The sequence below is a fragment of the Vitis riparia genome, chromosome 18, assembly GCF_004353265.1.
Source record: "Vitis riparia cultivar Riparia Gloire de Montpellier isolate 1030 chromosome 18, EGFV_Vit.rip_1.0, whole genome shotgun sequence".
NCBI classification, from domain to species: domain Eukaryota; kingdom Viridiplantae; phylum Streptophyta; class Magnoliopsida; order Vitales; family Vitaceae; genus Vitis; species Vitis riparia.
The window spans coordinates 33826784-33898872 of NC_048448.1; the positions used below are offsets into that span (position 1 = coordinate 33826784).

At 32.2% G+C, this 72089-nt stretch overlaps 2 long non-coding RNA genes and 4 pseudogenes across 3 annotated transcripts; 4 read left to right on the forward strand and 2 right to left on the reverse strand.

Moving 5' to 3' along the window:
• Nucleotides 1-1161: 1161 nt before the first annotated feature.
• LOC117907663 lies at nucleotides 1162-40498 on the reverse strand (annotated as a pseudogene).
• On the forward strand, nucleotides 7695-10373 carry LOC117907665. 2 transcript variants are annotated; one of them, XR_004650028.1, is made up of 5 exons: nucleotides 7695-7919; nucleotides 9154-9213; nucleotides 9304-9459; nucleotides 9540-9633; nucleotides 10048-10373. It is a non-coding gene; the product is annotated as an uncharacterized LOC117907665 (long non-coding RNA). The 2 variants fall into 2 exon arrangements; XR_004650029.1 differs by lacking the exon at nucleotides 9304-9459.
• Nucleotides 36520-37737, forward strand: LOC117907664. Its single transcript, XR_004650027.1, has 4 exons — nucleotides 36520-36622; nucleotides 37110-37213; nucleotides 37345-37517; nucleotides 37599-37737. It is a non-coding gene; the product is annotated as an uncharacterized LOC117907664 (long non-coding RNA).
• A 7674-nt stretch (nucleotides 40499-48172) lies between the features above and the next one.
• LOC117905753 lies at nucleotides 48173-50098 on the forward strand (annotated as a pseudogene).
• A 2365-nt stretch (nucleotides 50099-52463) lies between these two features.
• Nucleotides 52464-54247, reverse strand: LOC117907402 (annotated as a pseudogene).
• Nucleotides 54248-55613: 1366 nt separating this feature from the next.
• On the forward strand, nucleotides 55614-56077 carry LOC117905754 (annotated as a pseudogene).
• Nucleotides 56078-72089: the final 16012 nt, after the last annotated feature.

The window sequence follows — 72089 nt, forward strand, 5'->3', positions numbered from 1 at the left end:
AGTTTTACCATTTTTCATTTTTTAAAGCAACTTGCTTTTTAACAAAGATTTATCAATAAATATCCTAAAAGTAAAAGAAAAATTGAAGGATTTTTTTTTTTTTATTTTTAAAAAAGTAATAATTATGGTAAGAAGAATGGACTTTTTCTAAAATAATATATAATTCTCTTGAGGAAAATATTCTTATAAAGTTATAAAACCAAGGGAAGATGAATGAGTTTTCTATATCAAGTTTCCTCTGCTAGGGAAAAAGCTATATTTTTCTAATCTAATCAATAATCAAGTTAACAAATTTGAATATATATTAGATGATGTAAGAAAGGACTTTGACGTCCATATATCTCTCTTCATATGTTCATAATATTTTTAAAATTGAGTTGATATATAGTGATAAGATTTTTTAGGCATGGTAGAAGCCAAAGAACATTTGATCTTTATTACCTATCAATTATCAACCCCACAAATTTGAATATGAGTTGTTGTATGAGCGGTGCCTTCGACTGTTGATGAAGCTATATCCATAAATCAGAAGGTCAATTTGCAAATGAGTTGTTGCATGAGAGGCGCTTGTTGACAAAACTATATCCACCAATCAAAAGGTGTCTAGGCAAATGCAATGAGAGATGAGCAGATTTTGGGATGATAATGAATAAACTTTTTTCTATATATCTATTGATAATCCACCTTGAAAAGATTGTATATAGAATTAAATTTTAGTTGAATTTATTTTTTTCCCTATTTTAGCACATGTAAAATAATATAAAAAATTGACTTCTCAAACAAATAAGTTATAAAAATTTATAATATTTATTTATTTAAAAAATATATTTATTTTTAATCTATTTAAAAATTTTGAAAAATGATATCTTGGGTTGACCACAGATACCTAGATGTTAAGGCTTCCCAATCCTAGTTGTTAAGCCACCAATTGATCACCTAAAAGTTTTGGCTCCTGGAATGATCAAAACTTGATACAATGCAATGCTAGGCTAAACGGTAGTCAAGCATTGTCATAAGAGTTAGGTTAAACATGAAACTAAATATCAACATAAGCATAATTATGGGAATTAATCCCTTTATTATCATGCAGGATGGTCCTTGAATCAATGAATTCTATATTCTTTGTGGCACTCGAAACTATCTGAAAGGGACAAAAGAAAATAACAACTATGGAAACTATTTATATCACTGAAAAATAATTCAAGTTCTAATCCTACACCTTTGAGGATCTACTCGGTATCTTCAAGAAATGGATAATCGGTATAACCAACAATAGGATCGGGTGTATAGAATGTTTCTCTGTTGTACTTGTTGAGAGGAGCATTGAGCGCAAATCTCTTTGGAAGATCTGGGTTGGCCAAGAACCAACGCCCATACACAACAAGATCTGCGCGATTCTCTGCCACAGCGTTGTTCCCATCTTCTCTGTCATACCCCCAGATGTACCATTGAAAGCTTTTCTCATGGGCAAAAGACTATGGGCACATTCACTTTTTTCTCCGAGTGTTTTCATCCTTGGCTCAACCATGTGGCAGTAGAGAAGCCCATATTTATTCAAGGATTCACCCATGTAAAGGCCTAGAGCTCTTGGATTCGAGTCCCCTGCTTCTGCATAAGTAGCAAATGGAGAAAGCCTTATTCCAACTTTGTCTGCCCCTATCTCATCAACAACAGCTTCAACTACTTCCAAAGCAAACCGGCATCTGTTCTCTAGGGATCCACCATATTTATCAGTTCGATCATTGACCTGGTCTTTCATGAACTGGTCAAGTAGGTAGCCATGAGCCCCATGGATCTCAACTCCATCAAAACCTACATATTGAACAAGTAATGTTATTGCATCAAAGAAATTGAGGGGCAAATCAAGTGCAGTAGTATTAGGGAATACAATCATTTTGCAGAACAAGAAGTTCAAATATTTGTTAATCATAGGCTCTAAATAATTCTCAGGGCAAACAGTTCCAACGGAAGTAAGAAACTGAAGTGACTTCATTCACAAAATCATAAGACTAAAATCCAATAATTCAATGGTGGGAATGGCTGCCATTTTCTTAGCTGAGCATTCATGACAATGGGTTTGCACCTTCCAATGCTATGACTTGGCTGATCAAATGTTGTTCACCATCACCAAAATTTATTTTAATTGAAAATATCACATACCAGCTTCAATAGCGTTCCTTGCAGCAAGTCTAAAATCCTTTACAACTTGAGGGATTTCAGCTGTTGTTAGCCGCCGGGGAGGTGAGAACTGGTCAACATCAATGCCATTGCCTCCGATTTGGGGTGTCAATGGCTTGTCTGTACAAGAGATTGGAGCTTGCCCGTTTGGCTGGAAATCCGTGTTTGAAAATGTTAATAGGATGGATAAATCAGAGGAGCTATAACCAAACAGAAAATAAACCTTATTTCTCAATAAAATCCGTTCATTCCATCACATAAGCTTGAAAACAAAAAGGAACTAAAAGATTCCATGTCGGCTGCATCCCAACAATTCACGAACTCTTCAATATTCATTTGCATATGCTGTAAGCTAAGGAATGCCTTTCAAATCTACACCAAATGGTAAGTAAAAAACATACCCGTGTTTGAAACCCTCCCCACATGCCAAATCTGACAAAAAAAGATACCGCCTTTAGCATGTACAGCATCTACAATAGGTTTCCATGCTTCAACTTGTTCTTTTGTCCATATGCCCGGTGTATGGGGATACCTAAAAATATGGAAAATTCCAAAAAAAGAAAACAAAATAACGAAATTGAAAGGGCCAACATCGGTATCAAAACACTAGAAAGTATGTGCTTGAGCACATTTTGTTTATATTCATTTAGAAAATGAATGGAACTTCAGAAAATGACTTCTTCTACAAGTACCCTTGAGCAGTGTCGGAAACTCCCGTTGCTTCAGCTATGAGAAGACCCCCTTTGCTGGTTCTTTGAGAGTAATATAAGATAGCAGGTGGTTGAGGAACATTGTTCCAAGATCTCTGCCTGGTTAATGGTGCTAGAACAACCCTGAAAAATATGGAGCAAAAGGAAATTTATCTATTTGAGCACTTTCGGCCAAAGAAAACAGTGAATGAACTACTAAAGCTTAACCAGCAGGAAGCTTAAGACTGAACAGATTGATTAATTAGATCACTTTAATTTCGCTGGCTGGATTTCTCAGAAACTGAAAACCCAAATAAAGCATTATTGAATCTCCAAATTTAGAAGCCATGGATTCAATAGTTCAAACCAAATCCCAGAATCACAATTTCTTTTTCTCCTTAAAACCAGGCACAGAACATCAATCATACACAGCCTATCTCCACTTCTCAAAAAACAAAATTAAAATCAGAAATCCAACACATGCATTTAATCATTTTTTTTAAAAAACTATGAAAAAAAATTAAGTGAAAATAATTTAAAGATATTATATGAAAACATCCTTCTAGACTCCCATTTGGGTGTCATTTATCCTGCAGCTCATTTAGGCCGGATGTCACTTTTCTAGGAGGCCACGTGTCTTTTTAGGATTGGTCACTATGGAATCACTATAGTGGAGCCGATGAACCAATCAGAAATTGACAACTGTAAAGTGGGAATCTTGAGGCTGTTAGAGGGGAGCGTTGTTTTGGCTGGAGAAGGGGTGCTTTTTGCAGGGGGTAAGGAGGCTGGCAGAGAGGTGGGTGGGGGGGGGGAGGTTTTTTTTTTTTCCTGGCGGTTAGAGGATATTTGTAGGAGGGAGGCAGCTGCCGTGAGGATTTTTTTTTTGGGAGAGAGCTTCCATTGCCAGGGGGTTAGAGATTGAGAGGGGAGGTTCAGCTGAGAAGAATAGAGAGAGTTAGAGGACTTGAGCTGCCGTGAGGTGGGTGACTCCATTGCCAGAAGAGGGAGACTCAGGTATGATTTCCATAGCTATATTTATTTTTCCATGTTCATGCCCTTTTCATGGGGATATCTGAATATCAAATGAGATTCTATCTTGATGTTTGAATGTGTTTACCGGGTATTTTCGTCGGTTTTTGGGATCTTGAGCTTGCTTATACTCACCCTTTTGCTTGATTTCTATCCCGTTTCAATGTCCCCTGTTTTGAGATCTCTCGTGAGATTCCCACCTTTGTTTTCGTTTTAAAACTCGTTTTGAATTTTTTCTTGAACTGATTCTACATCCGAGCTCATTGAGGGGCATGGGAAATGAGGCTTGTATGTGTACTCTGTTCTGGCTATATTCCTTTGTTCTTGGGACCCATCTGTATCATGCATCAGATCTTCCACTTTCGCCTGAAGAGGAAGGGTATTATGAGATATAAGTTCTCAGTTTCTGGGCATGAAAAGTTGCAGTTGGTTATCTCGTTGGGCCCAGCCATTTTGACTGAAATAATCTTTTGAGAATGTAAATGAAGAGGATGTTTCTTCGTCATTCTTTCTTTGGTTGTCTTGATGGTGCTTGATCATGTTGGTTTGGTCTCTGTGCCTTCCTATACCGAGATGGGTCAGTTTTCAAGAGGAGAAGGGTATAAAAATGGGATTAATCATGAATGAGGGTGGTGTGGTATGTGCTGGTGCTCGTGGTTTTGGACCTAATGATAATAGACGTGGCTAGGGAGGTGGCAGGTGCTTCCCACTACAATATGCAGTTTCAAATCTCCAGTTTGGGATTCATCTCAATGTTTGAAGGACCAAGAGTGTTGATCCCAAGGAAATCTCCACAGCCTCAATGAAAGACACCTCAAGTTTTCATGCAGCCTTTATCAGGTTCAGATTTTGAGCGGACATAATTTCCTGCAATGGATCAGCATGGCAGTCCATTCTGGTTATCTCCACGTATGGCATGGCTAGGCTATTTTCCCCAATTCCTCTATTCCAGTCCCAGTTTCAAGAAAAGAAATATGTTCCATCATCAAGGAAGCTTTCATGACCAGAGGAACTCGAGCGCAATGACAAGTACCACCATATCCAGCATTTGTATCGTGTACACTCATCAAACCCATCCCATATTATCATCTTTTCTCTCTCCTCATATCACTAACCCATTACCTGCATCCTTTTCCATCATTCAAACCCATTTCCTTTTCTATCATATCCGCCACCAGTAACCCATTTCCCCACCATATCTACTCATCCCTTTTTCCTTCTTAACCTGCTAAACCCATCAGCCTCGCCACCCTTCACGCTCCCTATATTCACCGTCGACGGCCCATTCCATTCTCATACCCATAATTTCTCCCTCATCAATTTTCCGTTCATCTCATAAGAGGATATTGCTTCCCTATCTCTCATGGCTCTCTCTTTTCCTCATGCACCCCCATCCTTCGCGTGGCTCATCTAAAACTCAACGTCCTAGAGAGATTTGTTTTCGATATCCATCACCCATGCTACCATATCCATTTTTTCAAGCTTCTCGTACTAGTTTCTCCACCATGCCTTCACATACATCCATTGCCATAAAAATTTTGTCACCCTTGAAGCACCATTTTCCTCTCTTGCCACCATAGCCAGAGAGATCAAAGAGGAGGCTTGTGCATGATCACGAGTCCGATATAGAGTGAAGACGGGAAATGAATCATTCTGAGTTTCAAAGGGACAACTGCGATTCATTTTCTGCAAGTAGCTATGAGAGATTCAGGCTCAGAATATTCTGGTGCAAAAAGCTTGGATAAAAATGTCAAGGAAGACGCGGGAATGAGTTGCAGGTTTTTCAAGTTGCTTTAACGTATCAGGTGCTTCAAGGGTTTTAAACCATGGGAGGATCGGGAAAAGATTTTAGGAAAATTCTAGGGTGCCTCCGGAGGTATCATGCCTCCATTTTTTTTCAGCCGTTAGATGAAACTGATTAAATCTCAGCCATCCAAATGAAAAGGAAAAAAAATAAATTTGAAACCGGGTACCTCCCCCTCCAGTTCTCTCCCCTCTCTCTCCCCTTTTTCCCCTTCCCCCGCCCTAATTTGCTCTCTTCCCCTCCATAGCCGGCTGTTTAGCTTTTCCCCTCCTATTCTCTCACCCTTATCCCATGCTCTCATCTTCACTCATCCTCCATAGCCGGCCGTGTAGCTGTTCAAGACCCTATTCAAGCCTTTTCAATTCCATATACACAAAAGTAGCTCTAAAAGTTTTAGTTGGCTCATTGTTGATTAATTGCACCTTAAAATCCAACTCCTTCATCATTTTCAAGCAAGCAACAACTCAATGTTCAGTAATTTAACATCTGCTAGAAGCCATTTCAACCACTTATTTTTGTGAATGAAGAAGTTAACATCAATGATGTTTACTACCTTTGAGGCTTGGCTCAAGTGGCAAGAGTTTGGATTGGGGACTGTGGAGGTCTTGGGTTCAATTCCTTGTCATAAAATAAATATATATGAAAAAAAAAAAAAAAAACAATGTTATTACCATCAATCAGTCTATGACAAAGACCAAAAGTTTTCCACCTCGGGCCCATTCCATATTCCCTTTCTTCATTGACCTGCCACCTTTGCTTACCAGTTAAGCCATCAACATTGGACGTAAAAATCTAGGTCATTGTTGCAAGCTTGCCAAACCAAAAGAAAAAGTTTTGACAAAAGCAAACACTATGGGCATTTTTTTTGTTTTCCCTAACCAAGCAGGGCTGAACCTAAATTTTGGTACTCATTTTTTCTTTCAATTTTTTAGTGTTGGACCTAGATCTTCAAAGACTTATTTTCTAAAAACTTTTTATTTTTTTGAGTTACTTCAACAATTAAAATAAGTTCCTGACATGGCTTTACTGTAATCTAGCTTATTAAATATTGAAGCGTGATGCTCTTAAAAACTGCTGTAGGATAAGATAGGAATTTTGAATTTGAGATGAGCTCAACCTGTCATCCACTTGTACAGTTGAGGATTCTATATTACGTTCTTGTTTGGATAAATTAACCATGTTGCTTTTGGAAGTTTATTCAACTCTCTCTCTCTCTCTCTCTCTCTCTCTCTCTCTGACAATAGATGCATTATGCCCAATTTTGAACAATTGCCATAGAAGACATTTGTATGTGGGGTGGATTGTATTTATATTCTTTTGATAGGCAATACAAGACGTATGTATATAGCAACAAAAAAATATATTAGAGGACACAGGACGGACACAATGGGCACAAAAAGGCAAAGACAATCAAGAGAGAACACAAAAAGCAACTCTCTCTGTCTCATTAAGATCCTAATTAATCAATATACTCAAACGAAGGCATTGAGCCTTCCTTTAGGTACATCCCTCCCCAAGCTAAGTAACAACCATAACATAGATGCCTGCAGAAGCCTAAACGAATTCAGTTGGTCATTACATTTTCATTCTGTTGCCCCTGCGAGCTTTTTTCCCTTCGATTGTTCCCTCATCATTGACCTATAGATACTTGACCGTGCTTACTACTACCTAATTGAGATGGAAACATTTTTCAGGACTTGAAACTGTGAATATTCTACCTATCATTAATCATACATTTAGAAGTATGGAATCCTTCTTTCTGTTTAACTTTATTGTAAATAATGCTTGTGGCGAAACTGAGAATGATACATTTTTAAACTGGTACCTTAAAGTCAGTGATCTATTGATTCACTATTATAATTTTATTTCATTTGCTCGATCTCACATTGCTTGGGCTTCACACAAATGTAGTTTGGTCCCAGCTTCCTTATCCCAGTAGCACTTAGGTGAGTTTGTGTGTATGAAAGATGTCAAAGCATTGCTGTTTTATATTAATAGTAATGAGGTACCTTTGTCACCATGCAGTTGATATGATGAAGCCGGGCGCCACCGTGATTCTGCACAAAGCAAAGATTGACATGTTTAAGGGATCAATGAGGCTAGCAGTTGACAAATGAGGACGTGTTGAAGTGACCGAGGATGCTAACTTTGTAGTTAAAGTGCAGAACAATCTTTCGCTAGTTGAGTACGAATTGGTTAATGTGCTGGAAGAGTGATAGGTAAATATATTACCTTAAGAAGTGAATATATTATGAGGTTACAAAAGGTTTGATTATTGTTGGGTGGTCCTTAATCAGATGCAGCTTTTACGTTTGCTACACAAGTCTTGCCAGATATGTTTTTGGTTTTGAAGCAGTGAACTGTTTCAGCTTTTAGCTACTTGGAAAGGTCGATTATTGTTGTGCTTTATGTTCTTATATGGCAGAACCCTGCACAGTAAATAGATAATATATTGGCAAGATGTCTCTTTAATTTTCTTTTGCTTTTATTTTTGTTAATCATGGCTTGCATTTAGGGAGGACGGTAGAGTGGGTTTAGGATGGATCACCCTAATCCCAACTTCTTTCCATTTATTTCTTTTGTTTCTATCTATTCCTATCCCATCTAAAAAAATAAATGGGGTGGAGTGGATACGGGGAATTTTTCTTGTCCTATTCTTTTTTATTTTTTATTTTATCAATTTTTTATTTTTAGAAATTTATATTTAAGTAAAAATAAATATTATTTAAAAATAAAAATTCATATAAATATTTACAATTTAATTTTATGAAAATTAATGTTTTATTTATGTTAAAAAGGTTGAAAAAAATCAGTGAAAACAATTTTTTAGGGGTTGAGGGGGAGGAGACAAAGTCATATATTTCTAGGCTTTTAGAAACTTTCTAAGCATGTTTCGAAACCTGATTATATTTATCCCCATAACCATATAGATGTATTTTAAAATCGTGATGGTTTGTTGGGCTCAAAGCCCTTAATATCTATATGGAAGAGAGTGGGCTATTACAAATAGTATCAGAATTAATCCATGACCTTAGTGTGGGACTATGTCTATCTGTCCATATAAGAGATGTTTGCCTATCTGATCTTTCAATCTCATGGGACACAATAAGAACATTGTGACTGTGGGGTCACATATTGGATGAGGGAAGAAGTTCTTGACACTATATATGAATGAACTCTTTTTAACCATGTGGACACGTTTTAAAACAATGATGACCCATTAGCCTTACGGCAAACAATATCTATATGGGAGTGAGTGGGTCTTTACATAAACCTACTAATTTTTAATGAAAAATCTGACACTATCCCAAGAAAAATATAGTAATAAAGCATGAATTTGAACTCAATTTCAGTATATGATCCCATGTGTAGTAGAATTGGAAACATTGACTAGGTAGGAAACTTCCTGGTAATAAAACACTCAACTTATATCTTTGTTGCTTTTCATCTCAGGTTGTTGAGAGCATTATAAGTTGTCTCAATATTTCTTCTGATCCCGCAACTTTTATTCAGGTTTGTAAGGGAGCATGCCATTTTTTTTTCCCGTTCTTCATTTCTTAAAGAGATCGAACACTCTGATAAATGATTTGGTTCATTTATCAGGGTGCATTTCCAGAGATCCTGGAGAAAACAAAAGAGGATTTCTTCTCAAACACTGTTAGCATACTTAGAGAATGTGCAGACATAATTCATGAGAGAATCAAGGATATCCCCTGCATTACTTGCCCACAAAAGCCGGAAGGATCCATGTTTGTAATGGTAAAGGGAGAAAGAAAACATGATATATTTTGCACTTCAGAATATTGAGATGATTATTGTTAATTACGGTTTCTTTGCAGGTCAAGCTGAACCTGTCTATATTGGAAGACATTGATGATGATGTAGAGTTCTGTATGAAGCTGTCTAAAGAGGAATCAGTGGTTTACCTTACAGGTAAGTAGCAAGCAACCTTGGTTAGCTTAGGATGCTCCGACCCAACTTGATGTTTGGACAGACTTGAGTCAATTTTTTTCAACCTAACTCATTTTGGGTTAGACATGGGTTAGTGATCCAATAACCAAAGCCTAACTCTAGACCGATTTGATATTTTTATAATATTTATAATGCATGTTATTCTGTATAACTCAAAACTCATTTTGAGCTTAGAAAAATAAGGTTGAGAACCTTATATTAAAGGGCGAGTTGGATTGGACTTAGATTAATTGTTTTTTTAATTCAGGTTAGGTTTGCGTTCGCTATCAACCGGACTGAACCCATCGGAGTTGCAACCCTACTTTAGTTTTAGTTGCTTGTATATTGGATTGCAAAAACGAAGTGGGTCTAATCATTTTGGGGTATTTGTTGCAGGTGTAGCTGTGGGAATGAAGAACTGGCTTTGAGTAACTTTTGCCATTGATCCACCTTCTCTCAAAGATGGACTTGGAAGGATCAAAGCCTTCTACCAGAGGCATGCTAAGAAGGAATAAAGACTTCATCTGAGATCAATTCAATGCTTGTTGAATCTCATGATCTGTAAGGTGCCAATAAACATTAAGCTGTCTGTTATTGTATCCTCAAAAGTTGAGGGAACAATTCTATTAAATGTGTCGACTTCTAGGAACTTAAGATCTGTGCTACTAGCTTGGTGGCAAATATGGATCAGCAGTGTAATAACTACTGGGAAGAATCTCAAAGAACAGGAAAAATGGAAAATTATGTTGGATGGAAGAAAGAAAAATGGATGACTAAAAAACTTTGGACACAAGGATCAATCAATTGACAATATCTTTCAAGATAAAATTTGTCAGCCTTTCAATAATCTTCCAAGTAGAAGTAAGGTATGAGAAAAAACAGTTTTTGATTGTATGATTTGTAGAAGCAGAGTAGAATGCCAAATGATAAGAAAGGCTTTTATGATATATATATATATATATATATATATATATATATATATATATATATATTTGAACTTTTGGTTATGTTTGGTTCAGGAAAATTTGAGGGAAAATGGGAATGAAAGAAGATAGAAAGGAAAAGTAAAATGGAAAGAAAAAATAAAGGAAAATAAAAAATAAATTTAAATTTAATAAATTATTTTTATACATTTAAGCTCATTGTACCTTTTATTTTTATTATAGTAAGATTAAATAATTTAAAAATATATAAAAATTTAATTAATTTTAATTCTATTTGATTTTCTTTTACATTTTTTATAGTGAAATCAAATATGAGGAAATTATTTTTTTAATATTTTTTTTCCTAGTATTTTTTAAGAATCAAATATACCCTTTAAGACTGTGTTTGGTTTTTGAAAAATTTGAGAAAAATGTGAGAAAAAGAAAGTAAAAAAGAAAAGTCAAAGGAAAGTGAAATAGGATAAAAAAAATTAATTTAAAATTAATAAATTATTTCTATATATTATTTTAAATTAATTTTATAAAAATCACTCTCTATTCACTTTTTTTTTTAAAAACTGTTTCTAAAAAATTAATCTCAAAACGGTTATAAATTTTGGGAACAATTTTTATAGGAACAATTTTATATCACACAATCAAATAGACTCTTCTATAAGAATGAATTTTTCATTTTTAATTATAATCCAAATTTAATAATAAATAAGAAATGAAATTGATTTATCATTCTCATTCCCACATACCCTAAATTAATTGGATGTATACAAGATGGAAGTGATCTTATCAAATGTGTATGTCTAATGCAGGAGTAGAGACAAATCTCTTTTCCCCTTACACCATCTAGAAAAGATTATTTATTTTAGCTTATTTACCCTAAATTTTAACATTAAATTATTTTACCCAAAATATTTAGTGTGGTTAAACACTTAAATTAAGTCATCAAGCTATTAAGTGAGTTTATTAAGATGACATTTTATAAAATTTAATACTTATTATTTAATGGTTTAAATTAACTTTTAGTTCCATCATTTTTTTATTATTGACTTAAAATTTATTACTTTATTTTTACTTTAAATATTTTGGTGATTTGATCAAATTAATTTCATTTTTATTTTCTAAATTATCAAATTGTTAATATTTACCTTCAAAAAATATTTCTTAATTATCCTTATTAAAAGTATTGTCAATTCATAAAATAATTAAAAAAATATTTACTATAAAAAAGGAGTAGTAAATACAAAATAATGTTTGTAAAAGTATAAACTATATATCTCTAAGAACTTTTAGAGTATTGGAAATTTGAATGAAATAAAAACCAATTAGAAATAGAAAATTCCTAGTAAACAAGAATGAATTATGAGTATGACTCAATCTTACTTATTACTATTTAGTATTTATGCATAAATGCATCATCGCCATATGACATAGCTAAATGAAAACAAAAGGAAAGTCCCATTCCGGTCGACCATCAAATGAACCAGTTCCATTGCAATATGGAGAATCGCAATTGTATCATCTAATTGCATCATGACCGGATCACAAAGCTAAATGACAGCAAAAGGAAAATCCTATTCCAGTCAACCAACAAAGGAACCGGCTACATTTTTTTTTGCTACCGGTAGCTACTGCCCACATTTTGTGCTTTAGGGAAAAAAAATGGCAGTGACTACCGGTTGAGAATATGGCCAACCGGTAGCATTAAACCGGTCGACCAGTAGTGGTTGAGAAATTTTGTCTATCGGTTGAAGAAATTCCTCTACCGGTTGAGGAAATTCCTCTACCGGTTGAGAAAATTCCTCTACCGGTTGAGAAAATTCCTCTACTGGCAAACACTGGTGGTTTTGCACTTACATAGATAGGAAATTAAGGGAATGAAGGGAAAGCATGAGTCCAAATTAAAATTTTCCTATTAAGAACTATAGTTCAAAATTCACATAAATGAATAAATTTTATGGCATCTTCCATTAATTATATCCACATGTGCAACTATAGTTTGAAATTAATATAAATCAATCAATTAATCATTTTATATTAATTAAATAGAAAATAGGGGATATTGAATAACATTTAGATTCCCGATTAAATAGTTATAACTAATTATTTATATTCAAATATGAGACTATAGTTTGAAATTCATATAAATCAATAAATTTACCACTTTTAAATAATTAAATTCAAACTAGGGGATATTGAATTACATTTCAATTTCCCATTTACCATCTATAAGTTTTTAATTATACTCAAATGTGTCACTATGGTTCCGAATTCAAACCAATAAATCAATTTACCACTTTTAACTCATTAAATTCAAACTAAAGGATATTGAATTACATTTCAATTTCTCATTTATCATTTATAGATTTTTAATTATATTCAAATGTGTTACTATCGTTCCAAATTCATACTAATCAATCAATTTACCACTTTTAATCCATTAAATAAAACTAAGGGATATTGAATTACATTTGAATTTCTCATTTACCACCTATAGATTTTGATGCTTCATCATAAGAAATAGCAGTGTATACCGGCTGAGAAAATAGGCCAACCGGTAGCATTTAACCGGTCGACCGCTTCATAGATAATGAAATAAGATGTTAAAGTGTTGGATTCATGCATAGATTGTTCTCCACTTATTAGAAAGTAGTTTTTTTGGGAATGTGATTAGGTAAAACCTCTTCTGGCTTGGATATTGTTTCAATGAGTCCATTACACTCAAGGGGTATTCAAATGATGCCCGCAAAAATCATACTTCAAAAATACTAAAAAATTAAATTCCTCACATTCTTCGTACCCTCTCATTTAACCACTTCTTCGATACTTTTAATAAATTTTGGGACTTCATATAACTTGGATATTGTTTAAATAGGTTTATTAGACGTAGGAGGTGTTCAAATGATGCTTGAAAATATTCAAAATCCGAAAATACTAAAAAATTAGGAAGGGTACTCACATTCTTCGTACCCTCTCATTTCTTCACTTCTTTGATACTTTTAAAATTTTTTGGGACTTCATATGACTTTGATATTGTTTAAATACATTCATTACACTCAAGGGGTGTTCAAATGATGCTCGAAAAAATCATACTTCAAAAATACTAAAAAATTAGGAAGGGTACGAAGAATGTGAGGAATCCTCACATTCTTTGTACCCTCTCATTTCCCTACTTCTTTGATACTTTTAAAAAATTTTGGGACTTCATATAACTTGGATATAGTTTAAATAGGTTCATTACACTCAGAAGGTGGTGAAATAATTTCCGAAAAAATATAAATCCAAAAATACTAAAAAATTCACAAGGGTACGAAGTATGTGAGGAATCCTCACATTCTTCATACCCTCCCAATTCTCCACTTCTTTGAAGTTTTAAAATTTTTTTGGGACTTCATATGGCTTGCATATTGTTTAATTAGGTTCATTTCATTTAGGAGGTGGTGAAATGATTTCCGGAAAAATCCAAATCCAAAAATACTAAAAATTTCACAAGGGTACGAAGTATGTGAGGAATCCTCACATTCTTCGTATTCTACCAATTCTCCACTTCTTTGGAGTTTTTAAAATTTTTTGGGACATCATATGGCTTGGATGTTGTTTAAATAGGTTCGTTACACTTAGAAGGTGGTCAAATGATATCCAAAAAAATCCAAATCCAAAAATACTAAAAAATTCACAATGGTACGAAGAATGTGAGGAATCCTCACATTCTTCGTACCCTCTCAATTCTTCACTTGTTTCAAGTTTTTAAAATTTTTTTAGACTTCATATTACTTGGATGTAAATTAAATAGGTCCATTATACTTAGGAGGTGGTCAAATGATTTCCGAAAAAATCTAAGTCCAAAAATACTAAAAAAATCACAAGGGTACGAAGTATGTGAGGAATCCTCACATTCTTCGTACCCTCCCAATTCTCCTCTTGTTTGAAGTTTTTAAATTTTTTTGGGACTTCATATGGCTTGGATATTGTTTAAATAGGTTCATTACACTTAAGAGGTGGTGAAATGATTTCCGGAAAAATCCAAATCCAAAAATACTAAAAAATTCACAAGGGTACGAAGAATGTGAGGAATCCTCACATTCTTCGTATCCTCTCAATTCTTCGTTTGTTTGAAGTTTTTAAAATTTTTTTTTAGACTTCATATTACTTGGATATAAATTAAATAGGTCCATTATACTTAGGAGGTGGTCAAATGATTTCTGAAAAAATCTAAATCCAAAAATACTAAAAAATTCACAAGAGTACGAAGTATGTGAAGAATCCTTACATTCTTCGTACCCTCCCAATTCTCCACTTGTTTGAAGTTTTGAAAATTTTTTGGGACTTTATATGACTTGCATATTGTTTAAATAGGTTCATTACACTTAGGAAGTGGTGAAATGATTTCCGGAAAAATCCAAATCCAAAAATATTAAAAATTTCACAAGGGTACGAAGAATGTGAGAAATTCTCACATTCTTCGTACCCTCCCAATTCTCCACTTCTTTGGAGTTTTGAAAATTTTTTGGGACATCATATGGCTTGGATGTTGTTTAAATAGGTTCGTTACACTTAGATGGTGGTCAAATGATATCCAAAAAAATCCAAATCCAAAAATACTAAAAAATTCACAAGGGTACGAAGAATGTGAGGAATCCTCACATTCTTCGTACCCTCCCAATTCTCCACTTCTTTGGAGTTTTTAAAATTTTTTGGGACATCATATGGCTTGGATGTTGTTTAAATAGGTTCGTTACACTTAGAAGGTGGTCAAATGATATCCAAAAAAATCTAAATCCAAAAATACTAAAAAATTCAAAAGGGTACGAAGAATGCGAGGAATCCTCACATTCTTCGTACCCTCCAAATTCTCCACTTCTTTGGAGTTTTTAAAATTTTTTGGGACATCATATGGCTTGGATGTTGTTTAAATAGGTTTGTTACACTTAGGAGGTGGTCAAATGATATCCGAAAAAATCAAAATCCAAAAATCCTAAAAAATTCATAAGGGTACAAAGAATGTGAGGAATCCTCACATTCTTCGTACCCTCCCAATTCTCCCCTTGTTGGAAGTTTGTAAATTTTTTTGGGACTTCATATGGCTTGGATATTGTTTAAATAGGTTCATTACAGTTAGGAGGTGGTGAAATGATTTCCGGAAAAATCCAAATCCAAAAATACTAAAAAATTCACAAGGATACGAAGAATGTGAGGAATCCTCACATTCTTCGTACCCCTCTCAATTCTTCACTTGTTTCAAGTTTTTAAAATTTTTTTAAGACTTCATATTACTTGGATATAAATTAAATAGGTCCATTATACTTAGGAGGTGGTAAAATGATTTCCGAAAAAATCTAAGTCCAAAAATACTAAAAAATTCACAAGGGTACGAAGTATGTGAGGAATCCTCACATTCTTTGTACCCTCCCAATTCTCCACTTGTTTGAAGTTTTGAAAATTTTTTGGGACTTTATATGACTTGCATATTGTTTAAATAGGTTCATTACACCTAGGAAGTGGTGAAATGATTTCCGGAAAAATCCAAATCCAAAAATACTAAAAATTTCACAAGGGTACGAAGTATGTGAGGAACCCTCACATTCTTCGTATTCTACCAATTCTCCACTTCTTTGGAGTTTTTAAAATTTTTTGGGACATCATATGGCTTGGATGTTGTTTAAATAGGTTCGTTACACTTAGAAAGTGGTCAAATGATATCCGAAAAAATCCAAATCCAAAAATACTAAAAAATTCACAATGGTACGAAGAATGTGAGGAATCCTCACATTCTTCGTACCCTCCTAATTCTCTACTTCTTTGAAGTTTTAAAAATTTTTTGGGACTTCATATGGCTTGCATATTGTTTAATTAGGTTCATTACATTTAGGAGGTGGTGAAATGATTTCTGGAAAAATCCAAATCCAAAAATACTAAAAATTTCACAAGGGTACGAAGAATGTGAGGAATCCTCACATTCTTCGTACCCTCCCAATTCTCCCCTTGTTTGAAGTTTTTAAATTTTTTTGGGACTTCATATGGCTTGGATATTGTTTAAATAGGTTCATTACACTTAGGAGGTGGTGAAATGATTTCCGGAGAAATCCAAATCCAAAAATACTAAAAAATTCACAAGGGTACGAAGAATGTGAGGAATCCTCACATTCTTCGTACCCTCTCAATTCTTCACTTGTTTGAAGTTTTGAAAGTTTTTTTTAGACTTCATATTACTTGGATATAAATTAAATAGGTCCATTATACTTAGGAGATGGTCAAATAATTTCCGAAAAAATCTAAATCCAAAAATACTAAAAAATTCACATGGGTACGAAGTATGTGAAGAATCCTTACATTCTTCGTACCCTCTCAATTCTCCACTTGTTTGAAGTTTTGAAATTTTTTTGGGACTTTATATGACTTGCATATTGTTTAAATCGGTTCATTACACTTAGGAAGTGGTGAAATGATTTCCGAAAAAATTCAAATCCAAAAATACTAAAAATTTCACAAGGGTATGAAGTATGTGAGGAATCCTCACATTCTTCGTACTCTACCAATTCTCCACTTCTTTAGAGTTTTAAAAATTTTTTGGGACATCATATGGCTTGGATGTTGTTTAAATAGGTTCGTTACACTTAGAAGGTGGTCAAATGATATAAAAAAAAATCCAAATCCAAAAATACTAAAAAATTCAAAAGGGTACGAAGAATGTGAGGAATGCTCACATTCTTCGTACCCTCCAAATTCTCCACTTCTTTGGAGTTTTAAAAATTTTTTGGGACATCATATGGCTTGGATGTTGTTTAAATAGGTTTCTTACACTTAGAAGGTGGTCAAATGATATCCGAAAAAATCCAAATCCAAAAATACTAAAAAATTCACAAGGGTACGAAGAATGTGAGGAATCCTCACATTCTTCGTACCCTCCCAATTCTCCACTTCTTTGGAGTTTTTAAAATTTTTTGGGACATCATATAGCTTGGATGTTGTTTAAATAGGTTTCTTACACTTAGAAGGTGGTCAAATGATATCCAGGAAAATCTAAATCCAAAAATACTAAAAAATTAACAAGGGTACAAAGAATGTGAGGAATCCTCACATTCTCCGTACCCTCCCAATCCTCCACTTGTTTGAAGTTTTTAAATTTTTTTGGGACTTCATATGGCTTTGATATTGTTTAAATAGATTCATTACACTTAGGAGGTGGTAAAATAATATCTGAAAAAAATCTAAATCCAAAAATACTAAAAAATTCACAAGGGTACGAAGAATGTGAGGAATCCTCACATTCTTTGTACCCTCTCAATTCTTCACTTGTTTGAAGTTTTTAAAAATTTTTTTGGACTTCATATTACTTGGATATAGTTTAAATAGGTTCATTACACTTAGGAGGTGGTCAAATGATTTCCGGAAAAATCCAAATCCAAAAATACTAAAACAATTCAGTAGATTTTGAGAGTGTGAAATGGATCCAAAAATTCAAAATGGAAATTTACCGAAATTTTTTTTGAGGGGTTTGGATTTCCATATTGTTAGTAATTATACATTTTTCGTATTTTCAATATTTCAACCAATTTTTTTGAAAAGCTAAGAAATAATTTAGTCATATATTCTCAATTAATAATTAGTACACAACTAATTTAATTTTAATTTAATATATATTTTATAAAATTTAGTTCTAGTTTTCCCTTTTTTTAACTTCATGAACCAATTATATTGCTTTTCACACTTCAAATATTCATCAAATTTTTTCAACAAATTATTTGATGTTAAAATAAATTAAATATACTTTTCCTTAATTTATAAATTATATCACCAAATTATTTATAATTTTTTTGGTTTATTTTAAATTTAATTTTTATGTGGGGTTTAATTACTTTATAGTACAAAAATAAATAAAATGTAATTTATTTTTTAAAAATTTTCTTTATTTTTTTGTTTCATAAAAAAAATTTCCTAAACAAAATAATTACATTAAACAAATTTATAATTGGTTAATGTAATAAATGTAACAATGTGTGTTGCATGGGATTATTTCCCATGGCAACCGGTTGGGTGACCTGAAGAAGTGGTTTTGTTTATTTTTTTTTTAATTTTGCATGGCATGTGTCTCTACCCTATTAGCCCAAAAAAGTGGGTATGGTACCGAAAAGTGTTTTTCGGTACCGTAGCATAACCCAAGATTTTATGCTATGACGTTGAATATCACAAAGCCGAACATTCATGATTTTGACAAGCATTAGGTAGAGAACCGTTTCCTCCAAAACCAAGTTCCGGTCGCTTACAATCATGGTGATAGCACGTTCCACTGTCGCGCTGTCGTTCAAAGCGTGGTTTTTTTTTTAAAAAAAAAAGAAGAAAAGAAAAGAAAAGAAAAGTCCAGAATGAAGACCCATTGTGCATGGACTTTTCTATGGACATTGGGTGACTCACCAGGAGGCGTCACTTGTACCAGAATTTGGCTGATCAATCAGGCATCGCTTCGTGATCTGAAATATCAGATTCCCACTTGCTCCATCAAGCTTTATGACAAAAACGTTTAGTCCACAGTCATCCTCACTGCGACGTAGACCCGCTGGAACGTGGCAGCATGTTGATTGGAAACACTCGCCACTATCATTGCTGTCGAGGGGAATATGCTGGAGCTTTGACCCAAAATTCTACACTTTAAAAAAAAAAAAATCCAAAAAGTAAACCTAATATGAAAATAATGTCCGATCTAATACGTTTGTGTCACATAGATTGCCACATTATAAAACCGTAATTGGTAACTACGATTTTATTTTTTTAAAACATTCAAAACCGTAATCACCAACCACGGTTTTTAACTTTAAAGTTAAAACCGTGGTTGGTGACTACGGCTTCAACTTTAATTTTATATATATAAATAATTATATTGCTTGATTTAAAATATTTAACTTTAATTTATTTAAATAAAAATATTATATTATTTTGATTTTAGATTGACTAAAAATATGTGAGTGGTTTAATAAAAATATTTAACTTTAATTGATCTTATTATTTAAAGAATAATAATATATGAAATTAAATAATTGATGTCTTTAATTTGATATAAAAATATTTTGGTTTAGTTTTATTAAAATATTTGATACTATTCTCAATATAAATATAATTAGTTATAAATATACTATTTTATGCCCTCATAATGAAGAATATTATATTATTTTGTAACTTTGTACAAAAATTAAAGCCAATTATGCATTTGTACAAAACATAATATGACTTCAAGTGGGTAAATAATTGGAAAATTACTTAAATACAACAAAAATAATTTTATTTTCTCCAATTTTTTCCCTTCAAAATGGGATCAAAATGGAATGGAATGGAAATGCTTAAAATTTGAAACTTAAAATGCCAACCTAATAGAATTTGTTTTTCCACTTCTTAAAATATAGAATTGTAGAAAGAAAATACCTATGTTTTCCCAATCAATTCACCATTTAGTTTAACTGTTTTGGTAAATAAATGAAAATGCTTTTAGAACATTTTTGTAAATTCATTGAGAATAAGAAAAATGTTCCTTATTGGGTTTTAACGGGAGTTTTGGACAAAAATGATTTCTTAAAAACAAAAAATTCATAAATTGATTTTATTCTCAAAATAATTTTCAAATTTGATGTGTGTCTTATTCATGAGGGTATTTACATCATAAAACTGTAATTGGTAATTATGATTTTTGATTTTTTTTTTAAATAGTCAAAATAGTAGTTGGTGATCATAGCTTTAAATTTAAACCTAAAACCAATTTTTTTAAGTTCAAATTTTAAATCATGTGAATGTTCAATTTTTTAAGAATTATTTTGATTGCAGGTTAAGATTGTAAATTAGTTTTAATGCATTATTTTTTCTATATTGATATAGTGTTGTTGTAACTAATTAGTTACAAATTTTTAGATTGTTGAATTGCTATATATATATAAGTTCAATTTAAGTTTAAAATTGATCATATTTTCATTTAAATATATAATAATTTGTTCATAATAATAATAAAAAAAAGTTAACAATATAATGCAAATGAAAATAAACACAAAAACTAAAAACCAGTCCTCAATGAGTGCCACATGATGGGGTCTTCCTCTTTCTCTGCGGACGCCTATGATACACAGACATCTTTGTGGAATCTAACTGTGCAATCTGCCATGTCTTAGTATGTATAGGTTGAGATGGAGCTGATGGAGGCAAGACTCGACGTCTACGTGGACCACGACGTCTCCTAGGTGGACATACATCTAACTGTGTAACATGTGTAAGGGTATGATGGATGGTAGTCTCTATGGGAAGAAGTGTAGGTGATGGTAAAGTGGTAGATGGTGGGGCGATCTCAGGTACAATGATATCTGATATGGTAGCATCTAGGAGAGGTGATATAGGAGATGGAAGAATGACATCTACTGTAGTGGTAGCTGGTGCAATAACATCTGATATAGTGGGCTCGAGGAGAGGAAATATAAGTGATGATGGTGAGGTGACATGTGGTGTAGTGGTCTCCTCGAGACAAGGTAGATGTGATGGTAGATTAGTAGATAGTGGGGTAGTCTCTGGTGTAGTGACATCAGGTATAGTGGCGTTTGTGGGAGGAAATACATGTGATGGTAGAGTGGTATCTGATACGACATGCTCTAAGGGAGAAGGTCTAGGTGAAGGTGATGGTAGGGTGATTCATGCCTAATTGGTGTCTCAGCTGATTCATGTTCAGTTGGTGCTCCTTGATTGAGGAAGTAATCAACAAAATTTATAACCTATTACACCATATACTAGGGTAGCAAAGACAAAGCTACTATAGCATAGTGGCTCTAGGATCGTTCACTGGGATGGGTTTTCACTTCACAAATGATATTAATTCAAAGCTGAATTGGTGCCTTTTCATTTCAAGATTAGCTTTAAAAGAAAACATAAAGATGTTTTGAAAAAGGATTGGTTTTAAGCTAACCAAAAATAGTAACTGATTTTACTTACAAAGAAAAGTGTTTCTTGGAGTTTCAGATCACTAGGCTCAGATTCCTCATACAAAAGGGAGTTCTGGTCACTTGTTTCTTTTCCTCGCATTAGAGAATTAACATATAGTTTCTTCTCCAACCGGTGTTGTACAGATGCTTCCCATTAATGGGTTCAAACACTAAATCCCTCTCACTGATGCACCTTGCAATGGCTCATACCTCTCACCTAGCACTTGCCATTCAAGGTGATCTTTAACCTTGGATTACCCGTCAAAAGCTCGCAAGAGATAACTAATGGATGTCTCCTTGGAGTCCAAAAGCTTACCAAGTGTTGGCAATTCTAGAAAATCCTACCTTCAAGTCACCTCCCAGAGGCTCGCAAGGGGTAAACTAGTGCATCTCCATGGACGGAGATCACTTGCCTTACCAAGTGTTGGCCCAGGTGATTTAAAAGCGTTTTAAGTTAACTAAAAAGATAAAAACCATTAACGGGTCACACTTTCTCTTCATTAAAAACTAAAACAACAAAACTTCCAATTTATGCATGAGGGAACTTACCCGGCTTTCCTCACTCCAAGAGACAAAGAGCCTAGCCTCTCATCCTCTGAGGAAACATCCTCAGAGTTTGGTTGGCTAGAAAGAAAACTAAAGAGAAAATAAGAATATATAGGAAAAACAGAGCAAGTGCTCTGTATTTTACTTCCTTGCAAATTTGTACAAAGGATGCCTCGGAACAACCTTCTCCGAGAGTCTCCCTGAGAGTTTATATAGGAAGGTAATTTACCCTTCCTTGGATACTTCATAACTAAGGAATTACATGAGTGGCTGAATACAAGGAGAAATTGAGGATTTAGACAACAAAAATCTGAAGAAAAATATCTCACAGTGTCGGTTACAAATATCGGGAAGCACTAAGGACCATTTCGCAGGTGAAAACGTGGTCTGCGAAATTTCGCAGATGTACAAAAAGGGCTGCGAAATTACTTCGCAGCAACCGGTTGGTTTCGCACCGCTGCGAAGTGGTCTTCCAACTTGCGGCTATCGGCTTCCAACTTGACGTGAAACTTTAGGGGGAATTCACAGCATTGTGCAAAAAAGCTGCGAAATATCTCGCAACAAAAGGGTGATTTCGCAGCACTTTGCAAAATCTTCCTTCAGCTTGGAGTGATCGGCTTCCAACGGCTGTAACTTCCTCATTTCGATCCAAATTGCGCACCGTTTGAAGCAATGGATTGTTGACTTCCTAAGCTTTAAAATGACATATAACATGCATAAATTGGACTTCGGGAAGTGCTCCAAAAGTAGCTGACATGACTGTCATCAAGAATGCTTCATGACTGATTTCTCTTTGCTTCCCCTCCTTGCATTCCAGATTTGCTTATAGCAAAGGACTTCAAAGCTTTGGTTCTTCATGCTTCTGCTCTTTCCATTGCTTTGCCAAGGATTCCAAATAACTCTCCTCAATCTTGGCTCACTTTGGTGATAAAAAAACTATCAAAACACCAAAACTTAACACAAAGTGATTAGAATTGATTGCAAGGGTCCTTAACATGTTAATTGGGTTAAAAGGCAATAACTACTACTCAAAAGTGGTTAAAAGGATTAATTACAAGCTATAAAATAGCACTTTTTGAGTAGTAATCATAGTGGTGAAGGGGGAAGTGTGGAAACCTCAGGTGCAAATGGGGTAGATGATGTGGATGGTGCTAACATGGTCTCGGGTGGATGCATAGATCATCGAGGCTGTCGACCAGCTCACCCACCATCTCTCCTACTATCTCTCCCTCGGCCTCGAATAGGCTGCATCCTAATTGTAGTGGCTAACACAGGTGGTCTCATGGATGGGTATGATGATGTAGGCAATTGACGGGCAAAATGTATGCGATGGTCCTCTCCAATAATCTGCAAAATATCAATAGCAATCCGATGAATGTCGCCTAATGCACCCGAAGTAGGCCCAGCAGATCGACTAGCAATCTCAACCATACCAGTGATTTATTAAAAAAAAAAAAAAAAAAGTTAAACAAACGAAGATGATTTTTAATTAATTAAAATTTAATAAACCATTTATAAATTAAAAAATCTTACCAACAACTGAGTAGCTGCTGCTGTACTATGATACCTCATCTAATCTCTATGGAGAGGGGTGTGATCAAACGTCGTGTAATACGTCGGTACCACTCCATATATGGATCATGAAACTGCATAGCACCCACCATAGGTGGTGCCGTCACAATACGCTCCGCACGACTAGCCCATAAGGTAATATACTGTGCATGGAATGCCTCCCAATCATACTTATGTCGTCCTCGCCTATCCACAGAATGGAGGTGTTGCTCTATGGAACAATATGGAGGTATCCCTTGTTGGAGGCCAAACTGTCGCAACACTCGCTCCGGTCGATGCCACTCAACAATGTCAAAGCAGATAAGAGGTGACATCGTCCTCCAAATCTCCTGGTCTGCTAGAGATATCGCCGGAAGATGGGCAACTAAGTCTCCCATGTAAGGCTCCCATAAAACCTGTTAAAATCAACATTTGAAATTAATAAAGTTAAAAATATATGGTTAACAATAGCACATTAGATCTTATATGTACTTGGTCATGGGTCTGTGCATCTAATTGGTCTCGATAAAATGTCAACACACGTGATGGGTTTTGAGCCCATGATAAAGGTACTCTCCACCTACATCCTAACGGATCAGCTAGTAAACCCTCGTGTAACAATGTCTCATCCTGTAATCCCTGCTCTAAATGCTTAGCTGGTAAATCATCGACTGCATCATGCTCTAAATGCTGGGCTGCTGGAGGGGTTGGTGGTCGACCAAAATCGGGTCGACCCAAGTGGAGTCTCTCCCAAGACCATAACTGCAAAAAAATGTAACATTAAAATTTTACTTAAATTATAAACTTGAAACAACTAGAAATTTCAATCTAATGTGAATAATTAATTATACCTGTAATAGTGTGACACATCCAGCAATATCGGTGGCACCATCCAAACTCGCTCGACACAACTCCCTATATAGGTGTGCTAATACTGCACTACCCCAACTATACATAGATGTCTGAGTCAAGTCTCTAAGAAGTGGGAGATAACACATATGTATGTGAGTACCCTTCTTGTCTGTAAATAGTGCTGAACCTATGAGTCCTAATATGAAAGCCCGTGCATACTGCTCTAATGTGGCATCATCTAAATCAACTGGTGGATGAGAGAACTGGTGACATAGCCATCGTGTCGATATCGCTGATCCTTTAATCTCATATGTAGGGGGAGTCACCCCTAAAAGTTCATGACATAGCAATGACCAATCTATATCACATGTGCCAGTGATGGGAAACCCATGAATACGAAGACCTAATATGACAGCAACATCCTATAAAGTAATGGTCATCTCCCCAACAGGTAAGTGAAATGTGTGTGTCTCAGGATGCCATCTCTCAACTAGACTAGTGATCAATCCCCAATCTAGTGTAATGTGTCCAATACGATATACACCATAAATAATATAAGGTCGAAGACGAGGATCCATCTCCCACTCCCGCATAAACCTAGATATATGTTGTCGACAAGTCAAGACTGAAGCAAGCTGTACAAATACAAATAAATCATTTAGATAATAAACTGTAATTTTTTTCATTCTTTAAAGAGATATTATGTGTTTTCATATACAAACCTGACCAGAGTCAACTAAATGAGACCTATGTCTATCCTGTAGAACCAAAATAGACGTATCTAATGGATCTGGATCAGAACTATGTCCTCTATACTCCATATCTGTAACAAAATTGTGAAGATAAATAAGCAATACTTATTGTTTTTAAATAAAAAATATTTCTAACGGAAAAGTTTTAAAAATTTATAGAGTTTTCCATATATTAAGTATATATCAGTTTGATTTAATTTAAGTAGATCAATTCATTTATGACCAATAAACAAGTCATACTAGTTTAAATTAAAATTAGAGATACAAATACAATGAAGCATTTTGTTAACATTTTTAATAGAAAATTTCAAAATTTTGACAGAGTTTCCCCTATAGTATGGACATTATTCCAAATACAAATAACCTGATTAGGCAAATAACATCAATATTTATAATCAAACCAAAGCCAATAATTGAATAAAGGTAGTATCATAGTAGCTTACATCACAATATCCAAGAAAATTACATGCACACATCACAAGGTCTAATAAACTCTATTACTGTTTTGACAAGAACAACGATTGTGGCCACTTTGTTTGCATAACCCACATGTAATAGAAGTCTTGCCCTCTCTAACATCCATTTCATTATGCAAACGACTTGATTTAGGTCGTCCACTTGATGCACGTTTCATCGACTCAGAAGGCATGACAATCGGGCCATCATAAGGAGGCCACTCATATACATTGAAAATGGGATGGAACAAGGGTGCCCAAGTATTATAGTACGATTGTGTACTGTAGTAGTGTTGAACAAGTGGTCTAAAATCAACTGAACGAAAATGACATGCTGCTAGAATATAACTACATGGGAATCCATATATGAGTGTTTTACCACACGTGCATGCATACTCCTGTAAGTTGACGCGATATGTACGACCACGAGTTGAGCTACTTTTAGTACCCCTATTACTCTTTACATGGAATTGTCCTTGGATGTGATCATATAAAACAATCTCATGAGATCCCGCCTTAACCACATTTGCCTTCATCTTAGCATCAACAAATGGAGTGTATTCCTCACTTGAAGCAAGTCGATTAGCACCTTGTTCCCTTCTCACAACAAAGTAACTATTTAGCCGAAAAAATGTCAATTGAACCAAAGCAGTTACGGGTAAGCTATGAGCCCCTTTAAGCACACTATTGAACACCTCCGACATGTTTGTAGTCATGATGCCGTACCTTTGACCTCCGTCATGAGAGAGTGTCCATTTCTCAAAAGGGATTGCTTCCAACCATTGTTGTGCAGCTGCATTAATCCTCCCAATTGTGTTCATATGTTTATTGAATTTTTCAATCTTGGTTGCTAAGGCTGCTCTGCACATCAGATTTTTCAATATTTTATCCTTGAATCGAGTCATAAAATTGCTAGCAAGATGATGCATACAAACCCTATGATATGCGTATGGCTCAGACCAACCAAGATGAACATCGCTCATTGCAGCCATAATGCCTGGATGTCGATCTGATATAACACAAAGTTTCCTCCTATTAGTGACTTTTGTTCTAATACATGCCAAAAACCATCCCCAACTATCAATATTCTCACCCTCTGTTAGGGCAAAAGCCAATGGGAATAACTGATTATTTCCATCACAACCCATAGCAATCATTAAAGTGCCTTTATACTTCCCATACAAATGTGTACCATCAATACTGAGTACAGGCCGACAATGCTTGAATCCTTCAATAGATGGCTGAAATGTCCAAAAAACTCGTTGAAATATTTCTGTATTCTCCATAATACCAGGAAATGTTTTTGAAATTACAACACATCCTGGATTTGCCTACTCTAAAGCAATGAAAAAATGTGGCAGCTCTGCATATGACTTATAAAAATCACCAAATAAGTTTGTAAGAGCTTTAAGCTTCGCTTTAGATGTCTTCTTGTATGATATTTGGTATCCGAATTTCTCCACAATACTTGCTTAAATAGTAGCCACTGACAATGTGAATTGTGCCTTAATCATTCCTTGGATATGAGCAGCAATCAAGTTGAAATCTAATTGTTGATGATCCCGATTCAAGCAAGGATTTACACATTTGTGGGGACCATTGTATTTATTGATTGCAAATGAAGTTGTATCTTTTACAACCATAGCACGAAGTTTCCATGGACATTGCGATTGCTCAGCCTTCTTGCATCTTGGGACCAACAACTTTGTAGTTGACGAAACAACAATGTACTCTTGGTGTTGACTTAAAGAGTACAACTTCGCAGCATGTTGTAAATCTGCTTTTGAATTAAAAACTTGGCCAACCATGAACTCTCCACCTGAGTTTCCAATATTTGTGTTCCCCTATGGGGTCCAGTCACTTGAAAAGGCGTTACCAATGTTTTCTACATTTTCAAACTGCAATGATGGTGCCGAGTGATACTGAACAGGGGAATACTCTATTGGATCATCAGGATCTGGGTTATTTGACATATCACAACATTCCCCATCCACGGTGACATATCTCCCTTGTTCACTTTCCATTGCTTCGTGAAGAGCTAAGAAAGATGAAACAACATTAACATTATTGTTTTCCTCATCAATAAATTCGAACACCCCATCGCCATCATGTTGAACATCTTCTGCTCTCTCACTTTGATCATCACCTTCTTGGGATTCACATTCTTCTTCATTTTCATCTGCTTTACACTCATAAGTCATTGCAACTGGGGCACTACTAGGTCCACAACCATACTCAAATTCCTCAACATTATCATTTTGTCCGAGTAATAATTGTGTGAAGTTACCCAAAAATTGCCCCCTCTCCCGTGGTTGTACTGGCACTTGTTCAATTTACAATTCAATTTCATCCATTCCAAATGTGTTAACCAATTTCAACATTTGAGATAAACTATTATCATCCCATATTGGACAAGCTTGAAACCTATTTTCCCTTTTTAAAGGATATCTATAGTTGAGGACTAATTGAAATTGTTTTTTGTCAATGCCAGTTCTCGAGTATATCATAGATAACAAGTGTTCATAGGTTGAACTACCAGGCACATCCAAAGACACAATTATAGCTAGATCCCCAATATACTTTACATCTGTTTCTGTCCTCAACATTTTTCCTTTACAAAAGCAAATCATAGGAATAATAGATTCAGACATGATTTACCTACAAAAAATACAATATCAAATGGTTTAATAATCAATGAAAAATTGCATATAATATTTTAACATGTGAATACACAATTATATAATAAAACACATTTTTACGCATTAGGAGGAAAAATATAAATCACTTCATAATAATAATTTTTTTTATTTAAATAGCTATCTATGATACAAATATAATCATAGATAAATGTTTTATAGAATTTTAATTTAAAACTTAGGTAGTGGGCTATAAATCAATAAATGTTGAGTTAAAAAATTACAATAATCTTAAATTTAAATAAAAAATAATCCACCAAATTTTTTTTATTATAAAATATCATATATTAAAATAAAATTGAATGTTATGAACTATTAAATAATATATAATTTAAATAATTATGTTATTATTCATGAATCAATTGATATTTGATTAAAGCTAAAAGTCGAAAAAAAAAATCAAAATCAAAATCAAATAAAAGTAACTGACCAAAAAAAACATATTAATAAAATATCAATTACACAATTATAAAAATTTGATATATGTGTTTATTTTGTTTTTGGAAAACTAGGTCCCTTCTTTTGACTAGTTTCATTGATCAGGAGCTGTCTAGATGAGAATTTGTGTGTGAAGATGAATCAATAACCTAAGATAAATCAACAATTTCATATGAATTACCAAATTGCAGATCTAAAACAGGGGACAACATGGGATATGGGAAGCATGACCTCAAAAAGATAGTAGGACCAAGGATGAGACATCAGTTTTCATGGATATATCGGTAGTTGGATTTTACGAATATACTAGGATATATCGGGAAATATCAGTGGAAATTTTGACAAATAAATCGATGGAAGAAATTTTGAGGAAAAAAAGAAGAAGAAAAAACAAGAAATAATACGCATATTCAAGTTATTACTTTTAAATTTTAATATATATATATATATATATATATATATATATATATATATATATATATATATATATATATATATATATTATTTCTAATATTTGATAATAAATTAATAATACATAGAACTTCAAAACACATTTTACATTGATATATCTAAAAGATACAAAAGAAATGATGATATATGTATGATTTTAAAAATATTTGTAATTTTTTATTTCTATTAAGTTTAATTAATAAAAAAAATATGAACAAAGACTCATTAAAAAATTTATGATAATCATTTTTATATTTTTAATACATAAATCAAATTTGGAAATAAGATAATTAAAATTAAATTATTTATTAGATGTTTATTTTAATATCTTATGTATGATAAAAATGTATTAAAAATATATTTGTCTCCAAAATTCCTTTATTTTTTTTATTAAAGTGAGAAAAATAAAAATTTGTGTGTGTGTGTATATATATATTTATTAACAATTGTAAAACAAAAATCACATTAGTCCCACTGGTCATGAACTCTTTTGCCATGTATAAGAACAAGGGGGTTCGAGTCCCAATATGGTTTTCCCAAAATTTAAATTATTTATGTTGTCTACCATATGAAGTAACAGTAACAGCCATCTGGAGTGGCAACAAAAAGGTCAAGATCAGATTCTGATGGCTAGGATAAAGGCCTTGGACCCACCTTAATAATAACAACCATTACTTTGTTTTCGTGTACACACTTAAGGCAAAAAAAAATTGTTTAAATGAAGGGCTCTCCTTTTTTCTTCTTCAAACTTGGCAACTTCCATACATATCAAGAAGAGAACTATTAGGCAAATCCTAAGTGGAAGGAAATTAACAAAAGTTGAACTGTTACAAACTTATACTAGAGGCCTTCTACTCCAAGTGTACTAAGCCTTTCATTGTACCATGTATATTGTGAAAAGATCATAAGCTTAAAGCTATTATACTTTTTCTCTTTTTCACATTAATTACTTTTCTGCATGGAAAATGAAAGCAAAAGAGAAAAACATGTCCCTTGACACTTTCCATACCAAACAATCCATGGTCAACGTTTTTGTCTGTTTTACTTGTAACTTTTATGCACTGCACCTCATTTACCATTTTTGTATTTCTCAAAAACTAGCTAGCTAGGTTCTGTTTGACAACCTTTAATTGGTAGGAATAAACTTCTTTTTGAGAACCCAAATATAGAAGGTTTTTTTTTTTTGCTCGAGATACTGTACACTTATGAAATAGTACAAAATTTTCCAACTTATTCTCATTATTTTTAGATTATTTTTCAAAACACTCTACAAAAAAAAAAAAATGTGAAAAATCCTTAAACTTATTCAAACAAACCACTCTATGTTTAGAATAAATTTTCAAAAGCTATTTCCAGTCTACAACTTACCAAACATTGAAAAACTATTGTTTGTTCTAAAAACACAAACTTTTTTAGAAAATAGGCCCCCTAAAGGATCCACAAGATGAATAGGGCAAAGATCAGGGAGATCAATAAAAAAGGATTAGACAGTGAGATCTATTAACATAGTGCTCAATCTAAACAACCTTGTTCACAAAAAAAAAAAAAAAACAATGGGTCTAGTTTTTTCATGAGTTTTACAGTGGTATGTATTCAAATTTCCATGGAATGTTTTTGACAGTGAGAAACGTAAGATTGAACCCACAAGAAGGGAGAAAAACCAAGCTTTGAAGCTTACCTATCCAAAAATACAGGATAGCAACCTTAGAAGAAGAAGAAGAAGAAGAAGAATATGCTTGTACTAAAGCTTTTGATTGAGGTTTAATTTGGAAGAGAAGGGCAAAGAGATTCTTGAGGTAAACCAAAACAGCAGCAGGAGAAGGAGAAGAAGAAGAAGCAGAAAGAATAACTAAAAAGGAAGTTGATCATGAGCCCTGCCCTTCATTCAATTCATCTGTTTCCCATGCAAATATATATGATGTAAGTCCGAATATTGGCTAAAAATCCAGAAACACAGATAATAAATTTAAAAATTATTTTTTACATTGGGGGTTTCAAGTAAAATTTTGAAAATAACTGATAGATAGTTTAAAAAATTATCCTCAAAAATTGTTTTTTATAACAATTTTAAAAAACAGTACTAGACAAGTTCTAATAATTTCTTACTGAGTGGCAGAATGAGAGAAAATACAAATAAAATAATTAAAAATCTCATATATACTAACTGATGAAGGATTGAATGTTCTAGTTTTCAACTTTTCATTAGTTCAATAAAATTACAATAAAAGGAATGAGAATTTCTGCAAATGCAAAGAAGAGAATAGATTTAACAGTAAAAAATCACTAAATTATGTTCAATCAGAATCTCACAGGAAGCTGAATGGAAAAAAAAAAATCAAGTATCACCAAACTAAAGAACTATATAAACAAATCTCAAGGTTCCAGGAAGTGGAGAACTAAACAACAAAACATTTTGCATATATTCTGAGAATGGGTTTAAGATTCTTGTTCAGATATTTGAAGATATACCATCTGAGTGGTCCCCTCACTCTTGGTAACAAATATTTGAAGATATTTTCTATTTCTATAACAAAAATCATCGGAGTTTTTTTACAGTGGTCCCCTTCATTTTTGGTATCTTTAACAAAAAAAAAATCCATACTGGTCCCCCATTCCATATCCGTTTTCTTTACCAAAAAAACCATTTTCTTTCTGCTAAGCTCAAAATCAGAATAAAATCAAACATGTCTTTACCAAACAGAAACCAAACAAATCTACAACAACAAACCAAACAGATTTACAAAAAAAAAAAAATTAAAATTAAAATTTACGATCAACTGAAAAATTCATAAAAATTACCTGACCAACAACTTCCAAAATTTGAATTTGAACCAAGGATGCAACGGGAAGGATGAAACCCTAAAGGGAAGAATGAAACCCTAAAGGGAAGAACAAAACCCTAAAGAGAAGAAAGCCAATCGGGGAAATGGAGAAACCTAATGGGAAAGGGACAGAAAAGGTATTCAAAACCGTAGTTACCAACTACGGTTTTGACCAATTTAAAAAAATTCAAAACCATAGTTATCAACTACGGTTTTATGATGTGGCATTCCACGTGGCCCAGACGCACTAGATTGGGCATTATTTTCACATTCGGTTTACTTTATGCATTTTTTTTTAAAATGCAGCATTTTGGGTCAAAGCTCGAATATGCTGACCACTACACGATTACTGATGTCATTACTATTTCTGATGATTGAGGTGTCATGCAACGTTGAATTTCCACTCCCGGGTTGAGGTTTTGATTTTGCAGTTTGTCTTGAAACAGGCTTGTGGGCTAAGGAGAGTAAATCATTCAGGGGTTCAACCAACAAGGACTATTCTTATATCAACATGGCAAAGAATCCTGTCTCCTACGCATCTGACAGTTATCACCTGGGAAAATGGATGGGTTTTTGGGTCTCATGACTTCAAAGGTGAAGCTACGATCACCAAAGTGGAATCTGGAGCTGCACAAAACCTTCTATGTTGCTCTCTTAGCTGCTGTTACGGAGGCTTGCGCATCCCATGGTTTAAAAATGGGATTTTGACAAGAGGATGAAGGATTTACTGTCCCTGATTATGTCAATAATAAAGAGAGACTCGCGTACAACCTCTGAAAAGCCGAGAAGGAAGTGGCATTATTGTCATAGAAGCTCAAGAAACACGAGCTGCCAGAACATCCCACCCCCAGCATGATCTTGAGTTTTAATTGCTGTGTAGTTTCCGGTATATAAGAAGATTGATTTCCAGAATGATAATTATATTCCTGGTTGCTGTTCATGTAGTGTTTGGAGGGGTGGTCCATAAATATGTATCTTCATTGGCATTTCCATGAGACTAGGATCCAGTCGCCGTGATTAGCATCCAGAGAATGGCATCCACATTCTTCAATGCAATTAACAAGCTGGGAGGAAGTCCTTATGTTTCTCAAGGGAACAGATAATTTAGAGCAGCATCCACTGAAGACTTGTAATCGTCAGGAAAAATCTCCGGTTGATAGTAACCCAGAGGAATTTAATTAATTCATGGCTGAGATATAGGATACATCAGATAAGGAATGGGCAGAGCTGAGAGAAAGAACAAGAACAGTCGAGTTCCAGTTCCCTCACAATACCGAAAGGTTCAGGTTTGCCAAGGAGGCGTCGTAGCAATTAAGGTTGATCTTATCTCATTATGGAGCTGGAGGAAAGGGTCAACTGTGTTTTCTAGCAACGTTGATTCAGCAGAAGATCATAAATTGCTTCTTGATGTTACTTTTGTTAATAATAGCTGAAAGGGAATAGACAAGCAGAGAATGTTCCCCAAGAATCAACGGGCCATAATTACGTTAATGGACATCACTCTCTATCTGTGGTCTTTCACGTGTAAGTTGTTTTGGTGCGCGAAGCCACATGGACTCATCAAAGAAGAATGGTGCTGTGATTAATTCATTCCCATCGAATCCACCAATTGGCAGCATTGCAGCCATCATTGAGAGATCTCCTTTGTCGGGTTATTGCTTTTGTTTTTTTTAAGGTCAAGCAGTGGCTTTTCTGACCAGGTACTTCACATAAAATGGCAACTGCAATCACCAACTTCCAGGTAAAACCACATTTGCACCACGGGTCCGCGTGCATGGCCACCTTCAGTATGGCTACACTCGACCCAAGTGCCATTTCCTATTTATCATATTTAACCTTTTAAAATAAGTTTCTAAATCCTTTCCTCAAATAAATCTTCGGGTGTAGTCTTAAAAAAAATGATGAAAATCCCAATTCCAAGGTGTCTTCATCCTTGGAATTTTTAAGTTTATAAGAATCACATTTTCAATAAAATTTGGCTACCACTTTCTTTCTGGTAGGTCATTTTTTTTAAATTTCTTTATTTTTTTCAAAAAAAATGTTTTAAAACAAGCGAGATTCAATTTTGTAATTCCAAATGATGGAATTTATGAAATTGATTCATGTAAGATGAAAGGGCTTTGGTGGGGGCCCCACATATGTGATTTCATGATTGATTGATTGACTTGTTTGCCATGTGCGATTGATTTACACTATTCCATGATATGTGCATAATTAATTGGGAGAATTATCTTTTGGGGGTAGATGGATCCCCAAATTAACAAAAGGTCCATATAACTCTTCAAATTGAGTTGAAGGATATGAAATAGTAACGGACAAATATACCCTTTAAGAACACATAAAATATTTTATAAAATTAAGTTAAATAATTTTTTTTCAATAATTTTTTTTTCAAAAATACTAAATTAAATAAAAGTAGTTTTCAAAAATATTAAATTAAATAATTTTTTTTTTCAAAAATATTAAATTAATTTTTTTTCAAAAATATTAAATTAAATTAAAGTATTTAAAAAAATATTAAATTAAATATTTTTTTAAAATATTAAATTAAGTAAATTTATTTTAAAAAAATATTAAATTAAATAAATTTATTTTTAAAAAATATTAAATTACATAAAAGTATTTTTTAAAATATTAAATTAAATAAAAAATATTAAATTAAATAAAAGTATTTTTCAAAAATATTAATTTTTTTTTCTCAAAATCAACAAAGGGCATTTTTGGAAATACTGAAGGATGATATCCTTCAACTCAATTTCCATACTTTCATTGGGTCTTGGGCTTAATTTAAAGAGTTACATGGACCTTTTGTTAATTTTGGGGCCCATCTACCCCGAAAACATAATTCTCCCTAATTAATTTGTGATTATACACTAATCCCATTTCTTGATAGCACACTGCGGTTCATGGCCTAGGTACGCATTCACTTATATTCTGGTAATTTTCTACGCATGTTCTGATTCCTATATGTGCATGATTGATTTGATATCCATGGATTTTCTTATTGATTGTCACATCAGCTTCATTCTATTAGTAGAGACCCGACTTTAGGGACTTAGAGGGGTACTACGGTTCATACCGTACATTCCCGATAAGTAACATGACCCCCGAGCCTGAATATGAAATTACTACTTTACCCCCCACTTATAAATATTAGCTTCCTCTCCTCATTTTAGGTCTTCTTCTCTCAGTTCTCGTTCCTGTCGACGCTAGGGTTTTTCCTCCCACTCAATGGAGAAATCCATCAGATAATCCATTCGAAAATCCATTTCCTCTCGATTCATCCTTATTTATCCCATATTCACAAGAAATCAAGAATCACAACTATTATCTTCACGTATCTACAAACCGGTAAGATTTTTTGTTGATTTTTTGGTTGAATGATGCCTTGATTTGGTGTTGTATTCCGTTTCTAATTCGGGAATGAGATACGAGATTTAGGATTTTTCCATTTCCAGTTTCAGATTATTGAAGGATTTTTTTTTTCTATTAGTTTTCGGGTTGTTATTTAGGGTTTTGAATCCGTTTCTTGCGAATCTTAATAGGGGCTAAGCAGATCTTATCGTCAAATGCTTCCACTCCCTTCATATTGAGAAATGGATCTTATCGTCAAATTTTTCTAGGGTTTCATATTAACAGGAGAATAACGAAGTACGTAAGTATCCCTAAATACCAAATATGTTACATGTAGTTATTCATTGAAGTTCTTAGCTCGACTTCCAAGACTGTGCCACAATTTCAATTCATTGTTTGAAACATCTGGTTGATGAACCATGCTAACACCAGTATCTGTATCTTTATATATGGAAATTGCATTATTCCTGTAAAATGAAAACAAAGAAGGAGAAGTGAGGCAGTATATAATAACATAGATCAAAGTAGTCATATAAATCAGCTTGTAAGTTTTCAATAAATTAGTGAAGATTTTGAGAAATTATTTTATATGTTTTTTGCAATAAATCTTGGCATTTACTTGTGTATGTATGTGTTTTCTTGAATTTTCATGTTTATCTCTGGATTCTCTTCAATAAGATACATAAGGGACTGCATCTGAAATTCTCCCATGCATGGTTGTTATAGGTGAATTATGATGGTGAGAACAATGCACGTGCTTAATATGCCTCTGAGAAAACAATTAGGAAGGGGAATGCAACATTCAGTAGCTAGTATTTCTACACAGTGTTTCTTGTAGAGATTAGGATTGGAAGAGACTTGGAATGAAATTAGTTTGGAGATTTATTTTGGATGGTGGTTTTCCAAAGCTTAATGAAATTTCTGCAGAAGTTCTTGGCAAGTGATCACTGACAATCTCTGGTGTAGGGTGTGCATGGATGACATTTTGTTATCACTGCTATGTTGCTCTTCTGTTATATTTTCATGGTAACCGCTATTCAATGATTTAGGTTTTTCCGCCTAACTATTTACTGTGTCTTAATTTACTTTTCTGCAGCCAGTAGTAGATGCTTTTGATCCAAGGTTATTGGTGGCCCCTTCTATATCTCACACTATAGATTTCGCTAAAATAAAGGTATTAGATTACTCTATGAAGAAATTTTGAGCTTGTTATTCACTGCACATATCTCTTTTATATGTGAATTTCCCTTACTTGCTTCATGAGGCATGAGTCATGGTTTTATAAAATCTTATTTACCCGTTTTCAATTTCCCTTGCTTCAGGTTTGCCTCATCATTTCATACACCTTAACTGTATTTTCATTCTTGGTCTGCCTTGGGTTCTGTTTATTGTGGGAAAATTTTTTTTGGGGGGGTCTGTATAAAATATCTGAATTCTGCAATTGCTGCAACTCAATTTTCTTATCAACATATATATATATATATATTATTAAATTCAACGTGTTCCTATTAGGTTATGAAATTATTCATGGTTGTCTTAGCTTCACCCTTGTTGCTTGATTCAGTTTTATTTTCTCTAGAAAAAGGTTGGCTGCCTTTTTATGCTTGTTGGTTGACAACATTCCACTAGTCATCACAGGTATCTCTTGATTTGTTCTGCAGGAAGAAGAGTTGTATGAAATTGAAATCCCACTAAAGTTCATATCCCTTGTGGGTGCTAGAGTGCATGGATTAGCTTGTTGGTTTGATGTGTTGTTTAATGGGAGGTAAGTTGTGTGGAATGCTCAGAATGTCTTCTACAGTTATGATAAGCTTGCATCCTGAACATTCTTTTTAGCATATGGGATTGTGGCTACAGTTGATATGCTTATTGTTGTGAAATTGATTTGATCTGTAGTACTGTACAAAGATGGCTTACCACTGCCCCTGGTGCCCCAACAACCCATTGGTACCAATTACGTTGTGTTCTATTGCAACCACTTTATGTCATGGCAGGACAAGAAATAACTGGCCAACTTCGCTTGGTTGCTCACAATGCTCAAAGTTATACAATACATTTGACGATGGGAGGTTGGTTTATATATTCTGCTTCTTGTGTTTATGTTGTTGATTGGTTGCCTTAGTTTCCTAATTAGATATCAACTTGAGTAGTTAAAATGTGGGGCCCCGGTGCTGAACAAGGGGAAGTTCTGCAGTCATCATCTTGCAAACTTGATCTTAAAGAACCCTATTATCGGATGTCTCAGCCACAGGCCTATACAGTGGCCCCGGATCAGCAACAACATCCACTAATACATGCACAGGTATTTTGACTAACCTCACCATCTTGTATTTCTAATTAATCAAGAACAACCATATTAATGCTATTCCTCCTGGAGCTGAAATCTTCTACCTTGGGTTTTTCATATACTCTCAATTAATTACATATCCTCTGCTATAGAACATAAATATTACTCTTTTTAGAACATAATTTTATGCTAGTTTTGAGGATCCATACTCAAGGTCTATTTCTCAGAAAGCTGCATTGTTCCCTTTAAAAAGTATCATATCTTGATTAATTGCATTTCTACCACCACTTGTTTTCACATCTTTGCTTGGTTTTTCAGGACTGTTGTTTACAAAGGGCAGTTAAAGCCTGATCAAGTGAAGGGATACTACTATGCAGATCTTGGCAATGAAAGGTTTACGAGCTACATGGCCCTGGTAAATATTTTTTCCATATACTTTTCTTCCTTGTCCGCTAACTCCATACTTCAACAACGAATAGCATGGGGATCACCATTAACTGAAGAGATGCAAGGTTGAGGGATGACTTCTGAGGCATTGAAGTTGAATGATCTCTTAAGTTCTTCCACTCCCTTGATTACTGTTTGAATGCTGGATTGGATGCCTTTGGCTGAGTTGGTAAGAAACTTCATTATCGAGTAATGAGTTGGTAAGAAACCTCATTATGAAGTAAATCATGTTTGCAGAACCTTGGTGCAATGCTCAGTGATCAGTTATTGAGGATGAAACTTCCAATTTAGGGGTGGAATGGAAATTGTGTTTGGTCAAAGGTAGTTTAGGGTTTTCATGATGTTCTGTACTGGCACTGCAGTATCTTCTTTATTGAAGTGCCCTGAACACAATTTCATGCCTGTAGTCCAAGTGAATTCTCCATATTTTGAATAAAGATAGAAGAATTTCACAGTGACAATTTTTTGTTCCTTTATTGCAATGCAGATACACTCTAAGTTCTCTACAAACACATTTCCTAGTTGGGACCGAGCTCAACCCATGCGTGTATTGGGCCACAATGGGGAAATCAACACACTTCGAGGCAATGTAAACTGGTATGTTCTCAAGTAATTGGAGGATTTGTCATGTACTTGAGTAACTAGTGGTTGGCCGGTGATATAGTCTAATGAAATTTGTTTTATTTATTCTCTGAGATAATTGTTGAGAATATTATACTATCTTGTAAGAGCAAACATATATTTCTAAACAATTGAAGCACATTGCGTCTTTGTGACCTTGTCAATTCTTTGTATTTTTTTGTTAGTCTAATTAATTAATTTTCCATTCTAGAACAATTGAAGAAATGTTGGGTTGATGCCGCATGTTTTCTTTTTTCAAGATGAAGGCACGTGAGGGTCTATTGAAGTGCAAGGAACTTGGCCTATCAAAGAATGAGATGAAGAAGCTTCTACCCATTGTAGATGCTAGCTCATCTGATTCAGGTTAGATTGTAATTCAACATTTTGTATATATATGCATAGTCATTGATATATATCAATACAAGTATGAATCCATGTGTTTTAATATCTAATTCCTATGAATACATGAATCATTGGTGGAAGCATGCAGATGCATTTTCATGCCTTTTTTAACTGGCTTGTGTCTGAATTTTGTTTGCTTTATAGGAGCTTTTGATGGCGTTCTTGAGCTTCTGGTTCGAGCAAGTAGAAGTCTCCCCGAAGCTGTCATGATGATGATACCTGAAGCATGGCAAAATGACAAGAATATGGATCCTGATCGAAAGGCCTTGTATGAATATTTCTTAGCTCCAATGGAGCCATGGGATGGGCCTGCTCTTATATCATGTAAATGGCTTTCCATAGAATTTTGAACACATTTGTTTATCAGTCTTACAATTATTTTGAGCTTACAGTTACAATTTGCAGTTACTGATGGGCGCTATCTTGGAGCTACATTGGATCGCAATGGATTGCGTCCTGGTCGGTTTTATGTAACACATAGTGGACGGGTTATAATGGCCAGTGAAGTTGGTGTTGTAGACATTGCTCCTGAAGATGTGCGCAGAAAAGGAAGACTTAACCCTGGCATGATGCTTCTGGTGGATTTTGAGAATCATGACTATGAATCAAATGGGCATGAAAGTTCCTTCTTCATTGGCCATTATAGATGAAATATGAATCAAAGTTAATGCTAGCAATCCTGGGAATATGCAAATTCATCTCCTATGACTATCCAAATTGATCTGACGTACATCTTCAAATCAACAAAAGATGAAAACCCCAGCCCAGCCCAACCCAGCCCAGCATAGCCCAGCACAGCCCAGCACAGCCCAGCACAGCCCAGCACAGCCCCGCCCCGCCCAGCCCCGCCCCGCCCCGCCCCGACAACACATACCCGGGTCGGGATGGGCCGGGGATGGGATTTAATTTTAACTCTATAATGAGGATGGGAATGCCCCGCCCCGCCCCGCCCCGGGTTTGGGAAATAACTAAATATTTTGGGACGGGAATGGGATAGGGGTGACCCGTCCCAAACCTGCCCGTTGCCATTCTACACACATTCCATCTTTCCCTCAAAATACCCAAAATCCAGCAACACCCAACAAGTAGAAACAGCAAATATGAAAGAAAGTGGGAGAAAATCAAGAGAGCAAGTGGAGACTGCACCTGTGAGAGAGCTGGAACTTGCCCAACTTGTATGGAGTAATAAGAGGGATGGGGGTTTCAGCAGAGACGCCATTTATTCCTTGTACTTTCCCGTCCATCAGTGTTTGGTTTCTCTCTTTCTTTTCTTTTCCTGGAAAATAATCGTTGAAGGAATTTATGAAACAATGAAAACATCCGAGACAGGTTGAAGCCAATTTATAGAGAGAAGATCCAAGGGCGTGCATGTTAAATGATCAAAATTAAGAATCTGTTCACTTCTGCGGGTGATGAGATCATCCCACATGTCAGTCAAACTCAAATTGACGTACACAAAATGAATCCTTCGTGAACCTTTTTCATCAGCAATGAGGTCATCATGTCGGTGGATGACAAAAGAACATACGAGAAAATAAGAAAAGGAAAAGTCGTCTTCATTTCATTCTAACATTTAATAAAATAATACTTAAAAACAAAATCAAATTTATCGAAAATGACGAATATTTCCATACATATTCTCGTTAATTTGTTATGGGCTCCATTTTAAAAATTCGGCATGCAATATAAAAATTAGTCTTAAATAATGGTAATATGAATTATAAGCAAAAAATTTAATAATTTTAATAATGCGAATAAACACAAAAGAAAAAATTTGAGACATATTTTTCAAAATGAATTTTCAAGTAAAACATTTTATATGGAACTTATTTAAATATTTTAAATCATTTAATTATTTATTTAAAATGTAATAAAAATATTTCAATAAAATTTATAATATTAGTGGCAAGTTTCTATTTTTTTTAAATGGATTAAAATGAATTTAAGATAGTTTTATCATAAAGTTAGGTGTATATAGATTAATTTGAGCTATTTCAATTAATTTAGAACACTATTTACTTTGAAGAAATTGTCTATTACAATAATTTGAAGTTAGTATTATTTTTTAAGTGAAATTTTAAGATATTTTATAAATATAATGTATTTAAAAGCCTAACTACCAAGTCAAGCACTCTAATCAAGGAATTTTCCTTATGATTTTTTTATTTTTTTTATTTTTATAGATGAACAATTTTTATTTTTTACTTTTTTACTTTTTCATGTTTGTTTAAATGAAAGCCTTTTTGAGTCCAACCGAAACAATGTTGTGATGTGATACATGGGATGCCAAAATTAAATTGGGTTAAATTTTAGTAGGATCCATTTATGAAAAACCAACAATTTTCCATATTTTAAATACACATATATTCATAAATTTATCAAAATCATAGTAAAGATGTATTTTTCAATTTTATTTTTTATTTCTAAGTAATCGGCCATTAATGGAGACTATAAGTGTCTACATTGAATGCACATGGCTTATTTACCATCTACAAATAGAAAATAGTTATCATATAATGATGAAGACTAGGTCTTGACAACTGTTTTCAAAAATAGTTTTCTGTTTTTAAAATAAAAAATTGAAAAACACGTTTGGTAATCAAAAATTGTTTTTTATTTTCTTTTTGGTTTTTATTATCAAAAAATAGAAAATAGAATGTTTTTAAAAAACTTTTTTAGTTGTTTTCAGTTGTTTTTAATTGTTTTTTGAGAGTTGTTTTAAAAAATAATTATACAAACATATATAATAATTAAAAATAAAACTATGGACATAAAAATTATTTTTAAAATATTAAAAACAGATTAAAAATAATTTTAGATTCTTAATCAAACTTTTGTTGTATAAAACATCATAGAATAGTTTTCAAAAACTGTTCTTAAAAACTATATTTTTAGAACTGTTTTAAAAAAACAATTACCAAACAAGGCCTAGAAGTCTCTACATGCAATGCACCTTACCATATACAATTAGAAAATAGTTTTTTATAAAATATGTACAGCATGATATTTTTTTTAACAAGTCCCAAAAACACACAATTGAATAGCCATTTTTACTCATTAATTTTAAAAAATATAGAAAAAATAACCTTAATTTTTATAAATCAATTTTATCTTCATCTATTTAAAATATATATATATTCTCAAGTCAGATAATTATTTTTTTTAAATGACTTTTTACTTGTCAGGTCAATAATACCAATTGCCAAATTTTTTTCCTGTAAATATTGATTTGAAATTAATAAATAAGAAATTTTAAAAATTAAAAATACAATTAAAACTAATTAAAATATAAAAATAAAATATTAATTTTTTTACTTTGCTAAATTATGTTAGTAGAAAATATAGATTCAAGAAAGAGTTGGAAATTTGAGAGGCGATATTTTATTTTTTTTAATTTTTTTTCTTTTTTTTGTTTTGACTGTATTTAACATTAATTTTTTTTAATTTTAATTGTATTTAATTTTTAAGTATTTTAGTTTTAATTATTTTTAAAATTTTAAAATTTTCTTATTTTATTATTGATGCCAACTAACAAAATTTTTATTCAATTTTATTAAATAAATATGAGAAGATGAGAATAGGGAATTAGGAAGATTATCGTGGAGAATTTTTCCAAAATTATTTGTATCTCATATTATATAATAAAAAATTTATAATATATTGATTTATATGATACTTTTATTAAATTAAAATGATAAATAATTTTTTTTATATATAATTTTACTTAAAAATTATTTGACTTATAAAAAAAATGTATATATTTTAAAATATTTTTAAATAAATGAATATAAAACTGATTTATAAAAGTTGAGGTTTCTTTTTCTATTTTTTTTCAAATTAATGAGTCAAAACTCACTTTTTTCTATCTAAAAATCACATGTATATTAATAATATAAGAGTTGATTGAAAATGATTTTAAGAAGTGTTTTTAACTTAAAAAGTGTTTTTGAAAAAAAAATAAAAATAGGTGTTTAATAAAATTTAAGAAATATATTTAAAAATCTGGAAAATATATTAAAAAATTACTTGTAGTGTTTTTTTGGAGAAATACTTGATAAACGATTTTTCCTAAAAACGCTTGATAAACAGTTATCCTAAAAACATTTTTAAATTAAGAAAACACTAAACATGTCAAATGTAATCTTTTTAAGTATAACATGGGAAAATGAACACACTCTAAGTATAACATGAGAAAATGTGGATTTACCTCATATATAACATAACAGGTAATGAACATTTCAAATAAAACATAAGTAAACAAGAAATTGTAGGGTTGTCCTCATATAGGTGTGAAAACATCCATGTGAATAACATAATATATAGAGAATCAAGAAACGTTATTGGATCAAAAATAAAGAAAGTTTAATTGTTTGTAAGAAAATGTATGCATCAAGAAGAGCACGAATTGGCCTTTTGCTCTTTATTGTTTCCACAAAGTACTCCGCATCAATTGCCTAACAAAACAAGGGCCCATCATAATATACAAAAAAGTTACTATCTTCGGTGGAACATTAATTATGTACCAATAGTTTTTGCCTTTTAACCCTAAATAGAGATGGGTGAGTGTTCCCATGTAGGATATATATACTCCTCTTAGAGAATGAAATGATAAAATGAGTATTCTAGATTGTTGCAGGGAAAAAAAAAGGTTGTGTTGTTTGATATATTAACATTTGAAAAGAGAAGTAAAGTGATCTATTTTAATCATGTAGATATTGTTTCCTTTAACTGCAATGGATCCTTACTATTTTAAATTGTGTTTTAAAGTTATAATTGCTCATTGGACCTAGAGTGGATAATATCCATATAGGAGGAAGTAAGTTATTACAAATGGTATCAAAGTCGATCTTTAATTTTGATGTAAGCCTTCATCTATTTGACCCCGTAATCTTGTGAGGACATAATGAGGACATCATGTCTGTATGAAAGAGAGGGTTAATTGTAATGTCTTATATATATATATATATATATATATATATAAACATCTCTTAATCATATGGACGTATTTTAAAGTTATAAGTGTTTATTGACTCAAGACAGATAACATCTATATTGAAGGGAGCGAGACATTATAAATGATATCAAAGTTGATCCTTGACTCAGTGTGGGAATTTGTATAGCCCGCAAGAGTTATTTGTCCATCTAAATGCCTTACAATCCTGCGAGACATAATGAAGATGTTATATTTGTTTAAGAGTAGTAATGATATTCTACAATACAATATACACAACATACTTCTCTTAACCATGTAAACATGTTTTAAAGTTATAAAGATCCATTTTACCCAAAACAACTACATAGCTAAAAGTCAGCCATTACAAATAGTATGAGCAAGGATCTTCGACCTTGATGTAAGTCTTTGCTTGTTTAACCTCATAAGGAGTAACATTCCTTTTGGCCTCATAATCTATGGGGCATAATGAGGATGTCATGTTTCCATGTGAGATCAGGGAGGGGGGATTGCGATGTCTCATACCAAATGTGAGGTATATATGTATACCCTATTGACCCATAATGGATCATACTTGCATGGGAAGGAATGGGAAGTTACAAATTTTCAAAGAAGTCTATCCACCGAGGAAAAAATAAAATAAAATGAAAATCTAGAAGGCCTCAAAAAAACACATTCTCAAATTTTAGAAATTATCGCATTAAGAAAATCATGCTTCTATTCAAGCCTAGTTTCAAACAATTCATCCTTTTTAGGTTTTTATTCTTCAATTACAGATGAGCAAACATTCATCAACATTTAGATTGACAAAAAACACATCATTGCCTATCAAATATACAATAAAACTTAAAATATATCATACTAACTAAAAGACTTGCTATTGGATTATGAAATTCATATTCACCAAATTCAAAAAAAGAAAAATAAATGAATAAAGCCTAAATTGAAACAAATTTAAAATTGTTTTTGCATAATTTGAAATTTCTGATCCAACCCTTATCATTTCAGTTCTAATTTACCTTTATTTAAACCTATCCAAACTTACCTATTACGTTTCGATTAATCAATCAGTAACCTTGAGTTTTTAATAGAGAGTAAGTCACCATCTAGAAAGATCCTATGTTAGAATAAAAAGAACAAAATTATCAATACACAAACTATAATGTATAATGTACTAACACTCCCAACTATGTAGATATTATCTACTTTGAACCTAATGAACCCTTATGACTTTAAAACATACCTACAATATTAAAAGGAATACATATGAGCTATATATATAACATCAGAAACCTTTTCTCTCATTCAATATAGGATATCACAATCATTCACTATGAAAATATAAAATCTTTACTATAGACATATTTTAAAGTGTTAAGCTTAGAGCGGACAATATTTGTATGAAAGGAATTGAGTCATTACAAATTATGAGTTTTACTATTTTTCATTTTTAAAAGCAATGAGCTTTTTAATGGAGATTTATCAATAAATATCTTGAAAGTAAAAGAAAAATTAGAGGTTTTTTTTTTTTGTTTTCTAAAGGAAGAGGAAAATACTCTTATAAGGTAATAATTATGGTAAAAAGAATGGACATTTTCTAAAATAATATCTAATTCTCTCCATTATGGTAGAGGAAAATATTCTTATAAAGTTATAAAACCAAGGGAAGATGAATGAGATTTCTATATCAAGTTTTCTCTTGTCAGGTAAAAGCTATATTTTTCTAATCTAATCAATAATCAAGGTAACAAATTTGAATATTAGATAGAGTACTTTGACTTCTATATATATCTCTCTCCATATGTTCATAATATTTTTTAAATTAGGTTGATATATAGTGATAGGACTTTTGAGGCATGGTAGAAGCCAAAGAACATTTCATCTTCATTACCCTATCAATCATCAACCCCACAAATTTGAATGAGTTGTTGTATGAGAGGTGACTTTGACATTGTTGATGAAACTGTATCCACTAATCAAAAGGTCAATTTGAAAATGACTTCTTGTATGAGAGGCGCTTGTTGATGAAACTACATCCACAATCAAAAGGTGTTTAGGTAAATGCAATGAAAATGAGTTTTTCTATATCAAGGCTCCCAAAAGGTCAATTTTGAGATGACAATGAATGAATTTTTTTCTATATATCTATTTATAATCCACCTTGAAAATATATAAATAGAATTAAATTTTAGTTGATTTTTTTTCCTATGTTGGCACATGTAAAATAATATGTAAAATTTACTTCTATAAGGAGTAAGGTATAAAAAAATATTTATAATATTTATTTATTTATAAAATATATGTATTTTTAATATAATTAAAAATTTTAGAAAAATTAAAAAAAATCTCATATTTTTTATGCCTCATGTTTAAACTTTTTATTATGATGAAAATGAAAATATATTTGAATAAATAAGACACGATAAGATTAAGATGCACCGTTGCAAACCAACCCATTACTATGGCTAAGTAGATTAATTGTAATTACTTTGGCGAAGATGATTGATATATATGAGGTGTATTTCCACCCATAAGTTCCAGTTTAGATATATCATATATGAGGGCTCTCTTAAGCCCCCATTCCAAGTGTCTTCACCCATAATATTCGATTTATGGGATTGACATTGGTATCTAAGGAAAATTCTTAGCGAATTCTTAATTTTTAGAATCTTATTTATTTTAAAAAAAAATTAATGGGCGTGTCTCTATTTTCAAGAATGAAAAAAATTCTAATAAATTTATGACGCATGAGCAAAATAAATTTAATTTACTTTTTTTTTTTTTTCAAATGGCCAACTTCTAATATGTCCTATCTATGCCAAAATATAAAAAATTAAGATGTTAAGTTCATTGTATATCTATTTTTGAATTGGTCATTACTAATATCATAAAGAACTTATAAGAAATAAGATGAAAAATGAAGGTCGGGTGATGCAGTGATGTAAGCGAGGAGGTGTGGGTGCAGCCAATGTAGACTTCCGGGTTGGACATGGGTGCAACCATGGTCAATGAAGGTGGCCAATCCATATATACACATCACGTTATTGCATTTTCATCATTAGTAACCTCTGCCAATGGACCTTTACACAATACATATATTATTATTCAACCTCATAATGGGACCTCACGTTTTTCAAACTTTTCTTATTGTGTTTCTATACTTTCTTTATTATTTTTAGCTATTGTGGATTAATTTTTCCTTTTTTCTTATCATTTTTTGTTTCGGTATAAAAATTAGTTTTACCTGATGTGGGTTAATTTTTTTTTTATTATTTATTACTTCATTGAAAGACATTCCTACAAAAAAAAAATAAGTGAAATAATCGAAAACAATTAAAATGTGCAATCTAAAAATACCATTTTTCATGTTTTTTAACTGTTAAATATGTTTTTCTATTTTTTTATTTATTTAAATAAATTTATTAGAAAGGGTTTATGATAAAAGAAAATTGATTCAAGGATTGGTTTTATTTATATTATATATTAAATTATTTCATATTTAATAATTTTTTTTACTATATTAATATAATATTTTAAATTTTTTTTGTTCTAGTTTTTATTTTAATTTTTAGAAGATAAAATGGTTTATGAAACTTAACTAATTGGAAAATATGTATCAAAAATAATTTTGACATATTCACCATAATTTAAAGAAATGTGATAAGAAATTAATATTTTTGTAAAATTTTAAATGTTATTTAACAGCTCATTAATCCTTTATTTTTAATGATCATTAAGGGATTAATGATTATTTAATAGTTCATGCTGAAATCAGAGTTGACATGACAAAGGACTTGGACAGCACAAAATGCAGCAGCCGCCGCCAAATACATAGATATAAGCAGCCTCTCTCTTCTTCTTTCTTCTCTCTAAATAGGCTTCAACACATTGGACTTTCAAGTCTAAACACACTTTGATATTGTTTTCATACTTCATTCTCCGTGGTTTGATTCTTTCGTTCATTGAGTTTTTGAGAAGATAAAAATAAAAAAAGAGAAAGAGAGAAACTGACAGAAATGGAAGGAAAAGTGCAAGGAGAGCAGCCCCTTCTCACACCATACAAGATGGGCAAGTTTCAGCTCTCTCATGGGTACATTTCTCCACTTCCTCTCTTTATTTTCTTGCATTTTCTTTCATATCTTCTGTTTCCACTTGTTGGGGGTTGTTAGAATTTCTGGGTTTGTGCGTGATTCAGAAAATGAGAAAGCAGACAAGAAAAGAAAGGAAAAGAAAGTTTTTGAGAGTGGTTTCTGGGAAAGAAAGAGGGAGGCTGTATACTTGTATTTGGCTGCATTGAGGGAAAATTTTTGTGAATGGGGTTATGAGAAATAAAACTTTTTAAGATTTACAACATCAATTTCCTTTCTTTTCCCTTCTTTTTCTCAACAACCAAACATAGCATGAATTCTGCCTTGAGGGTGCTCCTGTAGCACATGTACATTGCTCCTGTAACATATTCTTTAGATGAATGTGTTAGATTTCTTCGTCTGCAAGTTCTAAACATATCTAATTTTTCTTTCACTCTTAACATTTTGTAGGGTGGTTCTGGCTCCACTAACTAGACAGAGATCTTGGAACAAGGTTCCTCAGCCCCATGCAATCTTGTATTACTCCCAGAGAGCCACTAAAGGGGGGCTTCTCATAACTGAAGCAACTGGAGTTTCCGACACTGCTCAAGGGTAATTACAGCAAACACTACTTTCTCAACTTCTGTTCGTTTTCTAAGTTTAAATAAAAAATATATGGTCAAGTCGATAGATATAAGATTAATTATCTGGTTTGTCCCATCTATGTAGCTATGCACATACCCCGGGTATATGGACAAAAGAGCAAGTTGAAGCCTGGAAGCCCATTGTAGATGCTGTTCATGGTAAAGGCAGTATCTTTATTTGTCAGCTTTGGCATGTGGGAAGAGTTTCAAACACAGGTATGTTCTTGAATAGTTGGGATACTATTTAGACGTGCAAGGAATTCTTTAGGTCTATTTTCTTGATGGAATTATGTGAAGGACACAACTGATTTGATACACGGATAATGTTCTCTAAATCTATCTGTCCTAATATTACTGATCATTACAGAATTCCAGCCAAATGGGCAAGCTCCAATATCTTCTACAGACAAGGCATTGACGCCACAAATCCGAAGCAATGGCTTTGATGTTGCTGAGTTCTTAGCTCCAAGGCTGCTAACAACAGATGAAATTCCTCAAGTTGTCAATGATTTTAGACTTGCTGCAAGAAATGCTATGGAAGCTGGTAAATTCATCCTCTGATACAAATCATGGCTTAACTTTCTAATCAATTTCTTTCGATGCACTGATGATAATATTGTTTACCCAATATATAGGTTTTGATGGAGTTGAGATCCATGGAGCTCATGGCTATCTACTTGACCAGTTCATGAAAGACCAGGTCAATGATCGAACAGACAAGTATGGTGGATCCCTAGAGAACCGTTGCAGGTTCCCATTGGAAGTAGTAGAAGCGGTTGTTAATGAGATAGGAGCTGATAAGGTTGGAATAAGGCTTTCTCCATTTGGCCATCATGCCGAGGCAGGAGACTCCAACCCAACGGCTCTAGGCCTTTACATGGTTGAATCCTTAAACCAATCTGGTGTTCTCTATTGCCACATGGTTGAGCCAAGGATAAGAACAGCTGGAGAAATGTGTGAGTGTCCCCACAGCCTTGTGCCCTTGAGGAAGGCTTTCAATGGCACATTCATAGCCGCTGGGGGTTATGTGAAAGAAGACGGAAACAATGCTGTGGCTGAGGAGCGTGCAGCTCTTGTTGCATTTGGACGTTGGTTCTTAGCCAACCCAGATTTTCCAAAATGATTTGCGCTCAATGCTCCTCTCAACAAGTATAACAGGGAGACATTCTACGCACCCGAACCCATAATCGGCTACACTAATTATCCATTTCTTGAGGATATTGTTGGGTAGATTTCCAAAGGTCTGAAATTGGGTCTGGAATTGTTCTGCCATTGAGTATTATATGTATCTATAACGATCCATTTCCCAACTAAATGGATATTAGTTGTTCGCTCCAAAGTCAAAGGACTCATAGTTTTAAAATAGATTTATATGATTAAGAGGAATTCGTGTATACAGGAATGAAATTGAATTTTACGATTGAGTATTATATGCATATGTACGGATCTGTTTCCAACTAAATGGTTATTTTATGCTCCAAACTCAAACATCTCTCACAGATTGAAGACACATTTATATATTATATATTGTATGCTCCAAAATCAAGCGTCTTTCGCAGTTTTAAAATACATTTATACGCTCCAAACTCAAGTATCTCTCGTGATTTTAAAATATATTTATATGATTAAGATGAGTCTATATATAATATATTCTGTTTTTTACTTCTTTTTTTTTTTCTTGTAAGTTGACTATTGCTTATGAAAAATACAAATCTACTTGTGGGTTGATTATCAAGCATTTTGGCTTCTAATTAACTTGATTTCTCTAATGACTCATAACTCACATCCAATCAAGTTAAAAGGATTTTAGAATTAAATTAGAAAAAAAAAGTATTTCATGTTGGTGTTTTCTTTTTAAAATTTGATTTGACAAAGTTTTTTTTTTATATTATTATTTTTATTTTTCTTTTGAAATTTTGTTTCATTTGATGCCTTATGATTTGTTATATTATTTGGTTTATTATTTTAAATTTTTTTTTATTTGAAGGGCCTACTAAAGTATCATAGCCATGATATGAACAAAATTTTTATAATTTTTTTTTATTATCTTGTCTTTCTTTTTTCATTTGACTCTTAAGTTTGAAATCTATACATAAAGCTAGTTCTTCATTATTATGTAATTAATTCTTCATAAGTTAATAACTCAAGGAATTCTTTTGTTGTGTAAATTTCCAATTCTTTGTTTAACTTTTTTTTTGTCAATAGAGTTGAAAATCTTAAAATAAAATTTTCTTTTCAATAATGACTTCTACAATCATATTTTGTCATGACTTCAACTAAAAACATATCTTTGTATCATTTGATGAAATCTTGAAGAGTTGGACATATAAGATTATTGAGTATTTTTGAAGTTATTTCTTAAAAATAAAATGAATCTCCTATGAAATGTTTTGTTATTGTAAATATTAAATTGTTGATAACATTTATTTCTTAAGTTTGCACAAATGTTTCTTCTTCTTTGACTACTACTTTTCTTGCATTTAACATGAATTCTCTATCATTTTGATTAAAATAATGATCCTACCATTCTTTGAGTACACCAATGAATCCTATTACTAAAGTACCAGCAACATGAAAATCAAAATTATTAGTTTTGATTTTATAAGCATTAACAACTATTATTATTTCATGAAGTAAATTGACTATTTAATGTTCGGCTAGCAACTAATTTATAATTTCTTTCTTCTAATTATACATCTAGAAAAGAAGGTTTTAAATAATAATTTTTTCTAGTTATATAATTATTAGCTATGGTATTGATTTTCTAAATTATTTATTTATGAGTTTTTTTTTGTTATATTTTGAATTTGATTAACTTATTGAGTTTTATTTGAAATATTACTTTTAGTTGATATTTGATGAAGGTCATTAAAATTAAGTTTGTTTAATTTAAGTCGTATTTATTTTAACATTATTTCATCTTGAGAGTTGTACAACATTTATAGAAATAATGTAGTATGTGTTGTGACAAGGATGAAAATATCAGTTTTTACGGATATATTGGTAACTTAATTTTACAGATGTATTAGGATATGTCGAGAAATATCAATGGATATTTTAATACAAAATATCGTTAAGACTTCAATCAAATTCTTAAAAGTGTTGATAAAGGTTCTAAGAAATTGTTGAAAAAGTAATAATAAACATTTTAATATTATTTTGTTATAGAAATTAATATATGTATGAGATAATTATGACATTCAACAAAATGTTCAAAATTTAAAATTAAATTTTATATAAATCTATATAATTTGGATGTATTTACTAACATAAAAGAAATGATAATAAAAGTATAAATATTTTTATTTTAAAATGTTGATAATTTTATTTATAAATTTATATTTAATTATTATAAAAATATATACTATAATTAAAATTATTTTATTTAAAACAATTTTATTCTTATTAATTTATATATATATATATATATATATAAGAATTTATACACATATAATATAATTTATAAATAATATTTAAGAATATTATATATATATATATATAGAGGTAATAGCCTTTTTCTCTCGTGCGGGTATAGCACTTGAGTGCTTGTACAACCACACAAGCCTATATGCTAGGCTACAGGAGATGCATTGAGCTGGCCTGAAACGGCCCATTGATTAGCATTAAAATTTGGAAAGGTTGGCAGAAATTAGCATGAACATGAAACTAAATATCAACATAAGCATGCTGTATAGAATGTTTCTCTGTTGTACTTGTTGAGAGGAGCATTGAGGGCAAATCTCTTTGGAAGATCTGGGTTGGCCAAGAACCAACGCCCATACACAACAAGATCCGCGCCATTCTCTGCCACAGCGTTGTTCCCATCTTCTCTGTCATACCCCCCAGCAACAAGGAATGTACCATTGAAAGCTTTTTTCATGGGCAAAACACTATGGGGACATTCGCATTTTTCTCCGAGTGTTTTCATCCTTGGCTCAACCATGTGGCGGTAGAGAAGCCCATATTTATTCAAGGATTCAACCATGTAAAGGCCTAGAGCTTTTGGATTCGAGTCTCCTGCTTCTCCATAAGTATCACATGGAGAAAGCTTTATTCCAACTTTGTCTGCCCCTATCTCATCAACAACAACTTCAATTACTTCCAAAGCAAACCGGCATCTGTTCTCTAGGGATCCACCATATTTGTCAGTTCGATCATTGACCTGGTCTTTCATGAACTGGTCAAGTAGGTAGCCATGAGCCCCATGGATCTCAACTCCATCAAAACCTACATATTGAACAAGTAATGTTATTGCATCAAAGAAATTGAGGGGCAAATCAAGTGCAGTAGTATTAGGGAAACTACATCCACGAAATGGCTCAATAGCATCACTACAATCATTTTGCAGAACAAGAAGTTCAAATATTTGTTAATCATAGGCTCTAAATAATTCTCAGGGCAAACAGTTCCAACGGAAGTAAGAAACTGAAGTGACTTCATTCACAAAACCATAAGACTAAAATCCAATAATTCAATGGTGGGAATGGCTGCCATTTTCTTAGCTGAGCATTCATGACAATGGGTTTGCACCTTCCAATGCTATGACTTGGCTGATCAAATGTTGTTCACCATCACCAAAATTTATTTTAATTGAAAATATCACATACCAGCTTCAATAGCGTTCCTTGCAGCAAGTCTAAAATCCTTTACAACTTGAGGGATTTCAGCTGTTGTTAGCCGCCGGGGAGGTGAGAACTGGTCAACATCAATGCCATTGCCTCCGATTTGGGTGTCAATGGCTTGTCTGTACAAGAGATTGGAGCTTGCCCGTTTGGCTGGAAATCCGTGTTTGAAAATGTTAATAGGATGGATAAATCAGAGGAGCTATAACCAAACAGAAAATAAACCTTATTTCTCAATAAAATCCGTTCATTCCATCACATAAGCTTGAAAACAAAAAGGAACTAAAAGATTCCATGTCGGCTGCATCCCAACAATTCACGAACTCTTCAATATTCATTTGCATATGCTGTAAGCTAAGGAATGCCTTTCAAATCTACAGCAAATGGTAAGCACAAAACTTACCCGTGTTTGAAACCCTCCCCACATGCCAAATCTGACAAAAAAAAAAAAAAGATACCGCCTTTAGCATGAACAGCATCTACAATAGGTTTCCATGCTTCAACTTGTTCTTTTGTCCATATGACTGGTGTATGTGGATACCTAAAAATATGGAAAATTAAAAAAAAGAAAAAAAAAAAAAAGAAGGCACATCAATATCAGAACACTAGAAAGTATATGCTTAAGCACATCTTGTTTATTTTCATTTAGAAAATGAATGGAACTTCAGAAAATGACTTCTTCTACTATTACCCTTGAGCAGTGTCGGAAACTCCTGTTGCTTCTGCTATGAGAAGACCCCCTTTGCTGGTTCTTTGAGAGTAGTATAAGATAGCATGTGGTTGAGGAACATTGTTCCAAGATCTCTGCCTGGTTAATGGTGCTAGAACAACCCTGAAAAATATGGAGCACAAGGAAATTTAGCTATTTGGGCACTTTCGGCCAAAGAAAACAGTGAATTAACTACTAAAGCTTAACCAGTAGGAGTCTTAAGGGTGACCAAGATGATTAATTAGGTCCCTTTAATTTCACCTGCTGGATTTCTCAGAAACTGAAAACCCAAATAAAGCATCATTGACTCTCCAAATGTAGAAGCCATGGACTCAATCCTAGTTCAAACCAAATCCCGGAATCACAATTTCTTTTCCTTCATAAAACCAGGCGAAGACATCAATCGTACACAGCCTATATTCACTTCTAAACAACAGGGTAATCGGTAATCTAAAAAAACTATGGTTTTAATAGGTCCTCCCTTTTGGACCGTTTGGCCTTTCAAAGGACTGCAGATCACCTGAATTGGTAAACCGGATGAACCGTTGGTCCCTTGTATTTTTTCACTCACAAGCCCACTAAACCAGCCTGATTCTGGCCTTTTACCCCCTCTTTTAAAGGCCCAATTCAAAAGCCGAATCTTTTATGCTACTTGCAAGCCCGTTCTTTAATCCACGTGCAAACATAGAGGAGTTATGTATATAAAGGTCTCCTCAGTCTTATTCTAATCCGATGTGACTTGAACCCAGAACCTGAACCTCAAGGAAGGCCACAAAAGAACCACCATGTGCATGCATTTTCATGTTGAATATGGTAAACAAAATAGCATATTCTTTTTCTTTTTTTTTTGAAAATTTTATAATATTAAATAAAATAATATAAAATTTTTTAGAATTAAAGAATTTAATTTTATTATTGAGAGCGGAGACCGCCATTTAGTCCTTGTACTTTCCCGTCCATATTTCTCCCTCAGTTATTGTCTTAATCATAAACAAAATTTCATTTTCTTGCCCCTTCTTTTCGAGTAGTATAAATAGAGACACAAGATAAGCATTTGTGTGTGCAGCATTTTGTGGGTGGTGCTCAGCTTGGGAGGAAAACAGTAGTGGCTTTTGCGTTTAGTACTTTTGAGAAAGCCTTTGAGTTTCTCATACGCCTTTGCTTGTCTCCTTTGCCTGTCTGTTCATTTCCTTCACTATCATCGCTTAGCTTTATTCCTCCTCTCCGCTCATCTGCAGATATAGTGCTTGGTACAGAGTTGTACAGGTTTCGGGTCGCCGCGGTGTCTGCGATATTTAAGGTATGGTGGTCCTGGAGAATGGGTGGGTACAGTTTTTTGAATTTTTTCGAGGGTTACTAAATTTTGTTTTGCGTTTTTCTTGATGAGCAGAGGTTGAGACAAACGCTGCTCCATGATGAGGACTATCGTGTCTGCCTGCAAGCAAGCGCAGACGCCCCTACTGGATATTTCAGAGCTCAACGTGGAGATCTTCAATCCGCGGCGCCGGAAGGAGAAGGTGGTGTTCGTGATAGGAGCCACCGGCACCGGGAAATCGAAGCTTTCGATTGACGTTTTCCAGCTGAAATCATAAACTCCGACAAAATGCAAGTCTACAAGGGCCTTCACATAGCCACGAATAAGGTGACAGAGGAGTGTCGAGGCGTCCCCCACCATTTGTTGGCGATAGTTGATACTATTACCAACTTTACCGCCACGGATTTCTGCCACCACGCATCACTAGCCATCCAATCCATCACCGCTCGCAACCGCCATCTCATCATCGCCGGTGGCTCCAATTCATTCATTGAAGCTCTAGTGACTGACGTCCCTGAATTCAAGTCAAGGTACGAGTGCTGCTTCAGGGACGTCAGTCACTAGAGCTTCAATGGCGGTTGCGAGCGGTGATGGATTGGATGGCTAGTGATGCGTGGTGGCAGAAATCCGTGGCGGTAAAGTTGGTAATAGTATCAGCTATCGCCAACAAATGGTGGGGGACGCCTTGACACTCCTCCTCTGTCACCTTACTTGTGGCTATGTGAAAGCCCTTGTAGACTTGCATTTTGTCGGAGTTTATGATTTCAGCTGGAAAACGTCAATCGAAAGCTTCGATTTCCCGGTGCCGGTGGCTCCTATCACGAACGCCACCTTCTCCTTCCGGCGCCGCGGATTGAAGATCTCCACGTTGAGCTCTGAAATATCCAGTAGGGGCGTCTGCGCTTGCTTGCAGGCAGACACGATAGTCCTCATCATGGAGCAGCGTATGTCTCAACCTCTGCTCATCAAGAAAAACGCAAAACAAAATTTAGTAACCCTCGAAAAAATTCAAAAAACTGTACCCCACCCATTCTCCAGGACCACCATACCTTAAATATCGCAGACACCGCGGCGACCCGAAAACTGTACAACTCTTTACCAAGCACTTTATCTGCAGATGAGCGGAGAGGAGGAATAAAGCTAAGAGATGTTAGTGAAGGAAATGAACAGACAGGCAAAGGAGACAAGCAAAGGCGTATGAGAAACTCAAGGGCTTTCTCAAAAGTACTAAACGCAAAAGCCACTACTGTTTTCCTCACAAGCTGAGCACCACCCACAAAAGGCTGTACACACAAATGCTTATCTTGTGTCTATTCACACCACTCGAAAAGAAGGGGGCAATAACATGGGAAAAATATGTTATGGGTCTTTGATAAGCAAATAACTAGGATTTTAGAACCCAAGTTTACTATTTTTAAGTTAAGTACAATGATCCCAAAAATAATTTGGATTTTGAGCACTCCGGGTTGAGGTGTGATTTCATACCCAAATTGCCCTCCCCATTCAGCCATGTCAGCGTCCACATCTGATAAATAAAAAAAAAAACAAAGAACCAAAAAACAATACATCCCTCCTCACATTTCTCTCTATCTTAACTTTCTCTCCATCAGCACTGAACTCAAAGACTCCATCTGTTCATCTCCCTCTCAAAACCCACCATTTCTGAAACCCTAACCTCCGCCTGGTCTTCCTCTCAACCTGAAAAACCTAAATCCTGTGAAGCCTAACCTGTTATTTTCCTATATATCCCTGAAATCTCAAGAATCCCGAGAAACCAACCCTAACCTCTTCTTCGTGAGTTAACAACGTAGCTCGGAGAATGTGGGGAAACTGTAGCTGCTCTCTTTCTCTGTAACGCCCAAGTTTTTTTAAGGGTAATTTAGGAAATTATTAATAATAATTAAATTAGTTAATTAATTAATTTAATAAAATGAAATAGGGATAAAAATGTAATTTTACGAATAAATACCCTAGGTATAAATTAGAAATTCTACTCTTTCTGTTCTTTTCTGAATAGCATTCCTGTTCGCAGAATTCCAAAGAATGTAAGGTTGGAGTCAGATTTCAAGGTTGAAGAACAGATCTCTATAGATAAGATTCTAACCCCTAGTTTAATATTTTAGATTCATTGATTAATTTCAAACACATTAGATATCTTTTGGAAAACCCAAATCTAGATTAGGGTTAGCTTATTTTTTTTTTTTAATTCGTTTTAATATCAATAGTAAAAAAAAAAAATTTAAGATTTTGATTTATTGTTGGAATTTGGGAGATCTTAAGTTTTTTTTTAGATAAAAAAAAAAAAAAAAAAAGGTTCCTTGGAAGGTTTTGATTTTAGGTTAGGGTTAATTTTATTAAAAAAAGAAAAAAAAGAGTAAATAAATATATTGTTATTTGTGGTTGAAGGGATTAGAAAAAGTTAATAATAATAATAATAATAATAATAAAAAGAGAACCCATGTACTAGAACAAAGAATAGAAAAAAAAAAAAACAAAACAAGAGACGCGTGTGCACACTAGAAGGAAAAAAAAAAACAGGTGGGGCGTGACAGAGTGCTATGGAGGCTTTTATATATATATATATATATATAAAAGGAATCATAATAATGATGATGGCAATGAAAAAAAAAAAAAACCTTGCTTTGTTTTATTGGTTTGGTGTACCCGAGACAAGTGGGTAATGGTTTGGGTGACTTTTGAATTGGTTAATTAATCAAATAATAATATTTAGTTTTAGATTAATAAATAAGATAATAGTAATAATGGGTTTTTTTCTTTCTAATAAATAGAATGAGAGATTTAGCAAAGTATATACATATAGAATTTTATAATGAAATAAAATTGTAATTTAATTAAATTAGTAATGTGTTATTAGAAACAAATTGGGAATTTATTAGTTTTATTTAAATAAGGAATAGATTAGTTAAATTATAGATAAATAGTAATAATTGTTTCTCTTATGTTATATTAGGTGAAGAGTAGATTTTTCCAGAATTATATTTTTTCCCAAGCTTTCAAGGATTTCTTTTGAGGTAAGGGAAATTAATGCAGTTGTTTTGTTTTTTTTAGAAACAAATTTTTATATACATCATTTGGAAATATTTTGAGTTATTATTCATTTTATGCATGGATCAAATATGTTTTACATGAAAAGTATGTTAGAACCTTACATTTTGTTTATAACAGAGAAATGTGGAGATATTATGTTTTTCAAATTTGAATAATTGAAATAAGTGTTTGACTCTGGTTTGTTTGGCTCTTGTCAATGGGATATAATAGTTGATCTTTACATTTCTTGGTGGGGAATGTAATTGATTTGGACCCCAACCTCTAGGGGTTTGGTTAGAGGTTACTAGTACTAGTAGTGTTTGGTTACATCCACCTTAAAGGAACAATTTGAGGCTAGCCACCTATTTGAAAAGTCCCACCTAACTGGGCACCATTTGATGTTTGATGACCAGAGTAAATAATTAATTTGAATGTTTTGATTGGATTTGATATGAAAATGTTTGAATCAGAAATGAATGTATTGACAAAACCGACTCAAAGGTTTATGAAAATAATTAGTTAAAATATCTCCTATTTTGTAAGTGAACTTGAAATATTTGATCCATGGACTGCATTAATGTTCCTTATTGGGCTTTGAGCTCATTTCCCTTGTTGATAATTTTTCAGGTACCCTTAGTTCGGGCGAGGAGTGATGGCTAGGTCGGGAAATGGTCATCATTAGGATTTTTCTTAGGATGTTATTGTTGAACATTGTTAGCTTATAAGTTTATGCTCATTTGGATTATTTAGTTTTTGGAAGCTATTTAGATATTGAGCTTTTAAATATTTTTTTTATGATAGTTTGAAGTTGAGATTTGGAGATTATAAAAATTTGTCAGTACTTGATTTGTTGAGTTGCAATCTATTTGGATAATGGATTTTGGTTGATGGATGCTTAGTTCTAAAATTAAGCTTGAAGATTTTAGAATTTTGTTCCGCTACTCTGAACAGGTATTTGGTAATTGGTTACTTCCAGTTACAATATGATTGTTTGGGTCAGGTTATACTTTAAACCTTCGGGTTTGAGGTGTAAAATGACCGTCACACCCTTGGAGTGGGTCTTGGGGCGTGACATTCTCTCTATCTAAAGATCCAGCTCCAAATCTCTATCTTCATCACCATCATTAGGTGATTATGTTCTTGACTAGTCATTTGAATCATGTTTCGCTCCCTCATTTTCTGTTTTTGTTGATGTATTTTTTGTGTTGATTTATTTATGGTTTATTTGTGTTGGTTTATTTTCACATTGATGCAGGCGAGATTATGTAGGGTTACAACATTTTTGGAATCCAGGTATTATGATTCGATTTAGGTTTTGAGTGGTGCACATTTGGAAACAAATAGGCTATAAATTTCTGAACTTTAAGTCTCTGATATTACAATTAATAATTGTTTTTGGAGATATGTGTCATGCTAGGCTGATAAGAGCATATCTTAAGATTACTTCTTATTTTCATATGAATTTTCATGTCAATATAAAGTTGAACAATCTTCTCCATGGTTTAAAATTGAACAGCTTGTATGAAATAGTAATAATAATACATAACACTTACAAATGAGTTAAGAATTCACCTCATAAACTAAAGCACCAAAATTTTAGGCCATGAGAGCATTCAAAAAGGTTAGTGAATTCTATATTATAGTATTTCAATGTGTGCAGAATGGTCATCTTTAATAACCCATTTAGGAGTGGGGGGAAGAGTAACCAACCATAACAAAAACAGCCATGGCACGGGACTTGAGTTTTCGGTTCTTCTCCAAAGAAACCTTTTACTATTTTAAGAGTGACAACAGTTTCTGAGCTAATGGGCTCTATATACTCACCAAACTCATAGCAAAGCTGGAGGGAATAAATGGTAAACAATGAAATGAAAGAATTCATATATAACATCAATAGGTATCAAATCCTTAGTCTCTCATTTCTGTCTTCACTCTTTACAGGAAAAAAATCTCTAAATTTAATGTCAAAATGAAAATATTATTAGTTTAAGTTTCACTAGCAAAGATTTCACCAGAGAGGTTCAAGCTTTGAACATTGAGAGAGGTAACAGAGAAATGTGGAAGCGTTGGATCTTGAGGTGGCAACAGAAAATGCGGCGAAAACAGTGAGGAAGAGGTGCTGCCCATGGTAGGTATGACAGTGAGTGGGAGAAAGACGATTTGAAGGGAATGCTTGAGTTTCTTTCGTTGAATCAACCATCTCAGGTTCAAGTTAGGGCAAAATGAGAGGAAGACATAAATCTTGTTTTAGAATTAGGGAAATTTCAAATGACGCTCTGTTCGAGTGATGAAAAAGTCAATGAAAGAGAGAAATGTTGTTTGGGAAATTTCAGACTGCAATAATGCAACAAGGATGCTGATATGGAGATTGAGTAAGGGTAAAGTGGGTATAAAAAGACCACTCAACACAGAGTACATAAAAATCATATATTTTATCATATTAATGGGGGAATCTTGGATTTCCAATTGGGAAAGTTGTGTTTCGGGAGGCCCATTTACCAATAATATTGTTTTCAAAACCCAAGTTTGCATAACCCAAGATATGTCCACTAATTGAAATTTTTTTTCCTTTTCATGCACTCTGGTGTGAGGTGTTATTTCATACCGAAAATGCCTTCCCCTTGGGCCAGCTTAGTGTCCACATTAGGAACCTAAAAAAGGCCAAACTCCATCTCTATAGCCAATGCGCAATTTAATAAAGACTCAAATGTGAACCAGAAAGTTATGAAATCTAAAAGCCGATCACAAAAAACACCCGAACTCGACTAACACTGTTACTGGCCTTTCATTGATTTTCATGGGCATGAGGTATGTGGGTCTTAGTGAATCATGTTTTTCTTCAGTGGGTATGGATTATTTTCGAAGTGTTCTATGATCTTCTTGCTCTTATCATGGGTTACTTCCGAAACTTGAATGATAATGGTGTTGGATTACAATATTTCCGAAATTGTCGAATGATAGTTTGACTGCATTCTTGTGGGGTTTTTCTATTTGTTTCTTTTTTCGTTTATTAATTGTGTTGCAATTTGTGGTTTCGTACAGGAGAGTGGCTTTTGCTTTGTGTGAACTGTGAACTGTGAATTGTACATGAACATATTAGGGATTTTTTTTTTTATTATTATTGGGAATAGTTTTCTAGGATGGTTAAGTATGAAGTCTTTGAGAAGATCTATACCAGAAATCATGTGAGGGAAATCCTAAGTTGATCGTAGTGTGTGAATAATGATTAAGGGAAAGTTGTGTTTCGGGAGGCACATTTACCAATAATATTGTTTTCAAAACCCAAGTTTGCATAACCCAAGATATGTCCACTAATTGATTTTTTTTTTTTTTTTTTTTCCTTTTCATGCACTCTGGTGTGAGGTGTTATTTCATACCAAAAATGCCTTCCCCTTGGGCCAGTTGAATGTCCACATCAGGAACCTAAAAAAGGCCAAACACTATCTCCGCAGCCAACGCACAATTTAATAAAGACTTAAATGTGAACCGAAAAGTTATGAAATCTGAAAGCCGATCACAAAATCTTGTTTTGATTGGGAATAGTTTTCTAGGATGGTTAAGTATGAAGTCTTTGAGAAGATCTATACCAGAAATCATGTGAGGGAAATCTTGAGTTGATCGTAGTGTGTGAATAATGATTAAGCATGATGGATTAAGTGTTTCAAATGTACCATATTGATGGCAACATCTTGCGCAAATGGTGCCTTAAATTCCTGGGTACCGGGTAATGCTAGCTGATAGGATTGTTGAATTCACCTATTCCTAATAGCCTGTGTGGCTTGTTTAAAGATGAATGGATTATATCAATTTTTTGGTTGCAAATGACTATTTATTTGTCTATTTATTTATTCTTTTCTTAACTTTTTCCCCTTATAATCCATTATCACAAACTGTTTTTGCACCCTATTCAGTCTTTATTTAACAAAATTCCAATTGATTTCGTGTTGCAAATGTGTAGTTTCCTCAGCATATACAATTAGTTACTCAAAATTGACATCAAATAAGAGAAGGCTTAGAAGGTGTTTGATAAAACTTAATACTTATTACTTAATGACTTAAATTAACTTTAAGTTAAATTATACTTGTTAATTTAAAACTTATTACTTAATTCTTATTTTAAGCATTAAGATTGTTTGATAAAATTAACTTAAAATTTATTCTAAATCATAAAATTGACATATTTATCCTCATAAATTATAACTAGGCCAAAGCAGGTTGAGTAACAATGAAGGTTGTGGAGTAACAAAAGAGATCATAGAGGTAATTAGAATGAATGGAGATAAAATGTAAAATGAAAATATGAACTTAAAAATAAGTTAATTGTTTTTACTTATTACTTTTAAGTTGTTTTTTTTACTTTAAGTCATATTATTAATCTATTTTACCAAACATACTTAATTTACTTAATAACTTAAATTAAGTTATTAAGTCATGTTAAGCTATTAAGTTGGTTTACCAAGTGCCTACTTAGTGTTGCCATTTCATTGGTTGGAAATTCTGAAGTATGTCTTACCTATGTCGCATCTATCCCACTGCTAAAAATTAACTTTTCACATTTTTGTCTCTCATGCTACCTATGGAGTGATTCATGGATATTTTGTAAGGTGGTCTTTATAGATGAATCTATAGTTGGATTAGATCTTGTTTTGAGAACTAGTTTATGAAACGTTCTAAAGAATGCAAAGCAAAATCGAACAATTATTTTGACAAGTAATCTCTCCTTACTATATTTGGACTTGCATATATAATATGTAAACTTTTTTATGAGTCTCTTAGTCATATATGGTCTCATCCATACTATATTTTGTCATTATTATAGAAGAAAATCATTTGCTATTACTTTTTACATAATGATTTCATTGCTCAAAAATTTTCAACACATTGAATGGAAGAGCATGGTTCAAAGTCGATCATTGATTCAGTAGGTCCTATGACTAGAGTTATTTATATCGTTTTATAGATTTATATATTAGTTTAACTAATTTAAAATATCTACAAATTAGTTACTTTAAATAATTTTTAAACAACTTTTTTAATGATGAATATGTATTAAAAATTTAAATTTAACTTAAATTATTCTATTAAAATTCAAATCTTAATAACTTCGTTCAAGAGTTATTAATTAAGGAAGTTGCTAAAGAGAGTTTAAAGAAAATAATTTGAAAATATCATTTGGATGATATTTTTTCCATATTTATTTTTAAGAAAATTGAGCTCAGAACATGAAAAAGGTAAAAATAAAAAAACATTTTTTTTAAAAAACATAAAATTAAAGATTTTCAAGACCAAAATAAAATGAACATAAATATTATTGGCATAAAAAATATTAATATAAATAAAACATTGTCTCATATTGTTAGAAAAATTAGTCTAATCCAACCTATGGCAATCACTTTAGGGGGGGGGGGGGGGGGTGTGAAAAAGGTGATGGTCTCTTTTTGCAAATTTAAACTATGTGAATATAAGAGACAAATATATGCAAATATATAATAAAAAAATATAAAGACAATTGCATATAAAGTAAAAGACTAGGGAAGAGAGAATGCAAACATAAGATTTTATAGTGGTTCAGCGCAACCCGGTCTACATCCACTCTCCTCTAGCTTCAATCCCAAACTTGAGGCTCTACTAATTCAAGGCTTCCAAACCAAGCCTTTAAGCAATACAATTGGATTATGGTTCTAATCCATCTTCTTGGACTTTTGGCTCCAAACACCCTTTACACTTCTCAAAGACATCCCACTCTTGAACAACCACTTAAGTGATACCCACACTTAAGAATCTTCCTCTCAAAGATATACAAATAATTGATCTCACAAAATCTTAGTACAAAAACTTTAAGCTCAAATGATACAAGAAAACTAGGATTGAAAGGTGCACTAAGGATATGCAAGTTTTAGAACAATGGTGCACTCAAAAACACTCTTCCAAGGCTCAAATATATTCAAGAAAGGTTTAGGAAGGTTAATCTCATGAAACAATAAAGATTGGAGCCTTTTTATAGAAGAAAAAAGACAAACTAGCCGTTGGGGGTTTGACCGATCGAGTTAGGGGTTGACCGGTTGACTAGCCGTTAGCATTTAATGCTTGGTAGGTGACTGTTGGACCTCGACCAGACCTCAACTAGTTGAGGTTCAACCTTGACCGGTTGAACACTTGTTTTGGAAAAAAGAGAAAGTTTTTTTGCACCCTCGACCGGTTGAACTAGGAGTCGATTGGTTACTGTTCATACCCTTGACCGGTTGAGCTATTTTTGGCTCAAAAAACCAGCTTTTTCAACTTAAAACCTTTTAAACGAGTTGGAAAAACATTTGACACAAGGTTTTAGTTAAAAACATTAAATTGTCCAATTTTAAAAAATATTTAAAACAAAATAACTCTTGAATGATTTTGGTGCATAAGTAAAGAATGTAATGCATGAAAATTCTAATGCACCAACAACCTTACAAAGAGATCTTATGAAGTCTGGGTCTTGAAAAACACTTCTTTTTGAGGTGGTCTTCTTCTTCATGATTTCTCTTTGGCTTGATTTGTCTTTGTGATTGCCACTTTGGAAATTGTCTTGTCTAATCACACTTGAAATATAATTATTAGTTCTAAACTTTGTTTTATTATCATCAAAACTGAGATTAATCAAACCTTGGTTTCACACACATATATTTGAAAGCAAATATTATATATTTTTATTAATATTTTATCCATTTATTAGATTAGATTATTATAAATGAATATATTTGTTTTATTAAAATAATTTACTTGATTAATAATAAATATATTAGAACATTTTATTAAGGAAATTTAAAATAAAAATTAAAAAATAATGAATTGATACAATATAAAATTATCCATCATAAAAGGAATAATATTATCCATTATAATAATATATCTCATAACATAAGACATTTAAATTTTATAAAATTTTACTTATATATATATTTACAATGTTTATAGTTAAATTCAAACAAAATTTTACAAATTTTATTTTTTTTAATAATTTTAATTTTTTTTAATCAAATAATTTTACAAGAAAGGAAAAATAGAAAATGAAAACTAAATTGAAATTGAAATTAAAACTAAAAAACTTTTTTCAAACCACCTAATTATTAAAATTAATTTTCAAGCATTAAAATGCTAATATTCTATATTTCTAAATTAATATAATAAATTTTAATTTATTTATTAATACAATAAATTATTATTTGATAATATATTTGATATATGTAAATATTATTTATTGATGAACTATTAATATACTATGTCATTTTATTTATTATTTTAATTAAATTAAATTAAATTAAATTATTTATAAACTATCTAAACGAAATAATTTATCTGAAGTTACTATTTTTTTTTATAATGAATATATATATATATATAAGTTTCATACCTTTAAAATAATAAAATCAAATTTTCATAATTACTAATTAGTTTTTGAAACTTTATTTCTTCTAACTAACTCCACATATACCACATACATTTGTATTAATAACTTAAGTTTGTATTAAAATGTCATTCAATGATACCAATTGAATTGATGATATGAATTATAACTAATTATTAAAAACTTAAAACTAAAAATAATTTTCAAATATTATTTATCATAATTTATTATTAAAAATGAATAATTTAAGTTAACTTCCAAACATTAAATAATATGATATGTTAATAATTTAGTTTAAATAGTGATTAAATAAAAATCTAGATGATATAAGAAACAAATGTATATGTTAATTTTTCAGCTTTTATATAATAAATTCATTATTTAAAAGTAACATATTTGAAGAACATTGTACATACATAATTTTTTTAAAAAGTAATTAAATTATGAAAATGATATTATTTAACATCATTCATGTGCAACTCACGTGCATAACACATGTTCAACTATTGGTAAATAAATAAAAAGAATAAGGGGACTAAAGGTTTATTGAATGGGTATTTGCATTACTATTTATGAACAAAATTAGGTTATCACAAATATGAGTAATAAATCCCCTACATAAGTGATATGGATAGTATTAGTGAATTTCCCACTCAAATCAATTAGTTATCCAATCAATTAGTTAATTTGGATATCATGGCAAGGTTTTACCCAGATATGTTTTTGTAATATCTCATATCTGAACTACAATGTTTGGATTAATTATGCTTTTCCCCTTTCTGTTGTTTTAGGATGATTTAAAAAGAAAATGGAATGTCAAGGTGATGTCAACATTAGGATTTTGAGCTTTAATACATAAACATACCATTTTTATTACACTCCAAATTGTTTGATACACACTTTACTCGTCTACTCCAGCTAATCCTAGGATCTTGTGAAGTGACAATTGCATTAACAAGCATAGATAAAGTTTCAACAAAAAAATTAAGAGGGAATAATGACCATATAATCCCATAAATTTTTTTTTTTTAAAAGATCACTATAGGGAAATCCAATTAGTATAAGAAGTTGCAATGACCAAATGTGATCTATTAGTGATGACTAAGTGGGTAAATTGGTCAATCCATACATTTAAGGGTGGAGTCTTGCCTATTAATGAAGATAGTTGTACATAAAGATGATTTGTTAATGATGGTTGACAGCGTGAAAGCAAAATCAATCTAAGGAGAAAATGAAAAACTTATTTTCAATTTTAAAATTCACTTTGAATTGTTGTAGAACTTGAAATTGTTAGGTCTATGGGATAATAAATTTAATTTTAATTATTATTTTAATTGCCTTTTAATAAATCTTATAGTATTTATTCAAACATACATTTGATTATGTGAATTTATGTATGTTCAGTTCTTATTTATATTTAATTCCAAACTTCAATTAGACTATTATATTTAAGGAATTTGAACACCCTATATGATAAAAGAATTCTCTAATATGACTAGAATAGGTCTAACCGTTTTCGTTGTAATTTTAATGTTTGCTTTTATTTTTCAAATTAATTCTTTTGTCATATAGAAAGACTAAGAAAATTAGAAAATAGGGAATACAACAAAATTTATTTTTAAATCATGTTAATACAAACTCTAAATAAAAAATTATTATTAAATATTACATATGTATTATTCGAGCATTATACGTGCAATTTATTTAAATAGATTAAAACTTTTTTTTTCAATATAATTCTTCTTCAATAGTTGTAATTGTTTAATTTTGACAACAGAGAACCTCACATGTTTGATTTCCTTTGTTGAATATGTTATGCAAGAAGTATGAAATAGTATAAGACTTCCTAGTATATTGTGAATGATATGTAGTAACCATGATAAATTTTATTAAAACACAAATATTATTTAATTGCTTGAGAATAAGTTTTTTATCCTAAGTCTCTCCTCCTTCATTTATTTCTCATACGAGGAGAAGTTCTAATATAATTTTCCTTACATCACCCACAAGTTGCAAATTGATAGGGCAAAATCTTTATTTATAGTGTCGATGAATGTTACATTCTGTAAAGAAAAATGCTATTGTAATTATTCATAATGTACAAACTAATTTTACTTTAGTTTCAAAGTGAGGACATTATAAAAATCACATAACTTTGAATTATTGTAAAGCATGAAATTGCTAGGTCTTTGATTTGAAGTATTGAATTTTAACTATTATTTTGATTACCTTTTTAAAAATCTTCTATTTTTAATTCAAAACATACATTTTAATCTATGAATCTATGCATGGTAAGATCCAAACTTTAGTTGGAATATGATTTAAAGATTTTGCACACCTTAGGATAAAGGAGTTCTCAACATTGGTTAGAGTAAGTCTAACATTTCTCCTTATAATTGTCATGTTATTTTCTAAATTAATATATATCTTATTATATGAATCTATGCATGCTGAGATCTAAACTTTAGTTGGATTATTAGATTTAAGGAATTTGCATACCATATGATAAAATAATTTTTTATTGTTCATAGAGTAGGTCTAACATTTTTCCTTGCAATTGCCATGTTTGGTTTTATTTTCCAAATTAATTACTATATCATAGAGAAAGAAAAAAAATATCAAAATTCAGTAATAAAATAAAATGTATTTTGAAATTATGTTACAAAAACTGTACATCAAAATTTTTGTAAAAAAAATTAAAATATTATGTACTCATTATTTGAGCATTACACGTGCAATTTCTTGACACAATTTCAATGCAACTTTCTTTAATTTTTTTCAATTTCTTTAAATATATTAATACATTAACATACCATTGTTATTTAATGCACACATAATTATTATAACACACTCCAAATTATTTAATGCACATTGTACTTGTCTACTCTAACTAATCTTAAATTCTCAAGAAGTGTCAGTCGCATTAGAAAACAAAAATAAAGCTTCAACAAGAAAATTATGAGGAAATAGTGACCATATAAGTTGATAAAAATAGGAACAATTGTCATTGTAGGAAAATTCAATCACTATAACAAGTGAAAAATGACCAAATTGAATCTATTAGTTAAGACTAAGAGGCAACTTCTAATCCATAAATTTAAGAGGGAATGAGGAACCTTACTTACACCACAAATTCGTTGAAAAAAAATGAAGAAATAGATGATTATAGATTAAGATGACTTGCTAATGAAGGCTGAGAATGAGCAACCATAGTGAATCAATCATTAATACTGAAACAAGTTTGTTTATATGCCTAAGAACAAATTAAAATAATAATTAATTTAGCATAATAAGAAAAAAAAGTTACCATGTTAAGTTGGAAAAGAAAGAGCATGAACACATCTACAAAACTATTTTTCAAGAAAAAATCAAACTGGAGCATCATTCCAAAGAGAACAAAGAGAATTGAAGCAATAAATGTGATAATTTCCTAACATGTCAGCATGACAATCAATATGCAAATTCATAAAGACTCACCATTCTCACTGCCTATGAAGTAAAATAAGAAAATAACATGACAATAATTTTATAAAAAGTACATATATGCTAATATTTATTAAACAAAGAGATTGTAGATAGTCAATACCTTACAAAGTTTTAGTTTTTTCTCTATGACTAAGGAATTAATTTTAACACAAATCCAAGTACAAAAATCATAAAGAAAAATTTTAAAAATTTTAAATCCCCACAACTATTCAGTTTTTTAAGAATGGAGAACATGTATTTATTTTTAAGAAGCAAAAAATAACACTTACAAACAAAAGTAATATTTCCTATTGTTTTCTTCTCTTTTCCTCAACTAAGAGAGAGAATCATTGCTTTCATTGTCTTCCCTTATCTATTTTCTTCCAAACCAAATCATATAATAATTTTTTAAAAATAGAGTTAAGAAATTTGAGATCACAACTTTACTATAGAGCATGAAATTGCTAGGTCTTTGATTTGAGGTATTAAATTTTAATTATTATTTTGATTACCTTTTAAAAAATCTTCTATTGTTAATTCGAAACATACATTTTAATCTATGAATCTATGCATGGTAAGATCCAAACTTTAGTTGGACTATGATTTAAAGACTTTGCACTTCTTAGGATAAAGGAGTTCAACATTGGTCAGAGCAAGTCTAACATTTTTTCTTATAATTGTCATGTTATTTTCTAAATTAATATATATCTTATTATATGAATCTATGTATCCTTAGATCTACACTTTAGTTGGATTATTAGATTTGAGGAATTTGCATACCATATGATAAAATAATTTTCTATTGTTCATAGAGTAGGTCTAACATTTTTCCTTATAATTGTAATGTTTAGTTTTATTTTCTAAATTAATTACTATATCATAGAGAAAGAAGGAAAAAAAATCAAAATTCAATAATAATACAAAATGTATTTTGAAATTATGTTAGAAAAACTGTACATCAAAATTTTTGTTAAAAAAATTAAAATATTATGCACGCATTATTGGAGCACTACGCGTGCAATTTCTTTAAATATATTAAAGAAAAAAATATTTCAATGTAACTTTTCTCTAATTTTTTTCAATTTCTTTAAATATATTAATACATTAACATACCATTGTTATAACACACTCTAAATTATTTAATGCACACATAATTATTATAACACACTCCAAATTATTAAATGCACATTGTACTTGTCTACTCTAACTAATCTCAAATTCTTAAGAATTGACAATCACATTAAAAGGCAAAGATAAAGCTTCAACAAGAAAATTAGGAGGGAATAGTGATCATATAAGTCGATAAAAATAGGAAAAATTGTCATTGTAGGGAAATTCAATCACTATAACAATATTAAGTCAATAAAAATAGGAAAAATTGTCATTGTATGGAAATTCAATAACTATAACAAGTGGAGAATGACCAAATTGACTCTATTAGTTAAGACTAAGTGGAAAATTTATAATCCATAAATTTAAGAGGGAACGGGGAACCTTACTTACACAAAAAATTCGTTGAAAAAAGATGAAGAAATAGACGATTATAGATGAGGATGACTTGCTAATGAAGGTTGAGAGGATAAAAGTATAACCAATCTAGCATCACAAGCAACCATAGTGAATCAATCATACAAATACTAAAACAAGTTTGTTTATATGCCCAAGAACAAATAAAATTAATAATTAATTTAGTATAATAAGAAACAAAGGTACCATATTAAGTTGGAAAAGGAAGAACATGAACACATCTACAAAACTATTTTTCAAGAAAAAATCAAACTGGAGCATCATTCCAGAGAGAACAAAGAGAACTGAAGCAATATATGTGATAATTCCCTCCCATGTTAGCATGACAACCAATATGCGAATTCATAAAGACCCACCATTCTCATTGCCTATGAAGTAAAACAAGAAAATAGAAACATGACAATAATTCTATAAAAAGTGCATATATGCTAATATTTATTAAACAAACAAATTGTAGATAGTCAATACCTTACAAAGCTTTCGTTCATTCTCTATGACTAGGAACTAATTTTAAAATAAATCCAAACACAAAAATCAAAAAGAAAATTTTTAAAAGTTTTAGATCCCCACAACTATTTGGTTTCTTAAGAACGGAGAGCATTAATTTATTTTTAAGAAGCAAAAAAATAACACTTACATACAAACAAAAGTAACATTTCCTATTGTTTTCTTCTCTTTTCCTCATTTTCCTCCACTAAGAGAGAGAATCATTGCTTTCAATGTCTTTCCTTATCTATTTTCTTCCAAACCAAATTATAAAATAATCTTTTTTAAAATAAAGTTAAGAAATTTGAGATCACAACTTTACTGTAAAGCATGAAATTGCTAGGTCTTTGATTTGAGGTATTAAACTTTAACTATTATTTTGATTACCTTTTAAAAAATCTTCTATTGTTAATTCGAAACATACATTTTAATCTATTTATTAAAAAAAAAAATTTGCAGATAGTCAATACCTTACAAAGTTTTAGTTTCTTCTCTATGACTAAGGAATTAATTTTAAAACAAATCCAAACACAAAAATCACAAAGAAAAAGTTTAAAATTTTTAGATCCCCAAAACTACTCGGTTTCTTAAGAATGAAGAGCATGTATTTATTTTTAAGAAGCAAAAAATAACACTTACATACAAACAAAAGTAACATTTCCTAATGTT